General features: G+C 34.3%; 1 long non-coding RNA gene across 1 annotated transcript; it reads right to left on the reverse strand.

Annotated features, from left to right (window-relative positions):
• Positions 1 to 5,031: 5,031 nt before the first annotated feature.
• On the reverse strand, positions 5,032 to 27,060 carry LOC309667225. The gene is made up of 2 exons (XR_014267638.1): positions 24,255 to 27,060; positions 5,032 to 23,852 (listed from the first exon to the last, which is right to left on the reverse strand). It is a non-coding gene; the product is annotated as an uncharacterized lncRNA (long non-coding RNA).
• Positions 27,061 to 72,089: the final 45,029 nt, after the last annotated feature.

The raw sequence follows: 72,089 nt of genomic DNA on the forward strand, positions 1-72,089 counted from the left end.
TACAGTCACCATAGGCACACAGGCATGCATCCACTCCTGCCTTCTTACCAATGGAATTTCATCTTTTTCTTAAATCAGTATTCAAAATGGCATCATACTGTCTAATCTTGGGCCTGACTAAGCAACCACAGAAGTTACATTTTCATTCCTGCACAACTTTTTCCTTGAAGTTGTTAATTGCCTCATTTCATTCACTTAGATTTCTGGGTACCTAACATTAATTCATTCCCAAATATCCTGACAAACTATAAAATTTTCTTGCAATACAGTAAAACACACAGTTAATCTGTCAAGTGATTTTATTTCCCATATCTGCTGACCACCCTTTCTTGGAGTCCTCTGACTCCCTGCACTGATCTGAACTGAATGGTCCCAGTCCCAGAAGTCCCAGGAAGTCCTTTCATATGATTCTGAGCAGTTGTCTCCTGTTTGTCTGGGTTTGATCATCATTCTTTATAAAGACTTTCAATGAATTCTTTATAAAGACTTTCAACTCCACCCTCAAAAGCAACCCACCTTCAAAAGCATCTGGTGTCACCAAATCCCCAGCCTTTCTAAAAATAATGTAAGTGAATGATGATAGCCTTTATCCTCTCTCTTCTCTCACATACACCTCCTCCCATTCTCATAAGCATAAGACTGCAGTTTTCTCTCTTCTGCTGCTAAATTTAAAATATATTTTTCTTCCTTCCCCCCTCCCTCCCTCCCTTCCTCCCTCCCTCGCTCTCTCGCTTCCTTTCTTCCTTCCTTCCTTCCTTCTTTTTTTCTTTCTTTCATGGAGGTTCAAACCAGGTGACCCTGGTAGACCTCTCATTTGAGGAGAGAGCTGAGAGTTTGAGATGAAAAAGATTAGATTTCACTGGGAAGAACAATGGAGAAAGCTATGCAGAAATGTGAGATTAATACAAAAATCAGTCATGTTTCAATATATTACTAACAATCAAACAAAAATGAAAATAAAACAATAATACATTTATAATAGTATCAAAAATATGAAATACTTAAGAGGTACATTTGACAAAAGACATAAAAACTATCAAATTAAAAAGACCTAAATAAATGGAGAGCTTTACATGAACAGAAGATGTGACGTTTCCCAAAATGATTTGTATGTTAAATATATAACCTAAATTAACACTTCATTAGGCTTTTTTGTTTTGTGTTTGTTGTGGTAGAAATTGACAAGCTGATTCTAAAATTCATACAGAAGAGCAAAGAGTCTAGGGTAGCCAAAACATAAAGATGTTTTATGACAAAGAACAGAGTTGAAAGGTTAACAATAACTGATTTCAAGTCTTATTATGAAGTTACAGGTAATAAAAATTTCATGGGACTGACAAAAGTATAGACATGTAAGTTGGTAGAACAGAAGAGAGAGTCTAGAAATAGACCCATGCACATATAAACAACTGAGTTTTGATACAATTGCAAGGATAATAAGTGGAGAGAGAAATTTTCAACATGATACTGAGAAATTTAAATGTATGTATGCAAAAAGATTAATTTTCATCCCTACCTTGCACCATAAAATTAGTTTATAATTCATTTACCTATTATACAGATAACAGATCTAAAAGTAAAATATAAAACTCCAAAACTTGTTAAGACTAAAATAAGAAGTTTAGGTTAAACAAAGAGTTCTTGGATAGGACACTAAAAAGAAAAAAAAATTGATGAAATGGACCATCAAAATTAAAACCTTCTGACATATATATACATACATATGTGTATATATATAAATAAAATCAGATAAAATGAAATATATATATTACATATATGTGTGTGTATATATATATATATAGGGAGAGAGAGAGAGAGAATCTTAAAACTCAATAATAACATAAGAAGCAATCCAATTAAAAAATTGGAAAAAGTTTTGAGCCAATACTTCACCAAGAAAGATACATGGAAGGCAAATAAACACATAAAATGATACTTGACATCATTAGTCACTAGGAAAATGCAAATTAAAATCACAATTAGATACCACTATATACCTATTAAAATGGGTAACATGTAAAAGTCTCATTGTACTTAGTGTTGTCAAGGATGGGAAACAACTTGAGCTCTTATACTACTGATAAGAATGCTTATGGTCCAACCACCTTAGAAAACAGTTTTGCATTTTCTTAAATTGTCATACTTTCATCCGCCAGACAAACCAGTCATTCTATTCCTAGGTAACTATTCAAGAAAAATGAAAGCACATGTCCATACCAAAACTCATGCATCCATGTTCATAGCTGCTTAATTTTGTAAAAGTCCAAATTTGAAAGCAACTGAAATATCCACCAAATAGTCTGTGGATAAATTGTGTTATATTTATGCATTGGAATAATACTTAGTGATTAAAAGATTTAGCTATTGATATAGCAACAACATGGGTGAATCTCTTATGCTGAGTTAAAAAAAAAAACAGGTGAAAAAACAATATAAGATTCAATTTATATAAATTTCTAGAAAATGCAAACTAATCTAGGGACAGAAATCAGATCAGTGGTTGCCTAAAGATGGGTGGGTGTTTTGGTGGCAGGGAGATAAGGAAGAGTGGTTTTACAAAGGCACACAAGGGACCTCTTGGGTGATGGATAAATTTACTATCTAGATTGTGGTGATGATTCTTAATTTTATACAGATGTCAAAAAATGCTTTAAATTTTGTATACAGTACTAAACAGGCCAATAAAAAGTAAGAAAAAGGTATCTGCTCTCTTGTTTACTTTGTCTTTATAGGATTATGCCTTTCAAAATTCCATTATTTAATGTTTTTCTTGGGGGAGTAGGAAAAGCTGAGTTGAGATAAACATGTATATTTAGTCATATTTAACCAAAGGCAATATTTATTTTCAGTTTCTAGTTTATTTCATCTTAAATTGAGACTCCATTAAATAACAACACCATATAAAATTGTATTCCAAACACAATTTTAAAATGACAAAATAGTTAATTTCCTCTATATCAGCAATGGCTGTCACACTATAGCCTGTCTCTTGGTGAGAAATTCTATACAGGACAATGAAAAAAAAGATGAAAAGTTGCTTGCTGATATCCTATAAATTACTTTCCCCCACACCTTCAAAACTTGTGGATGTGGTAGGAGATCGGATTATGAAAGACCATTGTAGATTGCAAAGCATTATACAAAAGCAAGGTGACCTTATTACTCAGCCAACTGAAGGAAGGATATGAATCAAAACCAGGTTGTTATGGTCAGATTCAGGGATAACATTCTACATAACCAATAGTAGAAGTATTCTTGGAAAAGAGGCTTGGATTTATAATTGTATCTCTAGAACATGTTTGACAGGAACAGAAAGGGGCCCTGGATGCCATTGGCCCTAACTCCTCAAGGTGTATAAGACAATGGTGAAATCCTGTGAGCAGAGGTCATGTGTCCATGGTACCCAGTCACAAAGAAATTATCAGGTTCCTGTCAGAAAGGCAATATCTATGACTCCTTGCTTAAATCTCATTCCAATACACCCAAGACCCCTGTTATCTAGGGAACAGAACATAATGGTTAAAAGTCCTAACTTTACAGCCAGACTGCCTGAGTTTGCAATTTGCTTCCACTACTTACTGGCTGTAACCTTTAGATATAAGGCTGTTCATAAAAGAGATTCACATCTCTTTTTTTTTTGGAGATATGGTAGGATTGGCATACGGTAGGATTGTACTTTCCTCTTTGAAAGTTGGTGAGATCCTGTGACATGCTTTAACTCTCCAAATGTGAAAAAAACAGCATGTATCACTTCTGGGAAAAGCTTCAGGATCAGTGCATGATTTGTCATGTCTATTTCCTCTTGTCAAAGTGGGAGGGAAAGCTGGTTCCAAATGAGGACTTAGTCAGCTTGGGTCCCTGAGCAACAATAGTGAGCTTGAACCCATGGAAACTTACTAACTTGTAGCTTTAGGAAGAAACTTTGTCAAGCCTCTAAAATTTGCTTTGTTTATTGCAGCATGACCTGGCTTATCTTGACCAGTATTGTGTGTGACCTTGGGCAAGATGCTTATCTCTTACTCTTCAGTTTCCTTGTCTGTTAAATTAGAGTCATAGTAGTATTTATTCTGAGAGTTGTTGTGTGAATTAAAGGAGAAAATGCATGTAAAGTTCTAAGAATATCCCAAGCACATAGTAATTTTTATTAGTAACAAATTGTTAGTAGCAGTATCTCTTTTGAAAGGTTGAAAAACTCAGTGATCCCCATGTATAATTAAGGTACTATTTAAAGAATACTAACTATAATCCTGATAATATAATAATCACTTTACATAAAATATACAAAATAATCATCAGAACAACACTGTAAAACTTTATGAGCATTAGAAGCATTATTCACATCTATAGTTTCCATAAATGAGTACTGAGAAATACTTGTATAGCTCAGTTTTTGGCAGCAAATGTCCTATGTTGATTTCGGCAAATGTTTTACTTTTCAAGTTTTCATTAGAAGGACTTAATTGAATCAAAATAAATGAAAGTATATCTCAGCACGATTAGAGTAGCTTTCTATCTTAGTTAGGTTTATTCTGACTGCTGTAACAAATTGACCCAAATCTGCATCATAGATTATTTTTTCCTTACGTGTCAATGATGCATCTCTCTCTCTCTCACTCATAGTTATTCATTGACCCATGGAGACAGAGACTTTGCCACTTTGAACAAAGTGTGCCCAGGGTCACCTTGCCAATTGTCTCCATTCCAGGATTTTTAAGTGAAAACAATAAAAAAAATAACGAGTCTACATGGGAGGTTTTTATGAGGCAAGTCTGGGAGTCAAATACATCTTTCTGCTCAAACTCTGCTGATTACAACTTAGTCGCTGGGTCACACATAAAGGAAGATCAAGAAAAGCATTCTAATAATGTACCCAGGGAAAGAGGAGAAAAGTAGATGTGTGTGACATAAGCAATCTCCACCTCAGTTTTTTACACTTTGAAATCTGTGATTAAAGGATCTATCCACTCAAGGTAGCTCCTCACAGAATAATTCTAACATATTTATTTCAATATTTTCAGCTTGTGAATGTCCTTTCACTTTCATTTATTTTCATTTTGCTCCTCACAATAACCCTCCAAGGAATAACACAGGTGTTATTTTTATTCTTCACTTAAAATGGAGAGAATTGGAATAAGGGTTAAGAGTCTCTGGGTCAAATGGAGCAGAACTACTTAATAGAGAAATTAAGTGGATGTGGTTAAAAGGGATAAAGTGAAGCTGTGCTCGATTCCCAAACCTCAAGAGAGGGCTCAGGCAAGAAGTAGTTTTAATAAGCCTTTACTCTTAGGGACATTTATGTATACCCTCACTTCAAGTTAAACTATTTAAAAAAATTTTTCCTTAAGAAAAATTGGTTGTATAAGATTGATGTGTTACAGACACAAAATCACTGTACTTCTTAAAATTTCATGAATATATGCACTATGACACAAAATCTTTTATTGCCTTGTCTTTTCCAAAGGTTGATTCATTCAAGGTGGGTGAAAATAGGAAAGGAATTATAATTTAATGAGCAGGCATGTATGTATGAAACATTCTACACATATTATCTCATTTAAAGAAAGCTTCAGGACAGCAATATCATCTAAATTTTATTCATGTGAACCTTGAAGCTAGAGAAATTAATGTTTCTTGGAAGTCAGGAATGAAATTCTGGAAGATTACACTGTTCCTGAAATAATGGTGATAGAAAGCAATGGGGATTGTTCTGGAGATTGTGAAGGCAATTTTCCATAATAATTATCACATAAATGGCAAGAGAATATTTACACAAATCTATACCAGGTACAGTTGTCAATGTTGACTTTAGCAAAACTAAATATTGATGGTTAAAACATTAAAGGAGTTCTGTTGTGTTGATAGCTTCAGAAATCAAATAACAAAATCTGATTTCAATATAATGCCATTGTTAAAAATAAGCTGTGAGAGAGTAAGTTAATTTTTGAATAACTTACATTCTTAAGCATGGTCATTCCTTTTAAGTCCAGCTGGGTAACTCTTGTGCCAATCAACTCATATATCCCAAGTACACAAGCTGAGACCCTGGCAGAGGGATGAGTAATTCAGAGAATAGGTGGACAGCTTGTGGATGCAGAATCCCAAAGAGCAGATCTACAGGTACTCTCCAATTGCTTGCCCTTTATCCACATATGTTTTGAAAAAAACATTACATTTGTAAGAAAAAACAACTAATCTGTCTTATTATCATTCCAGTCACCTGGTGATTCCAGATGAGAACCTATGGTTTACAGTTTTATTTTAATCTCTGTCATGTACTGGCTCTGCTGTGCTGCTCAAGCTACCCTCTTTGAGCTTCAGTTTCCTCATCTTGTCAAACTGAGAGAATAATACCTACTTTGCAAGTCACAAAGTTTAGAGGAATTATAAAAATAACAAAAACCATTTTTAGCACATAGTAAACCCTCACTAAATACTTATAGTTGTTATTGTTATCATCAGGATGATAAGGATAATGATGATGGCGGTGATAATGATAATTGGTCACTGAAGTCCAACTAATTTAACATATAGAATATCTTAACAGTGGTTCTTTGTGTTTTAGGCATAGTAAGTTTAACATTAACTGAATGTGCTAAAACCTATTTTTGGGAAAACATTTTCAAACATGTCACCTCATTTGATCCCTAAATATTAACTCCCATTTTAAGAATGAATGGAGTCTAATACTGATGTCTCATAGCCAACATTACGATTCTGTTACAATGTTATTTTCCTTCTAACTCAACATTTCTTTGAGAAACATTTTTTAGTACTTACCACAAATATGACATTGAGCATAAAACTGAACCACCAAACTTCATTATATAATTGTATTAAAAAATGTAAATCACTATTTTTTGTTTATCCAAAGCCAAGTACCACATACATGTGGCACAAGCAAATCACTATAAATGATTTCCCCAGAACAGATTCCAGGATGCTGAGGCTAATTTACTTTCACCTAGGATGGATTGAATCAACAGCCTGATGAGGCCTCTGGATCCTGGGGCCAAGAAGAAGTGGGGTCATTTTTGGATGATGTGATTGCCCTCAGAGAGCAAAAAGTATAATCCAAGAGAAAAACAAAAAAATGAACATTTAAAAATAGAACACAACAAATGTCTATTTAAAGCTTCTGCGCATTTTTTTGATTGAGTTGTGTTTTTGCTTTTGAGCTGTATGAGCTGTTTGTATTTTTTGGAGATTAATCCCTTGTTGGGCACATTGTTTGCAAATATTTTCTCCCATTCTGTGGGTTGTCCTTTTGTTTTGTTTATGGTTTCCTAAAGCACATGAAAAGATGCTCAGCATCACTAATTATTAGAAAAATGCAAGTCAAAACTACAATGAGGTATCACCTCACACCAGTAAGAATGGCCATCATCAAAAAGTCTATGAACAATAAGTGCTGGAGAGGGTGTGGAGAAAAGGGAACCCTCCTACACTGTTGGTGGGAATGCAAATTGGTACAACCACTATGGAGAACAGTATGAAGGTTCCTTAAAAACTAAAAACAGAGCTACCATATGATCCAACAATCCCACTCCTGGGCATATATCAGGAGAAAACCATAATTTGAAAAGATACTTGCACCCGAATGTTCATAGCAGCACTATTTACAATAGCCAAGACATGAAAGCAACCTAAATGTCCATCAACAGATGAATGGATAAAGAAGTTGTGGTACATATATACAATGGAATATTACTCAGCCATAAAGAAGAATGAAATAATGCGACTTGCAGCAACATGGATGGATCAAGAGATTATCATACTAAGTGACGTAAGTCAGACAAAGACAAATATCATATAATATCACTTATATGTGGAATCTAAAAAAATGATACAAATGAATTTATTTACAAAACAGAAACAGACTCACAGACATAGAAAACAAACTTATGGTTACCAAAGGGGAAAGGAGGGTAGGGATAAATTAGGAGATTGGGATTAACATATACACACTACTATATATAAAACAGATAATCAACAAGGACCTACTGTATAGCACAGGGAACTCTACTCAATAATCCGTAATAACCTATATGGGAAAATAATCTGAAAAAGAATAGATATAGGTATGTGTATAGCTAAACCACTTTGCTGTACACCTGAAATTAATACTACATTGTAAATCAAATATATTCCAATATAAAAAATCATATTAATAATAGAACACGATAAATGCTCTAATATAGGTTCAAAGCAGTGTTTAGAAGGCCACATGTCCATCATGCTGACATGGGTCAGTCAGTAGTAGGAACAGACTAACAAGATAGCAAACTTAAAATTGTTAATAATTAAACAAATTGGGAATAAAGAAAATTATTTATTGGGTTAGTTGGTCAATTGATTAAATATAAAAGATACAAAAAGTAGACAGCCTTTTCATGTTACCCATTCTGGAAATCATCAACATCCTTCAAACATAGAATAATGGATTCAGTTACATGAGGTTCTCCAATAGACACCATTGCTTGGGGCATCCTGGCCCCCAAACTTTAAAAACTGTGGAGTTATAGAACCAGAAAAAGGATCTGTTATAAAGGCAGCCCAGAGTCATCATGCCTTCCACCATCTGTGAGGTCTCTCCTGCGGGGGCACAAGCAGAGAGGCAGTGCCCTGGAGCATAAAACCCTAGATCTTCTCAAAACTTTGAAGTCAAGCGGGAGAAGCAGTGTTCATATTTGGAAGTTAACTGATAAGGACTAAGCTGGATATTATGGCCACAGTCAGTGATCTGAAGTTTGGGAAAGGATTCAGTCTAAGAGTGAGGTAGAAAGTACCATGGGGCAACAAGAATGCATTTTAATCTCAAGCTCCATTATTTGTGGAGTAGGCATGGAATCCAGAAACTGTTATTATGCTTTTGGAATTGAATGGAAAGAAGGGCAAACACTGAGTGCGACATTTTTCTGTGAATCCGATTGCTTGAAGTTGTGCAAGTCAACAAAACAGAGAATGGGAATACCACCAAAAAGGCAAAGAACATATTGGTTAGATAAGTAGCTAAGTGGATCTAGTTTAGGAAGAACTATAAGTTTTCCACATTAGCCTGAAGCCACACCTCTTTTTCCCACTAGAAATTGTGTTATATGGTTTCTTGAGCTTTAGTCCAAACAGAAGAGTCATTCCTAGAGTTTGAATTCGTTTTCATAACTACGTTTCACATAAACTACGTAATTTGCTTCAAACAGTAATCCTATGAGGTATTATCACTATAAACTTCTTGACAGATAAAGAATCTGAGGTTTAGATAGGTGAAGTGACAGCCAGTAAATGATGGCACCAGAAGTAGGTTTTACACCCAAGGTGCTTCCAACTCCACTTCCCTGTTTTTTCTCTTTCACTTTCTTTTTCTTCTTTAAGGTTATTATTATTTTTTTGGCTTTTATTTCTATTACAAAATAACATATGTTAATGTATAGTAAAATGATAAAGTTCATTTTAGCCAAAAAGAAGAAAATTGAAACAATGCATAATTTCATCACCTGTAGATAATTATAACTAAGATTTTGATGTACTTCCACCATTTTACCTGTAAGTGTGGGTATGTGTGTGGGTGTATGTGTAGGCTCAAGAGTACCACATTGTCATCATAAATGCATACGAATTTGGAAACCTACTTTTTTTAACAATGTATTTCAAACATTTTCCGTATAGCCATATATTTTAGTTTTCAAATATTTTTATTAAAAATGATATCTTCTCGATAAAATTTCAAATAATGCAGAAAGGTGTGCACAATGAAGATCAAAAATCCCTTGAATCTTCCATCAGAAATAAACAGTTAACATTTAAATAGATATCTACTGATTTCCAATCTGTATGTGTATATATAATGAATGAAAGGATGAAAGGAAGGGAAAATACACACACACATGCACGTGCACACACACACACACACACACACACACACACACACGAACTTCTTTAGTAATGAATGGAGTTAAATGAAGTACAGTCCTGGTTTTAAAGTCAGGTTCCATGGAATCAAGCACTGTAAAATAGGGACAATTACAGAACTAGGCTCACGGATTTTGTCATAAGAATTCAATATGTTTGTATGTAAAACCCTTAAAAGAGTACCTTTGCTTGATCATAAAGTAAGTGTTCAATCAATATTAACTGCTATTATTATCGTCATCATTGTTGTTTTAATATCTATCATGACTATAATTATAATTTTTTAAACAATGCTAATTGCTGTTATTTAAGTGTTTACTTTTTTGTCTTTAACATTTCCATGTATATACCTCATACAGTTCCACAGAGGACTGTTTTTAAGTCCCCTGGGAAAAATACACTGACAAGTCTTTTATAAGTAACAGTTATCTGAAAGAGCTAGAAAGATATACCATAATAAAAAACAAAACAAAAAGCAAAACAGGCTGCGGTAATCAATCAGGACTCCTCCTGCTGTTCAAGATCCACGTGAGAGAAGTTCAGGTCAGTGGTGATTAGTTTCAAGTTGTCTAGATTGAATTTCTGCAAGGTTGTGGAAAACCCTCAGTGTGGCTTTCCAACATCTCAATCTCCAACCAGGAAATGTTGAAACTCTGTGATAAATACCTTTTATAATAAGCCTTTATAATGCCTTTAGCAACCTATGTCACCTGGCTCTAACATTTGTGTTGTGAATATAATTTTTTACTATGTCACTGGAAAGCTTACTTACTTTTCCACAATGTATAAAAAGAAATAACCAGGCATCACACATGCACAGTTACATAACAGTAATGAAATGATGATCCTGCTGCAGATAAGAGCTATCTCTATTCTACAAGATGGAAGAGGAAGTAACTAGTCTTGGGTTGGAGCTATCACAGCCCTATTTTGTATCCTCTTTACTTTTTTTTTTTTTTTAACATCTTAATTGGAGTATAATTGCTTTAAAACTGTGTGTCCTCTTTACTTTTTATACTTCCTTAATTTATTTATTTGAATAAATTCTGAAAGGGGGATTGCTGGGTGAAAGACTATATATAGTTTATGTGTTGAGATAAGTGCTAAACTATGGTAGAGAAAAATTAAACAAATTTGCATTCCTATGAAAAGCTCATAGGGCAAAAAGCCACTGCATTTGTGCTAGGATGGAACTCTGTGCTAGGCTCACATTCCTGTGGCACACAGTCCTACCTCAGGGAGGTTTCTCTAATCCAAAACCATCCCACATGACACTCGCCGTCAACGTCTTAGTCCAGGCTTTGTCCACTCTTTCCCAAAACCTCAGAAGTCTCCAGACAGGCCTCCCCAGCACCACTCTCAACTCTAATCCACCTTTTCTCATTCCTGCCAGAATGATCTAACAAAAAACACATGACAGTTACAATTTTACAGCAAGAAAATAATCTTCTTAAATCCCTTCTGAAATGTTGTCCTGTTTTAATGTCTCTAAAAAAACCTTAAAGAAATCTACCCTGCAGTAACTGACATTTCTCCTCCCTAGAAGACAACCGAAGGGCATGCATTTATTGTAATGGAACAATCAAGACTGTACCTTAAGTCTTGCTATACTGCTTAGTTCAGCTTGTAATTATGAAAATTGCACTCTGTTGTGTTTTATTGATTAGTATTTTTGGCTTAGATCCATATATTCATGCATTTTAAAATTTGCATACCAAAGCAAATTCTTCTGTGATAAGAAATGTAATAAAATGTCCTAAATTTGTCAGTTCAAGTATGTGTTTAGTCATTTGGGGTAATACTGTTAGTTTATATTTCACAAGATTTAGTGAGAACTATGTTTTCAGTGCAAAATTATGATACAGGCGATATTTTTTATTCTGTTGCTGAGGAGAATTGACCTCTTAAATTTTTCTCTAGGGCCTGGTTGTTGCAATAAGAGGCCAGAGGCTCCCCACTTGGAAAAAAGCACCCTCTCTTTTATCCCCTTTGCTTTACACTTTTAGAGACACAAAAGGAACCACAGGAAGGTTCAGAAAAACTGCTAGTTTTTCTTGGTGAATTAAGCCAGCTGTAGTAAACCTTATTTCTGAGAGTTCAAAGGAGTTTGTAGCTTCCTCAAATTATTGCCCTTCTCACCAGAAGCTTAATTTATACTCTGGACTCAAATAAATAGCTTTTGTGCCAATTATTCAAGTTATTTTTTAGCTACATGGTCTTCATCTCTCCCTCAAAAAATGTGTGGCATCTGTAGGCAGCTGGATTAATGAAAATTAGACTTCGGTGTTGTTTTAATCTTTTTTCCAAATATCAAAACTTTCATATGATTTTTAAAAAAATAGAGTATAATTTAGAATCATATACTACTAGAGGTCCCTATGGATAATTTCCATTTTACACACATGCCTACAGGCGCAGGGTCCCAAACTCTATCTGGCGTCTGAATTCAGCCCTGCTGCAGCCTCAGCCAACCTGGCCCTAAACAGGGTAGGTAAAGGAAACCGTTTGATTGGGCCCACAGCTCAGGACGGATTCAATACCAGCACTGCACCTGCTCTGTCAGCTTTTGTGTAGTGATTTCACCAACCATTTTGCCTGTGTTAACAGAACTGTTTTGTATTGCTCTTTAACCACAATTTAACTAACTCCTTTATGATGAGATAATCATATTTCTGCACTTCTTTGACTTTCAATTCCTTAATAAAATTCCCTTGAGGGCTTTTGTCTTCCAAACCAAATAATTATACAGCCATTTCTGTTTCTCCAAGTAATGCCAGAAGCTATGTAGTTAAGGTAGATACAACCCCATGATATAATCACAACATCAGAATTGAGACAGGGTGGTTTAAGAGATAAATAGAGAGCTGTAACCTGAAACGTGCTATTATTTCCCTTAGGTGGGAGGTGCTAGAAAGACACGAACAAGGTATATGTGCTCACTATTAACTCCAGGCTGTACCAAGAGCTGGTAATACAGCATCACCTATTACTTTTTAGTTTATTCCTCAGATGTTTTCAATCACTAATATATATATTTCTTGTAGTGATACAGCCAATATTGTGTACAGATGAGAGGATAGCACTGCTTTATACAGTCATAAATTCACACCAATGATAAACATAGACTGTCAGAATTTTCCTATCACTCAGTGATTCCATTTTTTTTGTTTCTAAGGTGCCATTCTTTTGACAGACACGAACATGTTAGTTTGTTTCCTATGAGGATTTTCAGTGTTACTCTAGTGATAGAAATAGCCAGATGGTGAAGAGTTCCTATTAAGCCCACTCTGTGAGTCTCATGTTCATCCTTGTACTTATTTTTGTATTAAAAGGACTTACCTGCAAAATACCTCCTAGTGCATCAAAGTTCAAGCTCAAATCTGGCAAATTGTAAGTTTTTCTTTAACATGAAAACCTGTGTTCCATCCCTTATAAATGCATCTCCCATGAAAATTATGTATAACATATAGCAAACTAAATTCAATGACAACTGATTACAAACAATGATAAAATACTCTCAAGCTAGGTTATGAAATTAGAAGAAGCAGAATGAACCACAATGGATAACAAATAATACATGGAATAGTTGAAGCAGGGATTTGGGGCATGAATCCTGCAGGACCTTGGCTGAGTTGCTCTTTGTGTCGTAGTGGCCTGATGATAGCAAACATGCCTAATTCCCCGGGCTGTGTTAAGCATTAAATCAGTTACTATGTGTTTAGAGGAACAATAGCTGCCATTTGGAAACATACTATTAAAATTAACTACCATTACTTGATAGCTCTCAGGCTTTAAGTTTACAATTTGACCTTGCCTTTCTTAAAGGTAATGCAGTAACCCATCCTGGACTACTTCTCCCCTACCGCACCCCCCAAAACAAAAACCAAAAACCTTTAGTTTTGTCAAATGCTTTTTCTTCATCTATTGAGATGATCATATGACTTTTGTTTTTCATTCTATTAGTGTCTTGTTTCACATTTATTGATTTGAATCATTCTTGAATCCCAGGGATAAATCCTACTTGATGATGGTTTATGATCCTTTTAATGTGCTGTATATTTGGGTTCTCCTGTAGCTCTCTGAGCATCTTCAGAACAATTATTTCAAATTCTTTGCCAGGTAATTCATGTATCTCTATTTCTTTGAGGTCAGTTCCTTCAGTGGTGCCCCGTTTCCCTGATTCTTTGTGATCCCTGCAGTCTTGCGAAGGTGTCTGCACATTTGAAGAAGCAGGCACCTCTTCCAGATTTGACGGACGGACTTCGGGCAAGGAAAGAACTTCACCTTCAGGTGGCGGCACTGGAGCACACTGTGACCGCGAGCCTAGTCGCATAGGGAGTTGGTGTAGGGCACACAGTAGCTCTGGGATGGTGGGGCTGTATCTCTTTGGCTCAGATCACTGGACTCTGCAGCATCAAAACCTGTGTAATCTTTGGTGAGGGCTGTGCGCGTTCAGCAGTAGCTACAAGTGATGTTGGGGTTCTCAGCAGTGCCTCCAGGTCCAGTGGCAGGTAGTGGTGGTAGCTGGAGTGATGCGCACACACTGGCCTGGGGCAGGTTGCAAATACACACGTTCTGGCGGGGGGCCAGGGCCAGCAGCAAAACCAGGGCCAACTGCAGCCACTCTGGCAACTGCAGGGGTTCTGGGGTCAGCATGCACTCCTGTGGCTGCAGGGTCTTGCCACGGATGTGAGCATGGCAGTGAAGGCTGCTGAGGGAAGTTGGGCCAGCGGGACACAGGTACACAGTCAGAGGGTCTGGTTGCAAGCAAGGCCAGCAGAACAGGCCAGCTACAGGAGACAGGTCTAGAGCTGGGTTCACAAGCAGCTGTGGGGACCTTAGCTTTCAGCACTCAGCTGTACTCTTGCCACTGCAGGGTCTTCCTATGGGTGAGTTCATGGGAGTGGAGGCTAGTGAGTGACTTGGGCCAGAGGTGTACAGGTGCAGAGCTGGTGGACATAGCTGTAGGTGAGCCTGATGGTGCAGGCCAATGGGAGGATATAGGGCCTGATCTGAGTGTGCATTTCATGGTCACCGGATCTCACCACAGGCATGCACGTAGGGACCCAGTCACGGGCATCAGAACTGCCGTGTGAAGGTGCACAGGGTCTAGCCCCCAAGGCTCACACAGCAGTAAGGGTCAGCCACCCAGGTCTAGGCTGTCTTGCACTCATGCAGCCGCAAAGGCAGGGGCTGGAGGCCTGTGCAAATCCTGGCTCTGGCAGGGCAGGAAGGAGAAAGAGCAGGGAGGGACTCAGGTGGCTGGCGCCTGCAAACTGAGTATCTGTGAGGCAAAAAATGGTCAGCTCTGTAGGGGGTCTATGGTAGCTGTGCTGGCCATTGGTTTCTTCAGTAGTGAAAGCTTCTGGGGCCCTCTGCGGAGCAGGTCGCTGGGAACCATGGTCATTCCCACCGTGTGGTTAATACCCGTAGCCCCTGTTCTTCTTCCTTGTTCCTGGCCATCTAGATACTCTCAGCTTTGCCAGTCTCTGGATGGGGTGAAACCAAAGCAAGGTCCTTCATGTTGTGCCCCAAATGGCTGAGGAAGCTGGTCACTCACTCCCTTCTCCCTTTCCCAGAGAGGGAAGTCTTTCTAGGTGAGGTTTTCCCTCTTAGTGCTGAGCAGTGCCTGCCTCTGTGGTGGGATGATGCAGGCAGAAGAAAACCATTCTTTCTTCCCTTTTTGTGTGGTTCTTCGCAGGTTTTTTTGTTCTACTGTGTTTCCTGAAGTTTCATACATGGGCTCCTGAGCAATCTAAGAGCTGCTTTTTTTTTGTGGATAGCTATCTAGTTGTTGATCTTCAGGGGGCATGGAGACTGAGGTCTCCTACTCTGCTGGTTTGGTAATGTCGCTCCTCCAGATTTTATTTTTAAATACTAGTATTATTGGAAAAAGCATATCTATGATTACCAAATGTTATTATCACTCAGTATGGTATGCTCTCATACCATTCTGGAGCAGAGATATATTTTCTACGTACAAAAAGAAATGCTGAATGCATTATGACATTCTTATGGAATTTATAAAAAATTGAAAGGTAATCTAAAAACACTAAATTTTCGGAAAATTGGAAAGCAAGTAGGTCAAAGTTTTTAAATGCTAAAAACAATAATTACGTGAAAAAATCGATGAAAATACCTTTTAACGATTAGGAAAATATTACAGGGAGAAGTCTAGTTTTATCTTAAAGAATGGAAAGAGTACATTTTTGCTGTAAGTAACTGAAAATCCAACTCAAATCCACAAACAATATAAGAAATAAAATGTTTAAAGATTGCTGTGGGCACAGGTGAGCATTGAAAGAGTTTTTGAACACTGTCATTAAAGTCCAGTTACTTTGCATTTCTCTGTCCTGTCTTCATCAGAACTGGCTTAATCCTAAGGCTGGTTTCACTCAAGGTCCCAATATGTGTGCAAGGATTTTTCATGGTCAGCTACAGCAGGAAGAAGGCATATCTTTGTTGCAATACTCCCAGCAAAATGAAGGGCTTAGAAATGACTGTTAAGTTTCTGACTTAGGCAACGTGTACGGCAAAGTGTACGGCAGCACTGTTTTGCCAAACAAAGGAACTTGCGTGATGGAAAAATTGGTCAATGGCAGGCAATTCTCCATGGGTCTCACATTTTTGCACATCTTGAGAGCAAGGCCCTGCCTGCCTTTTCTTCCAAACTATCTTGTCAAAAATGTTTATGTAGTGAACAGCCTTGAAAAACAAAATGAATGTCTCTCTCCAGAGCAAAGAGGAGGTTATCCTCAACACTTCTCTCTCTCACACCCCAGTTCCAATCCACCAGAAAATGTTAGCTCTGCCTTAAAAACATATCCAGAATCTAATGCCTTCTCCATATTTCTATGGTTGATACCAGGCTCCAGTGGAGTCCTTAAAGGGGCTATCTAACCCAGCAAGAGCCAAACCCTCCCATCCTCATTACTTCTCTGACCTGACTCCTTACTACCCTCCTCTCCATTCATTCTGCTCCAGCCACACTGCATCCCATGCTGATCCTAAAGCGGATCTGCATGCCTGGCATACTTCATCCTTTCAGCCAATGCACTGACTGTTTTTTCTTCCTGTAAGTGTTCTTCCTCCTGTTATCCCATGGCTGACTTCTTCACCTTTTTAAAGTATTTGTTCATATATTACTTTTTCAACTCCTGACTATCTTATTTACATTTAAAACCTCTCTTCACTCCCATCCCAGCCCTTATCTTTTCAACCCTTTTTTTTCTTATTTCTACATTACTCATCACCTTCTAATATGCTATATAATGTGCTATATAGAGTCTTTATTCCTTTGCTGTAATTTGAAGTCAACACGACATATTTTTATCTATGTTTTCAGTGATGTTTCCAAGCACCCAGAACAGTGCTACACACATAATCCCTGCTCAACAAAGAATAGTTTAATAATGATAAATGTCTCTCCTCAAAGTTTCTGTGGAAGAAGACAAAACATATACTTGTGTGCATACATAATTCATAGTCATAATTGTGTTGTTCCTATGCTTTTCTTAATAGAAGCAATTTTAACAATGTTCCAAAGTGTTCCAACCAGGATAAAACCCTTCCTGGTATGATGTAAGTTTTGAATATACTGTTGGTCATGACTTAGGCATATTTAGGTTCTCAGATAGAAATTAACCTTTGTACTAAAAACTGTGTTGGGACTGATTAGCAATGCTTTCTTACTGAAAACAGAAAATATGGGCCCCCACTGGAATTTACAGTAAATGTGTCTTCACTGTTTGCTGTACATTTTCTTGTTTCTTTTAGAGAAATATTTTGCAAGTTTCAGGTTACAGCTTTCTATTTTTCTCTTAAACAACTTTGTCTCAATTTTGATGATGTGATTACATCATAATGCTCTATCTGCTTTAACTACAAAACTTTTGGCACAAGTTTGGGCAATTGCAAAAAGTGTAATTATTTACATTGGAAGAAAGCACAAAAGTGACTTAACTAAGGCAGTAAACATTAGGGAAAATATAGAAACCTGATGAGTTCTTCATTGTCCTATTCTGTTCTGCTAACAGATGAACCAAACAAATAGCAGTGTAGATATAAAATTTAAAGTTATTATCTTACAAAGTAAAAGTTAAATTAATGAACTTTAGGACAAATGTATGATATACCATACATACTGTTCATGCCTTAATCAAAAAACCTTAGATTTAGAAGTCAAAAAAATGTAAGCACATTCTTAAAAAAAAAAAAAAAAGAACAACTGTTAACTTTATAAAACAATATAAGGTGATAAAATAATTATAAAGTATAGTTTTTTGTTTGTTTGTTTTTGTTTTTTGTTTGGTAACAATGTGCAATCCTACCAGACATATGTGAGATTTCCTGGCTCAAAGTTAATCCTCAATGAATATCAGCTCCTTTCATTAACTTGCTTCTATGCAATCTTGCCAACACTTGGTATTAAAATAAAAAAATTCCAATGTGAAAAGGAAAATGAGGTACTTTATTATTGTTTTAATATGCATTTTTTTGTGATTAAACCCTTTTTCCATAGGTTTATTGGCCATTAGAACGTCTTATGTTCCTTGCATGGGTCTCCCTTTTACTTTTCTAATAGAGTATTTATCTTTCGCTTATTGATTCTTAAAACTTTTATAGGATAAGAATATAAAGCCTTTGATTTACATATATGGCAAACATTTGAAATTTGTTTATGGTATCTTTTTTTTTCACTTCAGGTTAATTAAATTTTTATATAGCCAAATCCATCAACCTTTCCTTTGCTGGAATACTTAGTAAGATCTTCCCCAGCTTGAGACCAGACATATATTTTCCTATACTTTTTAAAAGCTATTTTCTGGCTTCATTTGTTATATTTACTCTATCTGAAATTTATTTTATAATAAGGTACAAGGCAAAAATAACTTGTTTTTTTCTAAATAGATAACCAATCTGCATCAGTTTAATGACATAATTTTTATCTTGTAGAGCTAAAGCTAAGCTACAATTGTCATCATTTGGACTTCTTATTGCAAAAAACACAATTCTTAATTCTTAAATGTCTAAAATAAAGATGTGTGCAATAAAAATTTATTTTAGTGCTTAATTATTCAATGCCTTTATTTAAGTTCTGGGTGAAGAAATCCAAAGTGAAAATGTGTACATTAAATGCATTCCATGAATGTATTAATGTTAGAATATTACTATTCTAGAAATTGATAATATAAATGATACTTTATAAAAATAATCTTCTAGAAAACAAAATAAAATTAAATGGGGGAAATAATAGATAGATCAACGGAACATAACACAGAGCCCAAAAATAGACCCACACAATATATAGTCAGCTGATCTTTGACAAAGGGGCAAAGACTATTCAATGGAGAAAGGATAGTTTTTTAAACAAATGGCGCTGGAACAACTGAACATCCTTTTGTAAAAAAAAAGAATTTATAAATAAATATTACTAAGTTAAAAAAGCCAATTTGAAAAGGCTACATACTGTATGATTCTAATTATATGACATTCTGGAAAAGGCAAAACTACAAAAATAGTAAAAGTGTCAGTAGTTGCCAGGAGTTGGTTGGGGTGAAGGTGGGGGATGAATAGGCAGAGTACAGGGCTGTGAAATTACTCTGTATGATACCATAATGATGGATACCTGTCTTTATAGATTTGTTCAAACCTACAGAAAGTGCAATACCAAGAGTGAACCCTAATGTAAACTGTGGTCTTGGGTGATTATGATTTTGTCAATACAGATTCATCAATTGCAACAAATATACCACTCTGGTGGGGGATGTTGATAATGGGAGAAGCTACACATGTGTAGGGGCAGTGGGTAAATGGGAGCTCTCTGTCCCTTCCTCTCAATTTTGATGTGAACCAAAAACTGCTCTAAAAAATAAGTCTTTATATATAAGGGGAAAAAATAATTCTAGACATAGACGTCACACTTTTCACAAAAATTAACTCAAAATGGATCATAGACCAAAATATAAAAGGCAGAACTATAAAACTCTTAGAAAATAACATCAGAGAAAACCAGATGACCTTGGCTTTGGCAATTAATTTTTAGAGACAACACCAAAGAGACAATCCTTGAAAGAAACAAATGATAATTTGGACTTCATTAAAATCAAAAACTTCTGCTCTGCAAGGATACTGTCAAGAAAATGAGAAGACAAGCCAAAGACTGGGGAAAAAAAATGGTTTCAAAAGACATATCTAATAAAGGACTGTTATCCAAAATATACAAAGTACTCTTAAAACTCAATAAAGTGAAAAACGCAATTAAAAAATGGGAAAAAAATCTGAACAGATACCTCATCAAAGGCAAATAAGCATATGAAAACATGTTCAGCATCATATGGCATTCAGGAATTAAAAATCAAAATAACAATGAGATACCACTACACACTTTTTAGAATAACCACAATCTAAAACACCGACAACACCAAATGCTAATGAGGATCTGGGCAACAGGAACTCTCATTCATTGTTGGGAGTACAAAATGTCACAACCAGTTTCAAAGATAGTTTTTTACAAAACTAAAAATATTCTTACTATACTGTGCAGCAGTTGTGCTCCTTGGTATTTACCCAAATAAGCTGAAAACGTACGTCCATACAAAAACCTGTGCATGAATGTTTATAACAGCTTTATTTATAATTGCCAAAACTTGGAAGCAACCAAGATGTCCTTCAGTAGTGAATGAATGAATAAACTGTGGTATATCCAGACAATGGAATGCTATTCAGCTCTAAAAAGAAAGCTTAACATTTGTACTCAATCAGTATATAAATGTGTTGAATTGAGTGTTACTTGTAAGTGCTAACAGAAATTTAACCTCTCTGTGAAATGTATACTCATTTGTATGTATATTATACCTTGTTTTGATCAAAATGTGATTCTCATAAAGGAAAAAAGGAATATTAGATGATATCTAGAGAAAATAGAAAATAGTAAAGACAATTTGACGGAGCTTCATAAAGATAACCGGAGAAATAAGGTTATTTCCATACACTCCTTACCTCTACTTTGACCACTTTGTTTATTTGGGGGCTCAATTAGATGAAAACACCTTCAACATCTTTATATTTTCTATTAAGAAAATTATAATAAAGGAAAATCCTGAATAGTTTCAGATGTTAAATCAGCAGAATAAGAAGGAGAGGGAAATCTATTTTATCAAGGCTTAATAGTGTGATAAAATCATTATTACATTTAGTAGGATGGAGAAAGAGAGGTCACAAGGGAAACAGATAGGTAAATCCAGTTAGTCTCATAGAAATAGGGTGGATCTTAAAGTAAGCTGAACCTGCTCAACTGAGGGAAGTTCACTTTTATCAGTACCAGTCTGGTACAAGAAAAATTGGCTTAATAGAAAGGTAACAACAACAAAAAGAGCTTAATGCTGTCTGACGGCAATACAGCGAAAAATCCTCCACATGGCTAAATATTAGCATGAAGAAAAATGAAAAGTAAAGTTATTACCAACAGCAGTTTAGAATAAGCCATTATTTATGTAAATTTTATAACTAAGTGAAAGAATGCCATGGAATTCTCCTTTTGAAAAAGTTGAAAAGTACAACTTACATCAAAATGTCCTTAATATGTTTACTTTTTCTTTGAAACTAAACCCTACTCATAGTCATATTCAGAGGCTATTGGCAGGTCTGGAATGAAGCATTTTTAGAAAGTTTAGGAAATTAAGAATTAACCTCATGATTCCCATTATATACCGATTACATCTTCATGAACATTGAGGTTTCTTAAATTTTGTATGTTCATGAATATATTAAATCTGCATTTATACACTTTTTTAAAATGTTTAATACACACATACACATTTTGCTAAAGTCCAATTAAAGCTGTAAAGTAGAATTTTATCTCTGAAGGGCAGTCACTCTGCCTGAAGCCCAACAGCACCCAACCCATTACTTATCACAGCATAAATACTTGTTAATGATCACAATTATAAAGATACAAAGAGACTGTGATCACAATTATAAAGATACAAAGAGACTGCACTCTAAAACAGGGTTAAAACTCTTTTTGGTGAGAGTGACCCAAACTATAGGAATGATATCAGGGAATAAATCATATTAAATAGATGGACACAAATAATTCAACTGTGCTCAGTTTCTGGAGAGGTTTATTGGTACCTGTGGAATATATAGGCATAGTTGTTTTTTTTCCAAATGAGTAACTAATGAAGTTGATTTATATAACGTGTTTAGAACACATAGAAGTGAAATGATTGATAATTTGGTTTTATTAACATCCATCTAGGGATCAAAAATGAAATGAAATACTCCAAAACCAAGTTTAACATTTTAGTTGTAACTAGTATATTGATGTAACTAGAACACTGAAGAAAATTGGAGTGAAAATGCATAATATCTACAATCAAAGAGAATAATCTTAAAATATACCAAAGGGAGACAAAGCAGCTTACTTATAAATTAGGAACATTAAAATCTCAGATTTCTTTTTCTTGTAAAAATCAATGGCAAAAATCAATGGCAGAAGAGACTAGAATAAATTCGAAGTGATCAGGAAAACAATTTTGAGCCTAAATTTTTTAAAGGGAGAAGTAATTATGTGAGAAAACATGCAAGATAGACTATTCTCTCCCTATTTCAAATATGTTGACATACTGGTTATAATTTAACTGCAAAATGATAGAATACTTAGAACGCCCCCCAAAAAAATTAAGGGTAAATTTCTAGGGTCTAGAAACAAAGTATTGGAAGACATTCCCTATGGGTTTCTCACATTAGGGCAGGTCTTGTGAGAGAGACACTGTCATTTTGTTCCTATCTTTTGAAGGAATCTATGTGGCAAACAGACTTGGAATTTAGAGATGATGTTTCTCTCTGCAGCAAAATGCAGATTTGGTTACAGATTGGAAAATAAAGATAGTGCCTTTTGAGAAAAAGTCAGACATAAAAGATCCAGGATCCTTAAACTCATGGTCCCTCTCCTAAATATATCCACTGAGTGTTCAAGTTTCACCTGGCCCTCTGCATTTTCCTGTTGGATTTGAAGCTTGGTAAACCAGCACAAGAAAATACTAATACTCTGTTTACTGCTATTGTTGTGAACAATAAACTATCCTTCACCTCTCATCTAGGAGTCTCATGTCTTCTGCTAGCATCTGCGAAACTGTGGCAGGCTGACTTGATAGCCTGAAAGTAGGATAAAATCTCTAATCTTTCACAGTTATTGACAGAAGGAAGTAATGATCTAAGCAATCATTGTGTGAATTAGTGCTCTAGATGCCCAGAGAAATACTGTATTCAGATAAAGGTTTTAGAAGCTAGAGATTGGAGTTACAACTTCTTCAAAAAGTCTAGAGATCAACTGAATTCACACAGCTACATAAACAAAGAAAAACTGTAATCTGTATTCTTACTTAGGAAAGCTTGGCTCTGTATGGAGCTGTGAATAGGAAAAACGCCTCCACTAAATAATAGAAACACCATGTCTACATCATGCATGGATATATGGACAGATTTTCCATAGCTCATGTGGTGCTGGAATCTAGGAGGTGAGATAATATAACAAAAATAAGTAAAATCCCTTGGGCAGAAACAAGGGCAAAATCACAGTCTAAAGATACTTCCTCATTTTAGGAATATGTTGGAATCCCATAAAATATAGTCTCCCACTGAGTATGAGTTCAACAACAAAGATGTAAAACTATATAAAGAAGCAATTCATCAAAAGATAGAGATAGTAGATTAACCAAATAAGAGTATCACAACCCCAAGTCTAAGAGATAATACAGTAATCTGAAAGATAATACATAATGAATATGTTTAAAGGATTACAAATATAAAAGAAAAAAAACAAAAAACAAAGTGAAAGAATAGGAACCCAAACCCAAAATCATACACACACATGCTGAATTAAAAAGGAGTTATATAAAAATATATATATATATAATAAAATATAAAAGGAAATTCCAGGGCTTCCTTGGTGGCGCAGTGGTTGAGAATCTGCCTGCCGATGCAGGGGACACGGGTTCGAGCCCTGGTCTGGGAGGATCCCACATGCTGCGGAGCAACTGGGCCCGTGAGCCACAGCTGCTGAGCCTACGCATCTGGAGCCTGTGCTCCGCAACAAGAGAGGCCGCGATAGTGAGAGGCCCACGCACCGCGATGAAGAGTGGCCCCCGCTCGCCGCAACTAGAGAGGGCCCTCGCACAGAAACGAGGACCCAACACAGCCATAAATAAATAAATAAAAATTAAATTCTCTTGAGTTTAAAAAAAAAAATAAAAATAAAGGTGACAGGGTGATAACCTCTCTTCTCCCTTAGTAGCTTCCTCCTTAAAAAAAAAAAAAAAAAAAAAAAAAAGGAAATTCCAAACAGAAAATGAATTATTGATATAAAACACATATGGATTTATTAGAATATTGGATACAGTAGATGAGAACATTGGTAAACAAAGAAATCTAAAGAAATTTTACAAAATGCAATATATAGAAAAATTCATAGTTTAAAAACAGGGTAGAAAGAAAAGGCCCAAAACTATATATATCCAATACCTCATTGGTTTATTCAGTAATTTATTTGAATATTCATACATGTAAGTACGTGTTTGAGTATAATTCATTTATAGTTCTTACAAAATTCATTAGAGTTTGAAGAAATATTATTTCCTTGAACATGCACAAATGTGAGAGGTAAAGATAATGTAGCTTAGAGATTTTTGAGACATTTGTACTTTAAAGATAAAGTAAAATCCTCTAAGTTAGATACCTTTAAAAAAATACTATGGTCAATCTTATTTGGTGTTTGAGTTCTAAACCATCAAATTAAGAAGATGATTTCATGTTGTCCTTTTAGGTGAATATCACGTGGTTTGCTTTGCATGCGCACAGGAGGCCATGTGATTAGAAGTAACCTAGCAGAATCAGATACATCGCTAGAGCTGAGAGAAAATAGTCCATGGTCAAATCCAATGGGCAAAGCTTAGGATTTGGGAAAACACTTCAGAAAGTGGGCACAGGGAACCTGCTTCAACGTAATAAAGGCCTTATATGAGAAACCCACAGGTAACATAATACACAATGGTGAAAACATGAAATTATTCCCTCTAAGGTGAGGAATATGACAAGGATGCTCACTCTTGCCACTTTTACTCAACATAGTTTCGGAAGCCCTAGCACAGCAATCAGAGAAGGAAAACAAATAAAAGGAAACCAAATCCCAAAGGAAGAAGTAAAACTGTCACTGTTTGCAGATAACATGATACTATGCATAGAAAATCCTAAATATGCCACCAGAAAACTACTAGAGCTCATCAATGAATTAAATAAAGTTGCAGTATACAAAATTAATATACAGAAATCTATTACAGTCCTATACCCTAACAACAAAATATCAGAAAGAGAAATTAAGGAAACAATCCTATTTACCATTGCATCAAAAAGAATAAAATACCTAGGAATAAACGTAACTAAAGAGACAAATGGGGGACTTCCCTGGTGGCACAGTGGTTAAGAATCTACCTGCCAATGCAGAGGACACAGGTTCGAGCCCTGGTCCGGGAAGATCCCTCATGCTGTGGAGCAACTAAGCCCGTGCACCACAACTGCTGAGCCTGAGCTCTAGAGCCTGCGAGCCACAACTACTGAGCCCACGTGCCACAGCTACTGAAGCCCACGTGCCTAGAGCCCGTGCTCCAAAACAAGAGAAGCCACCACAATGAGAAGCCCACGCACCGCAATGAAGAGTAGCCCCCACTCGCCACAAGTAGAGAAAGTGTGTGCACAGCAACGAAGACCCAATGCAGACAAAAATAAATAAATAAATAAATTTATTTTTTTAAAAAAAGAGGCAAAAGACCTGTACTTGGAAAACTTTAAGATGCTGATGAAAGAAATTGGAGATGACACAAACAGATGGAAAGATATATCATGTTCTTGGATTGGAAGAATCAGTATTGTTAAAATGACCATACTACTGAAAGCAGTCTATATATTTAATGCAATCCCTATCAAATTATCAACAGCATTTTTCACAGAACTAGAACGAATAATTTTTAAATTTGTTTAGAAACACAAAAGACCCCAAATAGCCAAAACAATCTTGTTAAAGAAGAACAGAACTGGAAGAAGCACACACCCTGACTTCAGACTATACTACAAAGCTACAGTAATCAAAACAGTATGATACTGGCACAAAGGCAGACACATAGATCAATGGAACAGGATAGAAAGCCCAGAAATTAACCCACTCATTTATGGTTAATTAATCTATGACAAAGGAGACAAAAAATATATACTGGAGAAAAGTGGGGCTGGGAAAACTTGGACAGCTACATGTAAAAGAATAAAATTAGAACATTCTCTGACACAATATACAAAAATAAACTCAAAATGGATTAAAGACCTATATGTAACCCTGGATTCTATAAAACTCCTAGAGGAAAACATAGGCAGAACACTATTTGACATAAATCGCAGCAACATTTCTTTGGATCTGTCTCCTAGAAAAATGGAAACAAAAGCAAAATAAACAAATGGGACCTAATTAAGTTGAAAAGCTTATGAATAGCAAAGGAAACCATTAACAAAATGAAAAGACAACCTACAGAATGGGAGAAAATATTTGCAAATGATGCAACAGATAAGGGATTAATTTCCAAAATATACAAATAACTCATACAGCTCAATATAAAAAAAAAACCACAAACAACCCAAACAAAAAATGAGCAAAAGACACATTTCTCCAGAGAAGACATACAGATAGCCAACAGGCACAGGAAAGATGCTCAACATAGCTAATTATTAGAGAAATGCAAATCAAAACTACAATGAGGTATCACCTCACACCTGTCAGAATGGACATCAAAAAGTCTATAAATAATAAATGCTGGAAACGGTGTGAAGAAAAAGAAACCCTCCTATACCATTGGTGGGAATGTAAATTGGTGCAGCCACTATAGAGAACAGTATGGAGGTTCCTTAAAAAAACAAAAATAGAGTTACTATATGATCCAGCAATACCATTCCTGGGCATATATCCAGAAAAGAATAAGGCTCCAATTTGAAAAGATACCATGCACCCAAATGTTCATAGCAGCACTATTTACAATAGCCAAAACATGGAAACAACCTAAGTGTCCATCAAACAGATGAATGGATAAAGAAGATGTGATATGTATATATATATATATATATATATATATATATATATATATATATATATATATATATATATATGTATATATATCGCACACCAACTGCTGGGTGTGAGCTTGTGCTCCTGGAGCTGTGGGAGTGGCCTGTGTTCCCAGCGGGGACACAGCCCATCCACAAGGAGTGAAGCCAGACAGATGGACTTGCAAACGCTGCTCCTCCAGCCATGCTCTGATGGCACACGCTCAGGGTGTGTGTCTGCAATGACACATCAAACCACCATATAAACATATACCCAATGGAATATTACTCAGCCATCAAAAAGAATGAAATACTGTCTTTTGCATCAATATGGGAGACCCTAGAGATTATCATACTAAGTGAAGTCAGACAGAGAAAGGCAAATATCATATGATATTACTTACACGTAGAATCTAAAAAATAGTACAAATGAACTTATTTACAAAACAGAAACAGACTCACAGACATAGAAAACAAACTTATGGTTACCTAAGGGAAAAGGGGGTGGAGAGGATAAATTAGGAGCTTGGAATTAGCAGATACACACTACTCTGTATAAAATAGATAAACAACAATGTCCTACTGTATAGCACAGGGAACTATAGTCAATATTTTGAAATAACCTATAATGGAAAAGAATCTGAAAAGAATATATACATATATACATACATATATATATATATATATATATATATATATATATATATATATATATATATATATCTGAATCACTTTGCTGTATACCAGAAACTAACACAACATTGTAAGTCCACTATACTTCAATAAAATAAAATTAGGAAGAAAAAAAAAAAAGAAATGGCAAACCAAACAGTCTATTCATAGTGGAGACCATTGAGAGTAGGACATATAGTTGAGGGAAAAGGAGGGTCACCAAGGTGATTCATGACTGACTGTGAAGTGAAATCCCACTCCAGGAGGTGTTTCCACATAGTACCTTGCAACTTATTTCCTAGTGTTTTGATGAATATTGCCATCAGGCAGGCTATATAGTTTTCAATAATTACATAGTGCCTTACATATGTGTGTGTGTGTGTGTGTGTGTGTGTGTGTGTGTATGTGTATAAAATAAATAAAATAAGCAGTGATTATTGACTATGTGTTTTCTAATGGATAGTGTTCAATAAAATGTTTATGTAATTTAAATCATAGCTGCTTTTTTTTTCATTATATGAGTTTCAGGTGTATAGCATTATAATTTGACATTTGATTGAAATACAAAGTCATCACCACCAGAAGTCTAGTTGCCATCCAACACCATAGAGTTGACCCCCTCCAAAACATAGTTTCTCTTAACTGTAGTAATAATAGAATGAATTACAAATATTAGATAGGAAGGAATGCAAGTAACAAAAGTTTTATATATATAAAACAAAGAATAAAAAATAAATAAGTGAACAATAAAATGATTTCAATATAGAGAAATATAAATGTATTTATGTATATAACCAACATAATTTACATTAAATTATACTGTTTGAGACTTTGAGACTATTCTATGATTCTGATCATACGGAGTATGAAAAAAGAAAGGCAATAAAATGAGGAAATAGAAAAAAACATATTTTATTTGCCTTTTAGAAAGGTTGATCAATAGGTCCATAAATTTTCTTGATTTTTGGCTCATTAAAGGAAAACAACACATTAAATACGGTTTCCAGTTTCCAGAAAATAATTGCAATATATGTACATTTGGTTTCAAGTTTTATGTCTTCCTACTGAACTAGTCATACTCTAATCAGTCTACCATAGCTGTGCATCTTTCCTTCCAGTCTATGACAGCAGTAATTCAAGACAACATCTACTTCCAGCAGAATGTTAAAGTTGATTGGGCCTTAAGGAACATATATTTCAATCTTAGCAGTTTACATATGAAAGGACTGAGTATCTGAGAGTTTGAATTATTTTCCAAGGTCATATATCTAGTTAGAAACTGAATTGGTTACCTTCAAAAATCACTGGAGTTGAAACAGAGTTCTTTATGCACCGCCTGAGGAAATGTAATATTTATAGCAGTGAGGAGAAAATTAGAATATTCTTATCCCACCATGTGCTTTAAAATTGCATCTCCTTTTACTTTTTTACAAATCTTTAAAATATTTTACAATATGGTTTACAAATTGACATTGGGTAAAAAGAAACATTTAAGATGCTCTGTTAATTCCCTATGGAAAGGACAATCATTATTTCACAGTAGTGCTAAAAATTAGATTCCATAAGACAAATGGGCACTAGAGACTTTTCTACTATTTCTACTGAAATCATAGGATCAGGTTTAAGTATTCTTATTTAAATCAATTGTTATCTTTGGGGGGGGGGTATTTTAAAATAATTTCTGGTGTTCCCCCTCTTATTTTCCAGACTCCAATACAAGCTAAATATGCCATACAGAGCCCTTATGGCATAAACACATGGGAGAGATTTTGAACTAGAAACATTTCATTGTATTGAATTGGGTTTTCTTCTCCAAAAAATTTACTTTTATTCCCTTCTATTTGGTGAAAAGTCACTAAGTTCATAAATTGATAAAGAATGCCCTAAAGTCACAAATATGATGTCAAATATCCAGATAAAAGTGAAAAAATTAAAATGGATTTGCACATATGGTTGCAGACCAGCTTGATACAAAGACTGGCCAGCTCTGAAATGATGCTCAAAGCTAGTCTATCAGCATAAGATCCAGAAATATTGCTTTCTTCTGTCCAGAAAGATAGATTGCTTTGATTGTTAAAAGAATGGACTCTGGCATGACTCAAAGATAGTTATGTGTTGTAACTCAGCACTTAAATTGTAGATATTGCTGTTTACCTCAATTTTTGTAGCGATTAAATGACAGGGTACGTAATGCGTATAACCACAGTCTCTAGCACCTGATAACCAACCACTATTCCACGTTTATTTCCTCTCTTTATATTCTCAAGTTCCTCTGCTAACCCCTACTCACTGAAATACTGCTACGTTTATTTGACATCTCTTCATAGAAATTCCTAATGCTCCTGGTGGGGTGAATCGTATCTTTCTCTAACTACTTTTTATATGTCGCTTGCACCTCTTTTGTAGTATTTCCCTTTCCTTGAATATTACGTTTAGTTACATCTGTGTCCCTTTCAAGAGGAATTGCTCCTGAAGTGCTGTATCTTATGCAGAATTCAGTCTTGTATACAAAATGTACTTATAATTTTTCAGTAAAAATTATTCAGAGTAAAATAATTAAATATTGCAAAATTAACCCTACTGAGATGAGTGTTATGCCACGTCTACATAATGGTATATCCAATTAGCTAGAATCAGGTTTCATCCATTTCCTCAATACATAGCTAGAACATATGTCCTTGTGTTGACAAAACATTGTCATCCTTGACAAAGAAGTTTATTAATTTGTGTATGTTTATATTGAATTTAGCCTTCAAGTTTGCACCTACATTATCAAAACATATTGCTCAATTTGTCTACTTTGCATAAAATTTTATTTATATCTATAGTCAGTTTTTTCAAAGCATTAAATTTAATTTCAATAGCATAGCCAGTATGTTGCTAATAAATTAAAATTCAGTTGTTGGCCAGTTCTGAGTGTAACTTTCAGTGTAACCTATATATGAAACTTCTAAGAGGCAATTATAATTCCTAAGACTCTAAGGAGCAATTTATCCTTTGAATCACATATAATAATGACTAAGACTTGTGTTTTGATACTTATAAGAAAAAGCATCCATATGCTTTTTATTAAAAAGTAAATTTTTTAAGTTTCACTTGTATCTTAACCTTTCACTTGAATCTTGTTACATCTGAAGTGACAGGAAAAAAAAAGACATATTTGATTTGATTTTAATCTTAGGTCATTCATTGACAGTCAAAAAATGTAATTAACATCCAAAACTGAAAAGGAAAGAATAGAAGCTTTAGGTTTAAATCCTTAATGTCAAAATATTTGGCTTAGGGCTTCCCTGGTGGCGCAGTGGTTGCGAATCTGCCTGCCAATGCAGGGGATACGGGTTTGAGCCCTGGTCTGGGAGGATCCCACATGCCGCGGAGCAGCTAGGCCCGTGAGCCACAACTGCTGAGCCTGCGCGTCTGGAGCCTGTGCTCCACAACAAGAGAGGCTGCGACAGTGAGAGGCCCGCGCACCGCGATGAAGACTGGCCCCCGCTCGCCACAACTAGAGAAAGCCCTCGCACAGAGATGAAGACCCAACACAGCCAAAAATAAAAATTAATTAATTAATTATTTAAAAAAAAAAAAAAATATTTGGCTTAATATATAGGAAAATATGAGGAAGCATTAGGCCAGGTCTCAGTATGTATTTACTTTAATGTATAATTTAGTATTTGTTTGCTTAGATGGATGATATCTTCCTTCAATTATACCAGATTCTGTACTTCCCTAAGCATTACATGTCATGTTACTACTCGAGTTTATGAATATAGTTTAATCATACCTGAGGTATTTCATAAGAAAGTAAATAATGACCATTTGTGATAATTTTATTACACGGTGGAATCTTATCTCTTCAGTAGGTTAAATTTAGGTGTTTTAAAATAAAATACTCCAGATGAATAGGTCATCCTAGGATATGAATTTTTCTTTTGCATTTTTCTTTTGAACACAAAATTTGTTTCTCTGTAATCAGGAACAGATATTTAAATTACTTTTGTGGGACCAATTAGATATGAACCAATACAGGTATCTTTAAGCATAATTAAGTAATATTTTTCGTTATATAATTCTATAAAATTTAAGGTTAAATTTGGGGAGTTTTCACAGCAGCAAGAAAGAAGGAGTACAGTTTTCCTGCATATCTTATTTTTCCATATCAAAATTATATCTCCTAATAGATTGCTTTTCAAAGGACATAAATGAATCCCTTAGTGTCTGTTATATAATTAACCTTTATTTGCTCAACTTCTTGACTTTCCAAAGCTATGTTACTCCTCTATATCTCAGAAAAATCAAAAGTACAACACTGACCAAAATTATCTACAAAGGGAATAGTTTACAGTAATGAATAGACACAGTAGGGGGTATTAACAACCAGGTGCTATACTCAGAAACTTAAAATAATTTCTTAATAAAAACTTTTAAAACATTCTAAAATAAAGTTAGGGATAGAGAAAATTAACTGACATTGCATACTTGGTTGCTTTAATCTGATCAACTTTATGTTTTACACACCCTTAAGTTGTCACTTCTTTTAAATTTTTGGTTCTTTTTTTGTTCTCTGCACCATAGATGTCTCATTCTAATATTTCCCTCACTTCCAACCGATGAGTTTATTTAAATTATTTGTTATTTTAACTGAGCATTTGCAAGATATTGAACATGCATACAAACATATACATATATATAACACTTCTAATATTAATCCTTATGTACATACATATAAAATTTCTAATTTTGTCATAGGTATATACAAAGAATGAATTATGAGAGAGAATACTAGTAAAATGTTATTATATACCTTTAACATGTGAAAAACACAGTTAATATTTTAAATGCATTTCTCTATGAGTATTTGAGATTAAAAGTAAATTACTTTTTTACAATGTCACACTTGTTAGAACAAATCAAATGCACACAAAATTTAGAAGCAGGAAATGCTAAGCTTGTTGATTAAAGTCTTTAAGTGTTATAAGAAACTCAAATTTAATTTCAGAGCAAGTGTTTGTACAGTTACTATATATTGACGATCATTAGGTATGGGAAGTTATTTTCTAATAATTCTGCATTAGGCACCTGATTACAAATTTGATTTTTTATATAAAAGCACAAGTAATTTTTGGTACTTGATTTCTAATATATGTAATAAAAACTATAAATACATTGTTTATTTTTTATATTTGCATAGCACAGCTATGAAGTATTGCATTAAACTGTTGAACCACATTATCTTGGATGTTTAGATTACCAATAATTTTTAATTTATTTTTCTGTATTTTCCAAATGTTATATAATTAAGCATACATGACTTTAATAATCAGAATAGAATTTTTTTCTCTAAAAAGAAAAAAAATTTAATATAAAAAGGGTTTTTTTTTGTAAAGACTGCCCTCTCATTCAGTGTCTTGCTGGGAACCCCTGAATGGTAGTATGGGAGGTGCTTGCCCCTGCCTTCATGTTGATCACTCCAGTGTATGTTCCACTGTCACTCTTGGCCCGAGTATAGATTATGTATTTGGAGTGATTTTGTGTTGGTGTGCACAACAACCCAATTTCTAATTAGTTTAGTGAACAAGAAAATTACATGTAAAGACATTCTAGACAAAATGAAGAGAACTACAAACATGCAGACTATGTAGATTATCAAGGGTGTATTGTTTTCTAACTCAAAGTTCTATTACCTTATAAATAAGAATGACATCACTGACTACACTTGTTAATACGAGGCTCAAGTTTCTTATTATTTTCTATCTGTAAACAAAATAATAAGCCCAATTTTGCATTGTGATGAAGTTTTGCTAATGTTACATATATTTGTGGAATTATTATTCTAAGTAATCTGTAACAGGAAACTTTGGGATTGCACTTGGCCACTCATCATGCAAATTTAAATGTAAACCTTGTTAGAAACAACCCAAAACAAACTTCCTCATAATTCTCTTCTCCAAAATAGAATAAATTGCCTAGTTTGTGAATCACCTAATCTGACTAAAAATTATTTAAATGTTCCTTTAGCTATTTTGAGTTTATACCATACAAAGAGTAAATTGTTTTCAATCCCTCTTATTTGTATTCTTATCCCTAGTGTTGAAGTGCATTTATTCACAGTCTTTGGATTATACTTTCTGTTTTAAGTAAAACATCTGTGTGTTACTGCCTGCCTACTACCACCCCTGCAAAAACGTGGATTCTGGCAAGCTAACAAGAACAAACCGACACACCAGATATACATAGCTGTAGGTGGCCAAGGTCTTCCATCTGTGGTGCATGCCACTTATGGTCATTCGACCAAGGTTATATAGGTTGGAATAATATGTGCAAGGCAAAATTAAATAAAATTAAAAATCTAACTTTATGATATTGAAATCTTTTCCTCCTTTTATCCTTTGATTATACTGTTAAATAAAGATAAAATAAATCTTGATAATGTGCTACAAAATCATTTTTCATACAACTTCACCAAATAAATATCATTGTTGCAACTTCCGTAACAGAATTATGACTATTTCATTTATTTAAAATAATATGGCATTCTTTAGAGGGGTTAAGATATTCCCTTCTATTTTTTTGAAACTTTCCTATCAATGTGATAAAATTTAACATGTTAACTTCTAACTATGGACTTTAAAAGTTTTACCTTAGCATATTTTAACCATACAGGAATCTCCCCATATAGAGCACTGGTTCAGGCATCCCAGATTACTATCAGGATGGTTTCATTTTGACTGGGATGACCTAAAGTCTGTCAATTAATTATAATGTTATTCCAATTATAAGAAGTTTTATTTTAAAGAGGCTTTCAGTGCATAATAGGAAATTAAGCACTTTCATCTGTATAAATGACAAAGCCCTCCTAAGCTATATTATATAATGTAATTTCAAATATTTATGTCTGTCATTCATTTTCAAGAAATGTGTTCAATCAAATTATATTTATTTTTGTAATTTTATGTATGTGATTAAAATGTGTAAATTAAATTGATTGCCTTTTTTACTTACATTTATAAGGTAGAACTATTCCTCATTTTTGAAAGAAATTTTATAATACAAAAGTAATTTAAAATATAAGAAGCTAAGCCTAATGTCTGTATATACATTTTCAACAAATCATGAAAGAATTTTCTTTTCTCTGGCAATCTGCAGCAACATGAACATCCCAGTCAGATCCCATTTGAATCAAATTCAATTTGATTGAGGTATAATTTGCACTAAATAAAATTCATATATTTTAACTGAATAATGTGATGATTTTAACAAATGCATATCTCCATGTAATTACCACCACAACAGTCAAGATATAGAATATTTCTATCACCACAAACCACTGCCTCATGTAACTTTGATGTCAATTACTTCCTCACTTCTCCCTATCTCTGGCCCAACCAACAGTGAATTGCCCAACTATTTTCTGGCAACATATGTTACTTGTACCTCATCTAGAATTTCATATAAATATGTATGTGGTTTTGTTGTTTGGTTTGTTTTGTTATGCTTTTTGCCATAGCATTTTAAAAATATATTTTGTATGTATTTATATGTCTATATTTTCATGTATATGGTACATATTATGGATGTACTTTCAATGCATATTTTTTATAGATATTGACCATTTGTTTCTAAAAAAGTGCTGAATAATATTCCATTGTATGGCTGTAAAGCAATTTATTCAGTTTTTGCTGAACATTTTTTCCAGTTTTATAATGAATAAAATTATTGTGAATATGACTTGTGTACACTTCTTCTTGTAGATCCATGTTTTCATTTCTTTTGGGTAACTACCTAGGAGTAAAATTGTTAGGTTATATAATGTATGTGTTAAACTTATTTTTTTTAAGTGATAAATGGTTTTCAAAAGTGTGTGCAACATTTTCTACTACTACCAGCAATAGATGAGTGTTCCAGTTGCTCCCGGTCCTCACCAACACCTTGTGGTGTTCATCCTTTTACTTGTAGCCATTTTAGAGGGTCTTCAGTGGATCTTTTGTGGTTCTGATTTCCATTTTGTTGATAACTAGAATTTTAAGTATGTTTTCATGTGATTATAGGGCATGTACATTGATATGTCATTTGTAAAGTGTCCATTCATATCTATTGCTAATTTTAATACATTTGTATCATGTTAGCTAATTATAAAAGTTTTTTTTTAATGTCTTCTAGATTGCACATCTTTGTCTTTATACATTCTGGATTGTAGTCCTTTGTACTCTGGATATTTGTTTTCATTTTTTCAAGTTCAATTTACTTGAACTTTTATTTCTATAGTTAGCATTCTATAGTTAGCATTCTTTTATGGCTTGTCAAAGAAATATTTGCCTATACCAAGTTCACAAAGATCTTTCTTTTGCTTTCATCTATATATTTTATATTTTGGGCTTTTACCTATGCAGTAATTTTTGTTTATGCTGAGAAGTAAAGGTTGAAGTGTTTACTTCCAGCTTTCAAGTGTAGATTTGGTTGGACTAGTACCATTTGTTGAAAAAAAGCAATCTTTTCCTTTTAATTTAATCTTGAATTTCATTGAAAATTAATTAACCTTGTACAGGTCTTTTTATAGGATCTCCATTCTGTTTCATTGATATATATGTCTACCTTAACACCTCTTTTCACATTATCTTGATTCCAGTGATTTTATAGTGACACTAAAAAAAAGTAAATCCTCCAAGTTTTTTCATCACTTTCAAAAAAAATTTGGTTACTATAAGTTCTTTGAATTTCCATGTGTATTTTAGAGTCGTCTCTATTTCTGGGGAAAACTTCTGAGAATGTGATTGGAATTATATTGAATCTACAAGTAAATTTAGAGACAATCAACATGTAAACAATACTGATTCTTCAAACTCATGAATATTTTGTTTTCAGAATATGTATCTTGCTCATATTTAAATTGGTTCTTACAATTCATACTGTTGATGCTTTTGTAAATGGTACTTTTTAAAAATTAATTTTCAATTGTTTATTGCTAAGGTATAGACATATAACTGTTTTTTATAGTGACGTGATGTCTTGTGTCCTTGCTACACAGGGTCATTCCCACATAAAAACAGCCTTTCAAGACCATGGTAGATAACTGTTTCTCCTAAATTCATACAGTAAGAGAAATAAGAAAAAATGAAAAATAGAACTATTACCAATTAAAGGAACAAGAGAAATCTCCTGAAAGAACAATAATACAGACCTCTCCAGTCTACCAGACCCTGAGTTCAAAAAGGAGGTAATAAAAATGCTGAAGGAATTAAGAAAGAATATAGAAATGTGGATCATTGACACAAGGAACTAGAAATAATAAACAGGAGCCAGTTAAAATTAGACAAACCAACTGCCAAGATGAAAACTGAGCTAAAGGCAATAAATAGCAAACTAAATAATGCAGAAGAATGAATAAGTGACCTGGAAGGCAGAATAACAAAAATCACCCAATCAGAACAGCAGACAGAAAAACAAATGAAAAAATGATGGCAAAAGATGAGATCTATGGGAAGACAAAGAAGGACACTATATCATGATAAAAGGATTAATACAAGAAGAGAATATCACACCCATTAACATATATGCACCCAATTTAGTAGCTCCTAAATACATAAAACAAATATGATAAACATAAAGGGAGAAATTAATGGGAATACAGTAATACTAGGAGACTTTAACACCTCACTGATATCAATGGACAGATGTTCCAGACAGAAAATGAATAAGGCAACAGAGATCCTGAATGATACAATAGACTTAATTGATATCTACAGGACCCTACACCCAAAAAAAAAATGAATACACGTTCTTTTCAAGTGCACATGGAACATTCTCTAGGATATACTGCATATAGGACACAAAACAAGCCTCAAAAAATTTAAGAGGATACAAATTATTTTAAGCATCTTTTCTGAACACAGTGGCATGAAACTAGAAATTAAGCACAGAAAGAGAAACGAGAAAAAGATTATATGGAGACTACACAACATGCTACTAAAAAACAGTGAGTCAATAATGAAATCTAAGAGGAAATTTAAGATAACCTTGAGGCAAATGACAATGAAAACACAACCATACAAAATCTATGGGATGCAGCAAAAGCAGTTCTTAGAGAGAAGTTCAGAGCAATACAGGCCTTTCTCAAAATATAAGAAAAATCCTAACTAAACAACCTAAACTATCACATAAAAAAAACTAGAAAAAAAGAACAAACAAAACCTAAAGTCAGCAGAAGCAAGGAAATAATAAATATCAGAGAGAAAATAAATAAAATCGGGATTAAAAAAGAAAATAAAATCAATAAAAACAAGAACTGGATTTTTGAAAGGATAAACAAAATTGACAAACATCTGGCTAGGCTCACCAAGAAGTAAAGCAAGAGGACCCAAATAAACAAAATAAGAAATGAAAGAGGAGAAATAACAACTGATAACACAGAAATAAATAATACCTTAAGAAAATATTATGAACAGTTACATGTTAACAAAATAGACAACCCAGAAGAAATGAACAAGTTCCTAGAACCATACAGCCTGCCAAAACTGAATCAAGAAGAAACAGATAATTTGAACATACTGATAACTAGAAGTGAAATAAAATTTGTTAAAAAAAAAACAAAAAACACACAAAAAAATCCCTGCAAACAAAAGTCTAGGACCAGATTGCTTCACTGGGGATTTCTGTCAAATGTGCAAAGAAGAATTTATACCTATCCTTCTCAAACTCTTCCAAAATACTGAAGAGGAGGGAATATTCCAAAGTCATTCTGTGAAGCCCCATCTCCCTGATACAAAAACAAGACAAAAACTCTACCAGAAAAGGAAATTACATGCTGTTATTCTTGATGAATATATATGAAAATATCCCCCCCAAAATATTAGCAAACCAAATCCAATAACACATAAAAAAGATCATACACCGTGATCAAGTTGGATTCATTCCAGGGTCACAAAGATGTTTCAACATATACAAATCAATCAGTGTGATATACCACAGCATCAAAAGAAAAGATAAAAACCACATGATCATCACAATAGATGCAGAAAAAGCATTTGATAAAATTCAACATTCATTCATGATAAAAACTCTTGCCAAAGTGTGTACAGAGTGAACATATCTCAACATAATAAAAGCCATTTATGACAAACCCACAACCAACACAATACTAAATGGTAAAAAGCTGAAAGCCTTCCTGTTAAAATCTGGAACAAGACAAGGATGCCCACTCCCGCCATTCTATTTGACATAGCTTTGGAAGTCTTAGGCACGGCAAGAAGACAAGAAAGAGAAATAAAAGTTATCCAAATCAGAAGGGAAGAAATAAAATTGTCATTATATGCAGATGACAAGATACTCTATATAGAAAACCCTAAAGACTCCACACAAAAACTATTAGAACTGATAAATTTAGCAAGGTAGCAGGATACAAGATTAATATACAGAAATCTCTTGCATTTCTTTACATGAATAAAATATCAGAAGGAGAAAGTAAAAAAAAAAAAAATCCTGTTTAACGTTGCATCAAAAAACAAAAAAACAAACAAACAGAAACCCTGGGAATAAACCTAACGAAGGGGGTGAAAGACATACTCTGAGAATTATAAAATATTGATAAAGGAAATTGAAGATGATTCAAGGAAGTGGAACGATATCCCATGCTCCTGGATTGGAAGAATTAATATAGTTAAAATGGCTATACATACTAAAGCAATCTACAGATTGAACATGATCCCTATCAAATTACCCCTAACATGTTTCATAGAACTAGAACAAATAATCTTAAAATTTATATGGAACCACAAAAGACCCAGAATTGCCAAAGCAATCCTGAGAAAAAAGAATGAAGCTGGAGATATAACCCTCCTAGACTTCAGACATTACTGCAAAACTACAGTAATCAAAACAGCATGGTATTGGCACAAAAACAAACATGTAGATCACTGGAACAGAACAGAGCCCAGAAATAAACCCACACACCTCTGGTCAATTAATCTTTTTTTTTAATTAAAAATATTTTTTTTTAATTTTATTTATTTTTGGCTGTGTTAGGTCTTCATCACTGCACATGGGCTTTCTTTAGTTGTGGCAAGTGGGGGCTACTCTTCGTTGCAGGCTTCTCATTGTGGTGGCCTCTCTTGTTGCGGAGCACAGGCTCTAGGCACATGGGCTCAGTAGTTGAGGCACGTGCATGGGCTACAATAGTTGCGGCGTGTGGGCTCAGTAGTTGTGGTGCATGGGCTCTAGGGTGCACGGGCTTCAGTAGTTGTGGTGCACGGGCTCAGGAGTTGTGGCTAGCAGGCTCTAGAGCCAGGCTCAGTAGTTGTGGCACACAGGTTTAGTTGCTCCATGGCATGTGGGATCTTCCTGGAACAGGGATTGAACCCAGGTACCCTTCATTGGCAGGCACATTCTTAACCACTGTGCCACCAGGGAAATCCCCTGGTCAATTAATCTTAAATGAAGGAGGCAAAATATATATTAGAGGGGCTTCCCTGGTGGCGCAGTGGTTGAGAATCTGCCTGCCAATGCAGGGGACACGGGTTCGAGCCCTGGTCTGGGAGGATCCCACATGCCGCGGAGCGACTAAGCCCGTGAGCCACAATTGTTGAGCCTGCGCGTCTGGAGCCTGTGCTCCGCAACGGGAGAGGCCACGATAGTGAGAGGCCCGCGCACCGCGATGAAGAGTGGCCCCCACTTGCCGCAACTAGAGAAAGCCCTCACACAGAAACGAAGACCCAACACAGCCATAAATAAATAAATAAATAAATAATAATAAAATAAAAAAAAAAAAAAAAAAAAAAAATATATATATATATTAGAGAAAAGACAGTTTCTTCAGCAATTGGTACTGGGAGAGCAGGACAGCAGCATGTAAGTCAGTGAAGTTAGAACATTCCCTTACACCATTCACAAAAATAAACTCAAAATGGTTTAAAGACTTAAACATAAGACAAGATACCGTAAAACTCCTAGAAGAGAACATAGGCAAAACATTCTCTGACATAAATCTTAGCAATGTTTCTTAGGTCAGTCTCCCAAGGCAAAAGAAATAAAAGCAAAAATAAACAAATGGGACCTAATCAAACTAATAAGGTTTTGCACAGCAAAGGAAACCATAAACAAAACAAAAAGACAACCTAAGAACTGGGAGAAAATATTTGCAAGCAATGCAACCATCAAGGGCTTAATTTCCAAAATATACAAGCAGCTCATAAAACTCAAAAACAAGAAACAAACAACCCAATCAAAAAATGGGCAGAACACCTAAATAGACATTTCTCCAAAGAAGACATACAGATGGTCCACAGGCACATGAAAAGAGGCTCCATATTGCTAATTATTAGAGAACTGCAAATCAAAACTACAATGAGGTATCACCTCACACTGGTCAGAATGGACATCATCAAGAAGTCTACAGATAAGAAATGCTGGAGAGGGTTTGGAAAAAGGGAAACCCCCCTACACTGTTGGTGAGAATGTATATTGGTTCAGCCACTATGGAGAACAGTATCGAAGTTCCCTAAAAAGAACAACAGCAACAACAAAAAAATTAGAATTACCATATGCTCCAGCAAATATCTGGAAAGGAAACAATCTCTAATTTTAAAAGTTACATGCATCCCAATGTTCATGGCAGCACTATTTACAACAGCCAAGACATGGAAGTAACATAAATGCCCATCAACAGATGAGTGGATAAAGAAAATGTGGAATATATGTGTGTAATATTACTCAGTCATAAAAAAGAATGAAATAATGCCATTTGCAGCAACATGGATGGACATAGATATTATCATACTGAGTGAAATAAGTCAGAGAAAGACAAATATCATATGATATCACTTATATGTGGAATCTAAAAAAAATAGTACAACTGAACTAATTTACAAAACAGAAAAACTCACAGACATGGAAAATAGACTTACAGTTACCAAAGGTAAAGGAGCTGGAGGCATAAATTAGGAGTATGGGATTAACAGATGCTCACCACTGTATACAAAATGGATAAAATAGGATTTACTGTAGAGTACAGGGATCACTATGCTCTACACTTGAAACTCACACAATATTGTAAATCAACCACACTTCAATAAAAAATTAGATCTATTTTTAATCTCCAGTTTTTCTCATTTTTCTTAACATTTTCTTTTTTTCCAACTCATTGCATTCATATTTTCTTTAATTCTTTCAACATACTTAAAATCAGCGTTTTGAAATCTTTCTTATTTTCAAGTTTGTTTCTATTGACTGGTTGTCCTCCTTATTATGGGTCATATTTATTTATTTTCTATTTTTCTCTTCCTCTCTCACATGCCTCATACTTTTGATTAGATGCCAGAAACTGTGATTGTTACATTGTTGAGTGTCCTTCAGACTTTGCGTACTCACTATGTTGGGTTTGGCATGGACTCAAGGTTACCTCCATCTTCTTCCCACCACAAATAACACTGATGAGCCTCTTAAACATATCTCCTCATGAATCACTGTGAAGATTTATCTGGAAAATATCCCCAGGAATGTTATTTCTGGGTTTTAAGTAGTTTTATCCTCAGTTCATCTAAGTAGAACCAAATTGCTCTCTGGAAAGACTTCCTCAACAACCATCCCCTAGCAATGCTAGGGATTCATTCTCCCCCCAAAATTATATTTTTATCATCTAACTCTATAATTTTTGTCATTCTTATAGGCATGTAATGATATCTTATCCATGTAATTTGCATTTCTGTGATTGCTAATGATTTTGACATCTGTTTCTTTCTGAGCATCATCACTTATTGGATGATATCTCCTGTAAATATCCTTTTTATATTATTTGTCCATTTCTCTCTTTGATTTATAGGTGTACACAGATCATTCTGCAGGTGTTAGGCCATATTTAGAAGAGAAATTTAAGCACCCACAAACAGGCTGAAATTTCTTATTAGTATACTCATGTTTCTGCAAGCTTGGATATGTATTCAGTTTGGGCAAAATGACTTGAGGATAGGAAGAACAGATCAAAGTACATAAGGTAGCAATGATAGAATTGAGAATAATTTTAAAGAAGAAAAAACCCATGTAAATAAGAACAGAGCACCATTCTTCTTGTCCAGAATTAGTCTGATGTTCCCAACCCCCTATGACATGACATTTAAATTTAAATTAGATTGAATTCTATAGAGTTAAAAATGATTAGTCAAAGAAAATAGGGGATAAAAATTAAAGGAGTATATAGTCTGAAAAAAACACAACACAATTAGTTTGTAGGAAACTGATTTTTTATAGTGGTTGATATATGTGGTCTGTACTTGTTTATATTGTAAAAATTTTGAAGTCTAAGCTCTTTGATAACAAGCTCTGTTTGTCTCATTTAACACTCTCCAGATGCTGCAGCTTTTATTTTTTCCATTCCTTATTCTTTAAAAAAAAATAAGAATGATCAAATCAGTTGTGCTTAATATATTCAAAAGTACTGCTTACAAGAACTTTTTTCTAAGATTCAGGAAAATAAGGAATAAGAAAACAGATCATAATTTTAGTTAATCTTCCTTATTACTTTTAAATTTGAGGATCTGAATTATACATGACAGAATGGGAAATTATAAGGAATTTCAGTATATTTACAGTTAAATATATTCTATATTCTACTGGTCCATCAAACTTCCTTGAATCCACTTAAAGTCACAATAGAACAACCAGTTATTCCACTATCTCTCCTAAGCTCAGTATCTAAACCCTGAAAAATGCTTCTTATCCATTTTTGTTCTTTTAAAATAAACAGTCATACCTGGGACTTCCCTGGCAGTCCAGGGGTTAAGACTCCATGCTACCATTGCAGGGGGCACGGGTTCAATCCCTGGTTGGGAAACTAAGATCCCGCATACCGTGTGGCATGGCCAAAATAAATAAATAAATAAATAAAAATAAATAAACAGTCATACCTTATTGTCTAATAGGGGAACTCTTTCAAGAGCTATCGCATTATATTACTGCTGCCTTTCTTTACCAAAATCTATAATTTTCAAACTGCTAGATTATTCCATATCAAAAATTTCACTAGGATATTTATTTTCTCAAACATGTTCAATATCCAACATTTTCTACCAACACTATTTCATTTGATGAGAAAAAAATAACCTTTCAAAGTTTTCGGTAGAGATTTTTATAGACGAAGATAGTGAGGCTTTAGAAAATATATTTTCTTGAACTTGCTTGCCCTGTACATATTGGAAAAAAACTTAAAACCTGAATTAAAATTTCAAGATAAATTTCACTGTCTTAATAACAATATACTCTACATATTTCAATTTTTTTAATCTTTCTCTTTTGTGACAGCCTACAACAGAACTCTGACTTAACGACAGTGATCTTCTCAATTGTTTATTCTTCACCATTATGCTTTGGTTCATGAAAAATTTCTTATTCTCCCTTTTTTTCTCTTCCAGCACCAATTTCCTTCCTTCTCTCTCAGATGTGCAAAAATCCCTTCTGGAATTCAAGACCCAAATCAATACCACTATTCTATGAAGATTTATTATAATTGTATAAATAACACTCATAAGTATAATTGCATTTTATTTATGTAATTGATTTATTTATCATATTTTATATACACAGATTTTTTTTAAAAAAGGTACGTTCTTCTTCACAAGCCCTATCCCACCACATTGGACTGAGTTTCTAGTAAAAAGAACCAATTTTAATTTTTGGCTTTATATAAGTTGGTAATAAATACCTTATGCATGTCTTATTAATTAATACAATACATAACCTATTTGTCAATGTTCACCCTTTTCTGGGATTATAGCATCATTTCAGCTATTTCTTTCATAAAGACTAGTTTTTGATTATCTAATCTACTGGTAATCTAGTGTTTTGGTGTCTTCCAAGGAAACCATATCACTAGGGATATGAACTGATACAAATTTATTCAGCTAATACTAGATGATTAATCATAGATGAGTTAATCTGCCTATATTTTATGCTAGTTTGCATTTTTCAGCATCCAACAAAGCTTTACATTTATACTTTGGAGTTTTTTCTTTTGTGCTGAAAAGTTCAAGCTTTGATAATCAAGTGATACTATCCAAGCAGAAAAGATGTAGATTCCAAACTTTCTCACTTCTGCTTTTGGCCAGAATGGAAGAAATGGCACGGAAATTAACCACTCATAATAGATAACTGAGAAAAATATACTAAACAACTGTTCAGATATTGGACAAAAAGCACTGCCAAAGAGACAGAGAGAAGCATTTAGGGAGTTTAGCACCTGGAATTTGTGAAGGAGATTATTGGAGAGGAGGAAGCTACCCCTCCCCCCAAAAAGAGCTCCATGTATCTAAGTAGGAGTAATCTTGAGTCTCTGAGTAAATACTTAGGGATATAAGCATAGGAACCATAAGACATGTCAAAGAAGAAATTCAGGGGAAAAACAACTAGGAAAATTTATGTTGAAAAGTTCTTCAATAGCAGAGGGAAAAACACTCCCAAACTCATTCTACGAGGCCGCCATCACCCTGATAACAAAACCAGACAAAGATGTCACACACACAAAAAAAACTACAGGCCAATATCACTGATGAACATAGATGCAAAAATTCTCAACAAAATACTAGCAAACAGAATCCAGCAGCACATTAAACGGATCATACACCATGATCAAGTGGGGTTTATCCCAGGAATGCAAAGATTCTTCAATATACGCAAATCAATGTGATACACCATATTAACAAATTGAAGGAGAAAAACCATATGATCATCTCAATAGATGCAGAAAAAGCTTCTGACAAAATTCAACACCCATTTATGCTAAAAACTTTCCAGAAAGTAGGCATAGAGGGAACTTACCTCAACATAATAAAGGCCATATATGACCAACCCACAGCCAACATCGTTCTCAATGGTGAAAAACTGAAACCATTTCCACTAAGATCAGGAACAAGACAAGGTTGGCCACTCTCACCACTATCATTCAACATAGTTTTGGAAGTTTTAGCCACAGCAATCAGAGAAGAAAAAGAAATAAAAGGAATTCAAAATGGAAAAGAAGAAGTAAAGCTGTCACTGTTTGCTGACGACATGATACTATACATAGAGAACCCTAAAGGTGCTACCAGAAAACTACTAGAGCTAATCAATGAATTTGGTAAAGCAGCAGGATACAAAATTAATGCACAGAAATCACCTGCATTCCTATTCACTAATGATGAAAAATCTGAAAGAGAAATTAAGGAAACACTCCCATTTATCACTGAAACAAAAAGAATAAAATACCTAGGAATAAATCTACCTAGGGAGACAAAACACCTGTATGCAGAAAACTATAAGACACTGATGAAAGAAATTAAAGGTGATACAAACAGATGGAGAGATATACCATGTTCTTGGATTGGAAGAATCAATACTGTGAAAATGACTATACTACCCAAAGCAATCCACAGATTCAATGCAATCCCTATCAAACTATGAATGGCATTTTTCACAGAACTAGGACAAAAAATTTCACAATTTATATGGAAACACAAAAGACCCCAAATAGCCAAAGCAATCTTGAGAAAGAAAAATGGAGCTGGAGGAATCAGGCTCCCAGACTTCAGACTATACTACAAAGCTGCAGTAATAAAGACAGTATGGTACTGGCACAAAAACAGAAATATAGATCAATGGAACAGTATAGAAAGCCCAGAGATACACCCATGCACATATGGTCACCTTATCTTTGATAAAGGAAGCAAGAATATACAATGGAGAAAAGACAGCCTCTTCAATAAGTGGTGCTGGGAAAACTGGACAGCTACATGTAAAAGAATGAAATTAGAACACTCCCTAACACCATACACAAAAGTAAACTCAAAATGGATTAAAGAGCTAAATGTAAGGCCAGACACTATAAAACTCTTAGAGGAAAACATAGGCAGAACACTCTATGACATAAATCACAGCAAGATCTTTTTTGTCCCACCTCCTAGAAAAATGGAAATAAAAACAAAAATAAACAAATGGGACCTAATGAGACTTAAAAGCTTTTGCAAAGCAAAGGAAACCATAAACAAGACGAAAAGACATCCCTCAGAATGGGAAAAAATATTTGCAAACGAAGCAACTGACAAAGGGTTAGTCTCCAAAATATACAAGCAGCTCATGCAGCTCAATATAAAAAAACCAAACAACCCCAAAATGGGCAGAAGACCTAAACAGACATTTCTCCAAAGAAGATATACAGATTGCCAACAAACACATGAAAGGATGCTCAACATCACTAATCATTAGAGAAAGGCAAATCAAAACTACAATGAGGTACCACCTTGCACCAGTCAGAATGGCCATCTTCAAAAAATCTACAAACAATTAATGCTGGAGAGGGTGTGGAGAAAAGGGAACCCTCTTGCACTGTTGGTGGGAATGTAATCTGATATAGCCACTATGGAGAACAGCATGGAGTTTCCTTTAAAAAACTAAAAATAGAACTACCATATGACCCAGTAATCCCACTACTGGGCATATACCTTGAGAAAACCATAATTCAAAAAGAGTCATGAAAAAAAAAAAAAAAGAGTCCTGTACCACAGTGTTCACTGCAGCACTATTTATATAAGCCAGGACATGGAAGCAACCTAAGTGTCCATCAACAGATGAATGTATAAAGAAGATGTGGCCCATATATACAATGGAATATTACTCAACCATAAAAAGAAATGAAATTGAATTATTTGTAGTGAGGTGAATGGACCTATAGTCTGTCATACAGAGTGAAGTAAGTCAGAAAGAGAAAAGCAAATGCCGTATGGTAACACACATATAGGGACTCTAAAAAAAACTGTTCTGATGAACCTAGAGGCAGGACAGGAGTAAAGACGCAGATGTAGAGAATGGACTTGAGGACATGGGGAGGGGGAAAGGCAAGCTGCGAAGAAGTGAGAGAGTGGCATGGACATATATACACTACCAAATATAAAATAGATAGCTAGTGGGAAGCAGCTGCATAGCACAGGGAGATCAGCTCGGTGCTTTGAGACCACTTAGAGGGGTGGGATAGAGAGGGTGGGAGGGAGACGCAAGAGAGAGAGGATATGGGGATATACGTATACGTATAGCTGATTCACTTTGTTATAGAGCAGAAACTACCACAACGATGTAAAGCAATTATACTCCAATAAAGATGGTAAAAAAAAAAAGTTCTTCAGATTCAAACAGAGTAGAATATATTCAAGATCCAACCAGCCAGATCAGAAAGAATTAACTGAACACCTATGATATTCAGTAGAAGGGCCTCAGCTTGTAGTAAGACTAGAAGGGCCTCAGCTTGTAGTAAGGCTTAACTAGTTAAGGTAAAGTCTAGGCTAGCCTACCCTAACAAAATTATAAAGTCTCAAACTGATCCCCAAGTAGCTTAACTGCCCCCCAAAGTAAAACTCATTCCACTTTAAAGGATGCCTCTCTTAGGAGCATTAGATTAAAATATCGCCTATGTCCACAAATGGATCTTAAAATCATAGTGCTCAGTGAACCAAGCACATACAATAAAATAAGTTTTATAACATAATACAGTAGTACATTGTTATAAGAACATGTAGAAGCAAACAACAACAAAAAAAGATAGTATAGAAAGATTGTAGCAGAGTAGAGATGGGTAGGGAGGTGAGAGGAATATGTGAATGAAAAGGAATAAATGAAATAAGAGAAGAGAGTGACACTAATAAAAGTGTATTATTAACCCAACCCTCTCCTAATGAGGTTAAAAATAAACAGCCTGATAATATCGTATTCACAAGGGTGTCTGTTATATAAGGTCCATAAAACCTAAGCAAAACATGTTGTGAACAGTATTTAATTTGGTTAATGTAAAACATCTGTGTGTGTCACTTCCCTTGCAGATTGACTTGTTTATAATTTACCTGAATAATCTGTACAGTCACTTTATTTTGTCATGGTTCCATTTCAGCTTACTAGCTACACATTCTTTAGATGACTTTTTCCTATCAGTTAAATGGCCACAAGTAAAACTGCACAATCCAGAGAGTGAAGAAAGCAGAGAAGAAGAATAAAAGGGAAAATGAAAAAATAGAGTAAGGAAAAATGAGAGATGAAAGGGGCAATTGAAAGCAGCAGCAAGAGAAAAGTGGAAAACAAGCTGGACATTGTAAATCCACCCCTCTTAGGGCTCTCTTTTTCTTTTTCTCTGTTTCTCCTTCTGTAAATAAGGAATGTTTTACTAATTATATCCTCCCTGAATATAAAACCTTATTTTGTTTCCACTAAAAGAAATTGTATAGAGGAGTTCTAATTCAGCTAGATGGTGAAGAGCAAGAAGCAGGTAGCTAAGGAAGGGCTTTAGTGCCTTTCTCTCCCCCTCACATCAGGGTCTTATCTTCTGTCAACCCACGCCTCTCCATAAGCAGCAACACAACTGCTGATGGTATGAAGCTCAAAGAATCTACACACACAACCTTTGAAAGATTGACAATAAACGTTTGTGACTATAGGTAATTTTGGGTGTAGTAAATAATATAACACATGGACAGAGATCAGGAAAAGAAAAAATATGTAGGTGAAGAGAAACAAATACTTTTAATCCCTCTGCTGCCAAACTGAACAAATGCTATTGGGCTTGAAGGGATCAAAGAGGAGAAGATGTAATTTTTACAAAGATCTGTATCTTTCATACTTGCTGCCTAACTTTTTCCCCTTTCTATTTTATTATAATATTTTAATATGTCTATCTTTACTGAGAAACAAAAATGCAGTAATACACTGTACATAAAAGCAAACTCTGTGGAAGAGAAAGGAATTGATGGGCCTAGGGGAAGATGATAAAGGCAAGAGACTGACAGTAACAAAACAAAACAAAAAGCCCCACAGTCCGGCTTCCCTGGTGGCGCAGTGATTGAGCATCTGTCTGCCAATGCAAGGCACACAGGTTCGAGCCCTGGTCTGGAAAGATCCCACATGCCGTGGAGCAACTAGGCCCGTGAGCCACAACTACTGAGCCTGCGCGTCTGGAGCCTGTGCTCCCAATAAGAGAGGCCACGATAGTGAGATGCCCGCACATCGCGATGAAGAGTGGCCCCCGCTTGCCCCAACTAGAGAAAGCCCTTGCACAGAAACGAAGACCCAACACAGACAAAAAAAAAAAAAAAAAAAAAAAAAAACAAGCCCCACAGTCCTTTCTTTCTTTGGTGATAGATACAGGAGTGTTTGGTATATATATATGTGTGTGTGTGTGTGTATGTATATGTATATTATATATACACAAATATAAGGGTTTTTGTTGAAAAGACTGGAAAAGTTTTAATTCGGTATCAATTTTCATGAACATATATGCCATCTGGTTTGGACATTTTGATGCTAACATTTTGATGTTACCTGCTGGGACATTTTCCCACCATTCTTCTCCAAGTTAATATGGCAATGTTAAATGAAAATACAGAAAATACAATTAGGTTTGTTGATCTACTTAAGCTTTAAAACCATAAATCTATCTACTCAGTACTATAATATTTTAAAGCATTATTTTTATTGAAAATAGTACAAAGTCATAAAATTAAACTAATCTGATATTTAACTTATATATATATATTTTTTTCACCACTAACTTTTATTTATTTATTTATTTATGGCTGTGTTGGGTCTTCGTTTCTGTGCTAGGGCTTTCTCTAGTTGCGGCAAGTGGGGGCCACTCTTCATCGCGGTGCGCAGGCCTCTCGCTATCGCGGCCTCTCTTGTTGCGGAGCACAGGCTCCAGACGCGCAGGCTCAGCAATTGTGGCTCAAGGGCCTAGTCGCTCCGCGGCATGTGAGATCTTCCCAGACCAGGGCTCAAACCTGTGTCTCCTGCATTGGCAGGCAGACTCTCAACCACTGTGCCACCAGGGAAGCCCTACCACTAACTTTTAAATACCTACAGTTTTTCTTTTCCTTTAGCACTCTTCTCTTAATAAATGGCCACTCCAGCAGCTGCATTCCCTGTGAATTCTACAACAAACATCACTGAAAATTACTTGTGTTAAGCATAATGTTTTCACAGCTGCAAGCAGGATTTTTAAATAGCAAAGGTGCACTGAAGCTATCCTCAGCAATTAATAAGTACAATACTAACAATATTTGTACTTGTGACATTTTTACTCTGAGCATACCAAAGCACTTTACAAATAAACATGTGTTTGTTATTAACCTAATTTTTCACAGATGGGGGAAAACCCACTAGATTGGGTTAAGGTGACATAAGTGACTTTGCCAAAGATTGCCCAGCAAATCAGATGCATGACCTTGAATAGAACCCAGGACTCCAATAGGGCCTCTGCTTTGCTTTGTGAAAATCCAGCACCTATTAGAGTTTGAAGTTTAAATGAGAACCACTTAATGAATTTTGCACATCACCATATTTGTAATAACATTTGCCATAAAAACCACTGTGCCAGTTCTGTTTCCATTATCTTTTCCATAAAAAAAACAAACATTAAATTTTAGAGAGTTTTTTACAGAGAAAAAAAACCTGTAATCAAACCACTTGGGCACTGAGTGATGCGTCTCCTCAGGAGTCCTGTCAGTGAAACGCACAGGAGCAATGGAGGGACAGTTGGCAGATATAAAGGAAATAATAGTCAGGCTTTGGATGACTTTAAGAGGATGAAAGGCAGGAAGAGGGTAATGGAAAGCCCAGGATGTTTGTTCAAAAGATGTGTTCCTAGCCAGCTATCGAAGCTCATGAGCCTTTTGTCAACATAGATTAGATATTTTTAATAGTATACTGTAAGTTCTCAACTAATTCTTAAAGATTAAGTTGTCCACTGGTTAATAAGAGATGCCCTACTTTCAACCAGTCTATGAACTCTGCATATACAACAGTTTTGTGCTACATAAGTATATCCATAGTTCTTTATTGTTTAAAAGACTGTAAAAGTCATTCTTAATTCAGTATCTTACCTGTATGAACCTATATGCCTTCTGGTTTGGACATGTTGATGTTAACACAGATGGTTGCTACCTGCTAGGGCATTCTCCCACCATTCTTCTCAATCAATATGGCAATGTTAAATGAAAATAGAGAAAATAAAGTCAGATTTGTTATTTTCAAAACCATAAATCTATCTACTCATCATTATGATATTTTAAAGCATTATTTTTATTTATTTATTTTTGGCTGTGCTGGGTCTTCGTTGCTCCACACGGGCTTTCTCTAGTTGCTGCGAGCAGGGGCTACTCTTCGTTGCGGTGCGCGGGCTTCTCATTGTGGTGGCTTCTCTTGTTGTGGAGCATGGGCTCTAGGCGCGTGAGCTTTGGTAGTTATGGCATGTGGGCTCAGTAGTTGTGGCTTGCGGGCTCTAGAGGGCAGGGTCCGTAGTTGTGGCTCACGGGCCTAGTTGCTCCACGGCATGTGGGATCATCCCGGAACAGGGATCGAACCCGTGTCCCCTGCATTGGCAGGTGGATTCTTAACCACGGCGCCACCAGGGATGTCCCTAAAGCATTATTTTTTATTAAAAACAGTACATGCAAAGGCATAAAAATTAGAATATTCTGATAATTAACTGAAATATAGCTGTTTCCTATTAAGACTATGCAAAGGACATTCTTCCATATGTTTTTTCAAAAGCTAATACATTATTTTTTTTAAGAGTAAAAGAGTAACTGAAACACAAGTAAAATGATATGCTTCAAGCAGAATTCCTCTGGCTGTAAACAATTTTTCAACATAAGTAAGAGTTAAATGATTATAAAAAAAGAATCATGTTTACCCCATAGATATGTATATTACAAAAGCACACTATCTGATATGTAAAAGATCCTGTGCTTAAGTGTTGTCCTGTGGGATTCACAAACAAAATATAATTATAACTTTTTTATAGTATGCTATAGATTACAAATCTCTAATCATGCACATCATATTTGTTTTATAATATTTTGAAATAGGATTACTTTAAAAAATCTCCTTTTGCTTTTTTCCTTAACTATTTTATAATTTATGAAAATAAATCTGCTTAAAAAAAAACAAAATAATATATATACTCAAAAGTATAACATTCTCCTTGCTTCTTCACAGTCCTCTAGTTATACACCTGAGTTAAACAAATTAACACAGAAACACACGTATTTTATAAAGACTATAAAAATATTAATATGTGCATCATCTTATAGCCTTTGTGTATATAAATGGAAAATATTATTCATATCCTCCAAAAACTTGCTTTAAAATTTACAATAGAATTTTGAGGAATTTATAAACCAGTACAATTAGATGCACCTCATTCTATTCAAGGTATGCTTAATATCTAAACAACCCTCAGCTGATAAACATTTCAACTTTTTCCAGGTTTATTTCAATTTCAAGTAATGCTACAAAGACTAATGAACATATAATTACTGCACACTTTTTTGAACATATCTCTATAAATTTTCTTAGGTGAAATTATTTGGACAGCAAATACGTAACATTTAGAACATAATAGATATCATCAAATTGCCCTCTAAAAGTTTCAACTAATTTATGATTACTCTAACAGATTATGAGAAGACTGGGGCAAATGTATTTTTCTCTAATTAAATACGTAATACATTCAATTCAAAATAATATGGCTAAAAGCCGACAATACTGTCTATACAAAATTTTCAGTAAGATAACCATAAACACATTGGTGTACTCTCCAAACTAGACTCAGACAATTGAATGCCTGAATTGTGGATGTGTCAACACTTATTAAAGACAGATGGAGCCAGATTCTTTTAAAGTATATTTAAGCTTCAACTCTTTGCCTAAAACACCCATTTAAAAATATAATATAGAATATACCTAAAAAAATGTTACAAGAATTATGCAGTCCCCTACACCATCTGTTTTCTGTGTTAGAGAATCAGAGCATGTAACAATCAGAAAGCTGGACAACTTTCAACCTGCCTCTTAGGATTTTGTTCTGAGGCCTCTGTGAGCCATCAGTACTTCTTGGATATCATCTTTTAATGGCTTTTTAGAGTGAGAAATAACAGGATATATTTATGCATAAAGAAAGGAATAGGGAGGAGTTCTAAAAATGAATTGAGGGAAACCACTGATTCTATTTTTGGAGGAATAGTTTATCAAATACACCACTGGAGAAAGAGTTGAAGATGAAAGCATGCTATTAATTACGCATTCTGGAGAACTTTAGTTTGCACATTATTTAAAATTATGTAGAGAACCAAGTAGAGGAGTACAAGGAAGTTTCTGGAGAAAGCCAATAAATATCTAAAGCATGATATGGTAAACGTATCAACTTGACCTGTAGCTTAACACATAAGAAAAGGATTTATTTTTAATTGTCAAAAATAATACTTTCAAGAGGACATAAGTACATAACCATAAAATATAAGCCAAAACCACCTTATTAAGTAAAAAAAAAATCTGAAAATATTTCCACTAAAAATATAGCAGAAGGGAAAGTGAATACCACAAGTGGCTACATCTGAAATAAAGACATAATTTAGCGTCCTCACTTTTCAAATTTCAGAAAAAAAGTTTGGCACTGTCATGAGCATGAAAAAGACACATTCTTCATGAAATAAGAACCAAGAAAATATTATCAGTAAAAACAGCCAAAAAGTGAAAAAGGGTGAGATGAGATGGCATTAGAATGAAATGTGAATAAGAAAAAAAAACATGAGTGCATCTACTAAATCACAATACTATAATCAAATAGTTAAACCCTTAACTAAGAAGGAAAATTGATATTAAAGAAAATTAAATCAATGAGGTAGAAACAGATTTGAAAACATCCAAAAACGCAAATAAATTTAAGAGAGTTGAAAAAAAAAAAAAAAACTTTGAGGAAAGTTTATATGTGTAATTCAGGAAATGGATATACAGTAAATTGTTAATTGATATTCCTGAAGAATAAACCAAGGCAAGTAAAAGAAATGCAACAAAGTAAAAGTAGAATGATAAACCAGAAAAACTCCAAATGATATTCTAAAAAAAGTACACTTCCATGCATACTATGATTCTATTATAAAGATAAAGAAAAATCGTATTGAATGCAAATATATATGTAAAGAAACAAAACCCAGAAATGACCAAAACATCTTTTACAAATTTAAATAAAAATTGTTACCATGACAACATATATACTGCAATGAACAAATGTATATCACAGATTATTTTTATATCCAGCTATTTTCATTACAAATGTCACAGAAAGAACATCAGATAAGTAAGATTTCAAAAAAACATTTGATGTATTTACTCTTCTAAAAATTATTTGAGGGTGGTTTCCAAGTAACAAAGAAAACTTGAATATTGATAACCAAAAAAGGGTATCATTTTATAATGAGACCTGTTTTAAAGATTACAAGTTAAATATATAAAAAGTGGTCTCTTTAGCAAGTGGTGTTGGGAATGCTGGATAACCACACGTAATTCAATGTAGTTAGAACATTCCCTCACACCATTCACAAAAATAACTCAAATAAATCAAAATGGCTTAAAGACTTAAAGACATGACAACCATAAAACTCCTAGAAAAGAACATAGACAAAACATTCTCTGATATAAATCTTAGCAACATTTTTTAGGTCAGTCCCCCAAGGCAATATAAATAAAAGCAAAAATAAACACATGGGACCTAATCAAACTTATAAGGTTTTGCACAACAAAGGAAACCATAAATAAAATGAAAATACAACCTAAGGACTCGGAGAAAATATTTGCAAACGATGGGACCAATAAGGGCTTAATCTCCAAAATATACAAACAGCTCATACAACTCAATATCAACAAAAAACCAAACAACCCAATCAAAAAATAGGCAGAACACCTAAATAGACATTTCTCCAAAGAAGACATACAGATGACCAACAGGCACATGAAAAGATGCACCACATCATTAATTATTAGAGAAATGCAAACCAAAACTACAATGAGGTATCACCACACACAGGTCAGAATGGCCATCATCAAAAAATCTACAAATAAGTGCTGGAGAGGGTGCGGAGAAAAGGGAACCTTCCTACACTACTGGTGGGAATGTAAATTGGTGAAACCACTATGGAGAACAGTACGGACATACCTTAAAAAACTAAAAATAGAGTTACCCTACGATCCAGTGATCCCATTCCTGAGCATATACCCAGAAAAGACAAAAGCACTAATTTGAAAAGATACATGCACCACAAAGTTCAAGGCGGCACTATTTATAATCGCCAAAACATGGAAGCAACTTAAGTGACCATCAAATAGATGAATGGATAAAGATGCGGTATTACCTATATTACTCAGCCATAAAAAGAATGAAATAATGCCATTTGCAGCAACATGGATGGAGCTAGAGTTTATCATACTAAGTGAAGTCAGACAGAGAAAAACAAATATTATATAATATCACTTACGTGTGGAATCTAAAAAATAATACAAGTGAACTTATTTATAAAACAGAAACAGACTCAGACATAGAAAACAAACTTATGGTTACCAAAGGGGAAGGGAGAGGGAGGGATAACTGGGACTATGGGATTAACAGATAAACACTATTAAATTTTTTTTAAAAGTAGAATAATTTCTGACCATATTATTAGCAAATGCAATATAAGTTTTTTTGAAAGGAGAAAGTATGTATAAATATGAACTCTAGCTTTTAAAGGCCAGATAATATCAACAATTGCTGAAAAGTGAAGGAAATTGGGGGAGAGCTAAGAAAGAGCTTATTTAAGCTTTGCTTTAAATGGAGGGCTTCAGTCTTTAAAGATACTGTTAAATCTTTACTTCGACAACTAGAAAAAGCACACTAAATATATAATAATACAACCAAAAATAAAAGCAAGAAATCTAAGAGGGTAAGAAATATAAAAATTTTAACAAGATGATAAATTATAAACAAATATAGCTCATAAAAACAAATTAAATGCATTAAAATTTCTTGCTAAAAATGTATTTCCTAAGTTTTCAAACATGCAATATAGCCTATGCTGTAGATATAGGGTATACCTCAAGAAAAATATACAAAAAATATTAAAAACAAAAGGTTGATCAAAGCCATGTCTAACTAATATAAATAAAAAGAGCCCTCCAAATCCATAGTAATACTGCATAAAATAGAACTCAAGATAATGAACATTAAATTATACCTTGTATGAAAGGGTGAAATTCATGATCAAAATATAATTGTAATGAAAAATTTTGCAAAGTCATAAAAATACTTTGTGTAAAACTGTTAGGAAATGCAAATATAAGTAGACAGAAGTAAAAAAGCAATTATTACATTTTGATGTTCTTTCCCATCTTTAGCAGATCAAGTGGGCAAAACATATACAAAGATAGTGTTTATTTAATGGTATAAGTAATATGGTTAATTTATTGAAGGGATAATACACTTTGTATTATCTTTTTCACCTTCTTTATAACTACATTTTTTACACCAATGAAATATTTACCAAAAAAAGTTTGTTCAAAGACAATCTCAATCAATTTTATGGGCCACAATCTCTATACATATTGTGACTCCATACACACTCAGACTAAACTATAACAAAAGCCACCTTTATATCCAGGCATTTGATTTTTTTTTAAATGCTGTGCTATAGAGTTGTTAACTAAACTGTATTTATTGATTTTGTCTAAATTATTTCCAGCATGTTCATTTTCTCTGTTGTAATAGAGTACATTTATGCTTTATAACTTTTTAAAAAATTACCTTCCAATGCTTCCTATTTCAATACTTTATAAAAACATCCAATACAATTATTTTAAAACAATTATACTTTTTAATTAATATTATACATTTTAGTATTAATTTCTCTTACTCCTTTCTTTTTTGTTTGCTAATATTTTCACTTTCTTGGTTGATTATTCAAGTCAGTTAAAATAGCTTAACATCAGATAGCCCTACAATCAATTCAATATACCAAAATGGCATTTCATAAATTTTAACATTCGTCAAAAACTTCATAACTGCTGAATATGAAGCTATTTTATTATATCAAAAGGTAAAATTATATGAAAATGTAAATGGATAGTGTCTGAAACTGAGTTATAAAAATTGTAACAAGTTTTGCCTAACTCTTCTGCATAAACTCTTGGGCATTCACACCCATGACAGACACAAATACACACACACTTGAACACACATGTAATTAGGCAAAGTTAATCAGTGTTCTTTATAGCCAAATGTACCACAGCCTTTAATATGGTAAGATGCATTTAGAGATTGTCTTTGTGTCATTTCTTCAATTAAGACGTATTTATTTAAGTGAAAATCATTAACATTGTCCTTATCTCTAAGTAGTTTGATCATGCATGCTTATCCTCTTCCTCTGGTCTATCTATAGTTTCTCATTGCTCTACAATGAATAGGTATTGATGAAAAGTAACATTTTTTTAAAAAGTATTTAACTAGAATAAATCATGAGAGACATTTGAAATCTTATAGTGGGGGAAATTTTCTTATGATATCAAAACTAAAAAAAACACATAGAAACACGCTTTTATTAGGCAAATTTCAAATGTACCCAAAAGAGAAAGTATTAAAAATGAACCCACATTTAGCACCTCAAAAATTATCACTTTGCTTATCTTGTTTTCTTTATTTCATCCACCAACACCATTTTCCTTTTCTTTCAAATTCAACATATGTAATATACCTATAAAAACTTCTATATATATCTCTAGAGATGTTTTATTAGCATAAATTCAGTATTAATTTTAAGCAAACAAATTTACCAAAAATCTTAATTTACCCTAAAATGTCTGTAACTTGAGATGTCACTTTTTTTTTTTTTTACAAAAAATATTTTTGGTTGATTTATCAAATAAGACAGTTTCACTTCAATTTAATAGTAGTGCATTATTGAACAATATTGTAGTAAACTATAATAAAGTAATATAATAAAACAAGGTCTATACATATATTTCTATTCATTTACTTAGGTATAATTTTATATATATACACAGTTTCTCTCCCTCTCTGTTTTTAAAAATCTTTTTCTATTTAAGTATAATAAATATACAGGAAGATATACATCTTAAGTATATAGTTTAATGAGTTCAGACAAATGAATGTACCCATATAACTCATATCCATATTAACACGTAAAAAATTCTTCACATCAGAAAGTTCCCTCTTGCCACTTTGCAGTACATCTACTACTCATCAGGCAGACACTCTTCCAATTTTGGTTACCTAATTTTTGCCTATTCTGAAAATTCACGCTAATCAAATCAGAGGGTAAAAACTGTATAAGAACAGCATGATTTTTGTGAGAGTCAAATTTTCTTTGCATATAATGGTTGTTCACTCCTTTTAATTGCTGAAAGTATTCCATTGTATGGCTATTTTACAATATATTTATCTATTCAACACTTTTATTATGGAATATTTCCTTTTTTTGGCCACTGTGAAGAAAACTTCTATGTGTATGATTTTAGAAGTCATTTGTGAATACATTTTTATTTCACTTGGATAAACATGTGAGTGGAACTCCTAACTCATAGATATATGTTTACAAAAACTATCAAATAATTTTTACAAAGTGGTTGTTTAATTTTATACTTTTGCCAGTAATGTAAGAGAGTTTGGTATACATTTGAGGTTTTAGTATTTTTAATAATAGTCATTCTAGTAACATAGAGTAGTACTTCAATATGGCAAAATTTGCATTTTTTCTGATGAGTATTATTGTTGAGTACTTTTCCATATGCTTCTTGGCCATGTGCATATTTTCCTTTTAGAAGTATCTGCTTAAGTGTGTCGATCATTTTTGTGTTCTTTGTATTTTTATTTAAAATGTAATTTAAATATATATATTATAGATAATATTCATTGTATATTTATACTACAATTTATTTATAATATAATACATCTTTATTTTATTACATAGTTTACTACAATATACAACAGGAATAATGGCTAGTAAAATAAGGGAAGAAACACAAATAAATAACAAAGATTAGAATGGAAATAAAACTGTCTTTATTATAGGTATTTTATTGTATTAATATTATAGGTACAAACCCTAAAAGATATGGAAAACTTTATTAGGACAGTTACTTTATCAAGTAATTTTAGCAAGGTCACAGGACACAAGATCAATTACAAACGCCATTTGTAATTCAGAATACTCAAAAAAAAAAAAAAAACCCAACCATAGTAGCATCAAAATTAAAATACTAAAGAATATATTTAGTCACACATGCTTAGAGCAGGGAACTACAAAGCACTGCAAAGAGAAATTAAAGAAAATGTGATAAACGGAGATCTGGTGTTAATGGATTGAAGGATTTGATATTGTTAAACTGCAACTCTGCCCAAATTGATCTGTGATTGCATATCAACATCCTAGGTTTTATAAGTCAACAGGTTGACTTTTAAATTTTTATGCAGAGTCATATAAACTAATATAGCCAAAACAACCTTGAGGAAAAAAAACAAGGTTGGACAAATGTAGACAGGTAATTCAGTATGAAATAACTCTTCACCAAGTGTCACTAACTAACCATATGTATATCTGTATAGAAAACTAGTTGGGGCAGGGGTTTTACTTGTTTACAGTCTTATTCCCTTCTGACAGTCTTTGCCTTTTAGTTGAAGTAGTTTGTCCATTAACATTTAATCTAATTAATATTGTTGGATTGAATATACCACTTCTTAATTTGTTGTGTAGTTGTCTATTATTTTAATTTATCTAGTTCTCTTTTCTTGCTTTTTCCTTTATTTGAATTTCAAAAAAGGCATTTTAGTATATGTTTAATGTGTTCTCAAAGTATTTTATTTAGAAATTAACATCTTTTTTCATAAGTGAGAATTCTAAACCTCATGTATCATATCCTCTTCCTAGAAAAGTTATGGCAGTTATCATATCAACACATTGTGCATTACAGAAATGTATAATCCCTGTTCTTTTAACCAGGAATTTGTTTTCTTAAGATATAAACATAACTAGATATAAATGTAACTAGAGCAATGACTACTTCACTCACAGTTTATTATGTTTTAGCTTGTAATTTTTGTTTGTTTTGTGTTATTTTGGCAGGTTTTAGCAGGATTATATGTGCTTCATAATTAGGTAGCTTTCAATCATTTCCTAAATTCTATGTGTATTTATATTTTATGGATATTATCCTCACTCATAAAATTAGAAAGCTAAGACTCAGAAAGATTAAGTCATTTTCTAAAGTCATGTAAATGATGAAGTCAGAATTAGAATCCAGGCCATATTATTTCTAAACTACATATTTCTAAAACAATATACAGCATTATATCCTCACAGAACTTGTTGTCAGAGAGCTCACACTCTCATTAGCAAATTGTCTATAAAATAATTTTATAATATAAATTGGATCTTAAGTAATTTAAAGTAGATATAAATGTAGAAGTAATTAATATTTATATTAATATTCTTAATTTTATTTCAAATGATAAAAATTCAGGATGAAACTTCTGACTCATTCTGAGTTTATACAGGTACAGATGCTTACAACAAAGGACTGATTCATTAATTGACAATAAGATCAAATGTTGACTTTTAAAATTTGGTATCAAATTGATAGATGAATGGATAGATGAATAGATAAAGAAGATGTGGTATGTATATACAATGGAATATTACTCAGCCACAGAAAAATGAAAACGTGCCATTTGTGACAACATGAATGGACCTAGAGGGTATTAAGCTTAGTGAAATAAGTCAGAGAAAGACAAATACCATATGATTTCACTTACATGTATATCTAAAACACAAACAAAACAGAAACAGTCTCAAACTTGTAGTTGCCAGAGGGGAGGGGATGAGGGATGGGTAAAATAGGTAAAGGATTAAGAGGTACAAACTCCCAGTTATAAAATAAAAATTTCATGAGAATGTAATATACAGCATAAGATAAATAATCAGTAATACTGTAATAACTTTGTATTGTAACACATGGTTACCAGACTTATTGTGGTGATCATTTTATGATGTATTTAAATGTCAAATCACTATGTTGCACACCTGAAACTAACATACTTTTTTTTTTAATAAATTTATTTATTTATTTATTTATTTTTGACTGTGTTGGGTCTTCGTTTCTGTGCGAGGGCTTTCTCTAGTTGTGGCGAGCGGGGGCCACTCTTCATTGCGGTGCGCGGGCCTCTCACTGTCGTGGCCTCTCTTGTTGCGGAGCACAGGCTCCAGACGCGCAGGCTCAGTAGCTGTGGCTCACGGGCCCAGTTGCTCCGCGGCATGTGGGATCTTCCCAGACGAGGGCTCGAACCCGTGTGCCCTGCATTGGCAGGCAGATTCTCAACCACTGCACCACCAGGGAAGCCCCTAACATACTCTTGTATGTCTACTATACTCAAATTTTAAAAAAAAGTTTTTATATAATTCTGTAGTATAAATTTAGTTATTTTTGAAATTATTAATTGAATTGATATTATAATCATATAAAATTTGTCATACAAAATCTTCCCCAGAATTGTTTCACTGTGTTTGTTACATAACTTAAGTAGACTTGCTCTTTCTAAAAAGATATTACTTTGGGACTTCCCTGGTGGTGCAGCGGTTAAGAATCTGCCTGCCAATGCAGGGGATACGGTTTCAAGCCCTGGTCTGGGAAGATCCCACATGCCGCGGAACAACTAAGCCTGTGCGCCACAACTACTGAGCCTGTGCTCTAGAGCCCGTGAGCCACAACTACTGAGCCCACGTACCACAACTACTGAAGCCCACTTGCGGAGAGCCCGTGCTCCACAACAAGAGAAGCCACCACAATGAGAAGCCCGCGCACTGCAGCGAAGAGTAGCCCCCGCTCGCCACAACTAGAGAAAGCCCGCACGCAGCAAAGAAGACCCAACACAGCCAAAAATAAATAAATAAATAAATTTTTAAAAAGATATTACTTTATATTTTCTTTTTTATGTAAATTTCTCTAGTAGCTCTTAACAACCATTCACTTGTTCCAGGGTTTATTATCCTAATTGAGAAAATGTGAAATGAAGTACCACAGCCACTTGAGTTGTAAAACTACTACATCCGTTTAGTTTGCGAAATGGACTCTCTGTTCCAGGAATTTACATTCTCATGTTCAGAGAAAGCCAATATAACTGGGGTTAATTTGTGGGAAAACATTTGAAATAAACAAGTAGGTGAGACTTTTCTCTCCTCTAAACCACTGAACATTTATTTCTTATTGAGAAAGGTAAATTATCATCCTTCTGTGAATTATATTTGAGGCAAGGGCATTCAGCAGTGAGTAGGAAATGCAGTTCTCTGGCAGAAGTAGATATAAGTACCACTTTTAACTTATTGGGGGAAGAGGAAGTAGATAATGTGATTTTCTTGCTGCGAATACTAGTCTCTATTATGAATTAACAGGTGAATTTTATGAAGTAGACAGTTTTACTAGTGCTACCTTGAATCAGGAAACATTTGAATTCTGTTAAGTAATTCATTTAAATATTGATTGATTGGTTGATTGATTTGTTTGGTTAATGGAATGTTATCTATTTGCCAAGCATAGGGGCTAGAATTCTGAATGTATATTTCAGGAAAGAAAATATCTTCTTTGTTTTCTGGGGATTTTTTTCTCATAAAAATGATCTATATTTATTCAGACCTGGAGGAGAAGTGAAATGATTTTTCAACTTGAATATAAGTAAAAGGGAATTTTTAAACTAATTCCTAGACTTAGTGCATACAGTGGCAGTCATGAAAATACTGGGAGATTTTGAATTAGAATCAAACTCTATAAAAGGCTCCCATTATCATTCTAGGGTTAAAAATACAAGTACATGAATGGTTATAAATCTTGTTAATTGATTCTCTACAAAGCATTACCATTCATGTGCTTAATATTAGCTATGTATTTATTCTATAGTATGCATTATTAATTAATCCTTTAAACATAATTGTGAGGCAAAATTCTTTATAATTACTATAATCCAGCAATATTTATCTTTTATTATTTAAGTAATATACATAGCAAGGCATTGTTCTAAGTGCCTAAAAATATTAACACATTTAAAACTCATTACAACTCTATAAAATAGGTACAAATAAATATTATTCCTACTTTCAGCTGAGGAAAATTTGAAGAAACGATTTTAAGGTCACACAACTATTAGGTAGTGGACCTGGGATTCATCATAAAAGCTATACCCTAAGTTCCATATTTGTTTCGTTGGGAGAGATAATAGCATAATGAATTTTCATATACTCATCACCCAGTTTCAACAACTAGAAATATCTGTCCAATTTTGTTTTAACTGTATCCTCCCCAACGTATCCACATTTTAGTGTTAGATGGAACTGAGTAAGGTCAGCAAGAACCTCTGACACTCATGCTGCATTTGAATCTATAGGCAAAGAAAATTCCTTTTTAGGGGATGATGACTTTGCTTACTTAGAAGAACTTTCTTCTCAAACTGATAGTGGAATGAACAAAAAAGACACCTCAAAGCAGTACCTTTCTCTTGACTGCGAGGAGCTAAGGTAGCTAAGTCACAAATAATTGGTTCTGCTACAGGAATTCAAATACACTCAACTCTGAATTTTTTGGGAACAGGGTGTGATGCTGAACTGACGGGGCCCTAGATTTAGAAGCCCGTGAGAATCATGATATAATGCTGGAAGTGGACACACAATTCGGTTCCCCAGAAAGCCAGGTGGAGAACACATTGAACATACATGGAGATATAAAGTTAAACTCATCGAATATTACCTTAATAAGAACAAAGAAGGGTCACAGATATGTGAAAACTTGCAGAAGACAGAATTAAATGATGGAAAAATTATTGAAACAGTGGGAAAATACATCACCCTTAGTAGTTCTTTTCTCCAGGCATGTGATCCCTCAACTGAGGGCAATTAAGAGCCGGATAAAACCTGAAGGAGAGAGAAAGTCTCTTTCACTGCAACTAGGTTCTTTAACAGAAGAAAATCTGAGTAAAAAGTCACTAGATTCCTCTTTGGTATCTACTTCAGATATCAGCTGCTAAGGTGCACATTGAGAATAAATCTGAAATTCAGTTATGAGTGTTAAAGATAATTCAGGTACCCATTGGAAATATATGTCCTTCCAAAGAAGAGAAGAGTATTAAGATTCCACCCATATTTCTATAAAGTGGGAAAACCAATGAGAAAAGCCTTTGCTACTCACCCTGCAGCTGTGATCCAGCAGTACAACAAAGGAAGAAAGCAACCGGAGTACTGGTTTGTTGTTCCTTGGAGAGAAGTTGTCAGAAGATAAAAGATCACCATGGATCCAGGAAAGCTGGCAGTTTCTTCTTACATACTGAGAGATGCTCATATTCACTGAAGATAAGTGCATATCAACTTTAAACCCTCCTTGTCTCCATTGCAGCTTGCAGAATCACATCCTTCTCTGAATCAGCTGAGGATGACAGTGGTGTGCTTGGGCTATTTGCAAGTGTCCAGAACTTGACTTATAAAACTGGCTTCTGGGCTGCACCTCGCAGGCCTGCAAGCCTTGTAGTTGCCCAGCCTCAAGAGTGAAGGAAGAGCCCCAAGACAGCACCAGAGACATCACTGGTTTAATAGAGAGGAGATCTTACACACATGCTCAGCAGACGGCAGAAAGGACATGGCAGCCATCTTTGCTACTCAGGGGGGAAGGAAGCTACCATTTATAAGGGGAATTGACATCAGGCTGGCTCATCAACTACCAGGGAAACCAGCAGCTGAGGTACATCCCTCACAGCCCCTCAGTTTAACGATCATAATGAGGGCAAATGTTTCCTTTTAATAAACTAGCAGGTGGAGCCATCTGGCCTAAGGGGCAGGGTCAAGCATGTTTGCATGAGTAGGGTGTAGGTGAAGCAGGACTGGCCGAGCAGGGGACATACAAACAGCAAGAGAACAGCCATCATGAGTGGCCTGACCATATACTGGCACGTCCAGGTTTTTCCTACTCTCACTCTTGGTGCTAATTTAAACATGACAACAGTGGATAATTCCACCTTATTTTAATTATCTAGTACAGGATTTCTCAAATTTGGCACTATTAACATTTTGAACTGCATAATTCTTTGTTTGAGGGGATGTCCTGTGCATTTTAGGATATTTATCAGCATCCCTGGCTTCTACCCAAAAGATGCCAGTAGCACCTCCCCAGTTGTGACAACCAAAAATGTCTCCAGACACTGCCAAATATCGTCTGAGGAATAAAATTGCTCCACATTGAGAACCACTGGTCAGTTATTGGACCATTAGACCACGGACTGTAGGCCATTCTGAAAGTAATTATGTGCCATTATAGCTGAATAATTTAGGGATTTGACTACTTAAATTTTTTTGTACTTGATTATATTCGCGGTATTTATTTATCTGCATGTACCTTGTTTTCTTTGCTAAACCTCAATTTTTTTGCAAAGAATTTCATTAAAATTTTTTTTAACTTGAAACAAAATTCCCAAAACTGTCCTTTCATGTGTTAATACTTAGTATGTATTTCTAACAGATAAAACTTTCTTTTTATACACAACCCTAATTTAGTAACCACAATAAACACAATTAATAATAATTCTTTGATCTAATCCAATACAGAGCTGATAGCTAGTGTCACCAATTGTTTCAAAAATGTATTTTTATTGTTGATTCCTGTGAAATAAGATCAAACAAGATCTACATATTGCGGTTGGTTGACTTTTTTACTCTAGGGCATCATCTATCCTTATTCATTATTTTTTCAGGCTATTTATTATTTGAATAAATGGGCTAATTTGTCCTGTAGAATTTCCCACTGTCACATTGGTTAAAGTGTGCCACATGAAGTGGGTTGTGTTTCAGGAAATTAAACCTAAGTTTAGGAAACCTTTTTTTTTTAATAGTGGTCAATAATTACACTTATTGCTCTGTAGGGAGTCATTATCTTTATTGTACTGGACACTAAGAATGTGTGCACTTTGATCTTGAGGGTGATAACTGTGTCTTCCAAGGAAATCCTCTGTGCAAATGTCATTGAAAAGGTCCATCAGTGCCTCACTCACAAAGCATGCAGAAACATGAGAGATTTGTGGATTACTGACTCCCTAAAATATTTGCCCCTCATTTCTGCATTGTCTTGAACTCTGATGAATTTTCCAGTAAATATGATGCCACTTTATCGGCCACTCTGATTAATCTGATCTAGAGAGGCTAACAAAATCCATTCAATTGTTTCGTACAATATTTAATTAAGGTTCTTCTCAATAAAATTCTAAGCAGCCTGATGAAGACAACCTAAGCTGTTGACTAAAATATGCCATCCAAGGTACCAGACACTGCTGAACAAACAAGTCAGGCTTTAACTCAGAAAGCCTGGTGTCCTACTCTGTAAGTTTCAGCACTGATATTTCCACTTGGCTAGAACTATTAGTCCAGGTACAGCAGATGCATTAGTGATTGCACAGATTCTGCCTTTGCCTGTAAGGAACAAGTTTCAAGCAAGCATCCATAACTACTATGACCAGTGAGTCCAGGCTGAATGCCTTCCAGGACCATTGCAATGTAACTGATCACTTCAGTTAAAGTCAGGGATAAATGTTGTACCATGATTTCTAATTTGTTGACACATGGTAGAGATAACTGCCTCCAAGGAGCATATAAATAATGAATCAGTTAGCCCTCTGGGAAGTATCCCCAAGCAACCAAGAGCTGCCTCATTTTGAAAAGATATCCACAGTTATATGTGAGCTGCATGATCTACTGTTAGTGTTTCATAAAATACCTGAAGGTCTCTTACATCTTCCCCTAAGATTTAAGGTACTGTGATCTGGGGAGCAGGGTAAGTTCACTGTTACCAGATAAGAAGCACAAAGCCACAGACAGTTACAAAGTTCCAAAAAAGAAATTCTTTTTCAAAAATTTGGGGTCCTGTAAGTGGAACTAATATCCATTGGAAAGGGCAGAGATTGAGAATGCTTGCAATGTAGTCTCCCTAAAAACTAATAAATTTGGGGTTTCCAAGTTCAGTTTGAATAATTGATCTAATTCCTGTTTCAAAGGGATTGTCTAGGGTACCAACAGAATGGCATCTGTCTGCCCCACAGAATGACTGGGTGATGGTTCTGGAATGCAGGTGGGCAAGACGTCCAAAGACCTTGACAGGTGTTTTGTGTTGGAGATGGGGTTGCTGGGGGCCTCTCCTCTGTTCCAATATATGTATGAGTAAAAATTAAGAGAATGGCAGTAAAATCATGGATGGTGTTGTCTGTCAGAGACTGGTAGATCTAGTTGTAATTTTTTTTTACTAAGCATATTAATAAATAATATTTATTTAAAATTTTTCACATTGCACTTTAACATTAAAATTACTTGCAATAGTTCAGGAGAGTCACATGGGAAGGGGTGTCCTTTATGAAGAAGGTTCTAGGGGTGATTCTAAAAGACACACTTAGCGTAACTCCCTCCCAGTGTCTGAAGTCTTACCTTCAGGTGATTGATAAGATTATTATTGTTCTCTTGCTACCACCATAAAACAAGTGTGTCTTATTGTAGTTGTTATAACTTCACCTATTTTCCAATTATACCCAATACACAACCAGAATATTTTCCCAGAAGGATTTAGAGAGTCTGAAAATAAATAAATAAAACTTATTCAAACTGAAACGCAAGGAGAAAATCATTTTAAATGCATAACAGAGCATCCAAGAGCTTTGGGGCAATATCAAACTATCTAACGTTTGCAAGATTGACATCACAGAAAAAGGAGAGAGAAAAAGGACAGAATAAATACTGAAGAGATAATGGCCAAGACATTCTTAAATTGAATTCAGTCAGAATGAATTTATTCAGAATTCACTCAGAATTCATTCAGCACAGCCCTTTCCCAGAGTGGTTGTGAGAATTAGCAGAAACTGCTTAACATTTCAGCTGCCTAAGGCTGTGATAACATTTGTGGCAAACAAGAGGTTAACCAAAAAACTTAAAAGGAAAAGCTGGTGAATGTGTGTTCACAGGGAACCTTGAAGAGCTCTGATACGCCCCTGAGAATTTAGAAGACCACACACATGCACAGAATGGTATGCACACTCAGGGTTTGTGCATGCCCAGGAAAGACCTGATCCAGCCCCCATCTCTCAAGTGTGGATCAGCTTGAGGTTCTGCACAAACAGAAAGTGAAGAATAATAGAGTGTTGTAAACTGCTTGCTTGAATATTGAATACACCAGAATCCATACAGAACACCTCAGCAAAGGCTGAAAGACTTCTTAGTCCAAGGCACTTAAGGAAATCTCTATCCAATCATTAGTTGGCCACTAAACTAGCCAAGCAGAGAGTAAGCACATGTGACAGTGAAAATAGACTTTACAGAATTAGTTTGAAAAAGTTACTAAGCAAACAAAGAAAAACTATACTAAATAGTAACAACAACAAACTACGCTGAGGGAAAAGAATCTGATTTACACAGTTGCCACATTATTTGATTTAAAACATATATTATTAACAAAAAATTAGAAGATATATAAAAAGTAGAAAATATGGCCAATACATGAGAACATAAGCCGTTGAAAGAAACAGCCCATGAGGAAACACAAACACTGGATTAAGAGACAAAAAATTTAGATCAGTTATTTAAAATATCTTCAAAGAACTAAAACAAACAAATGATGTCCAGATAACTATACAAAGTATGAGAACAAAATAGTGATTATCACCAAACAGAGAATATCAATAAAGAGATAGAAGGAATAAAATTTTGGAGTTGAATAGTACAGTAACTGAAATGAAAATTCACTAAAGGGGCTCAAGCCACAGAGAGAAAGAATCAGCATACTTGGAGGTAGAGCAATTGCTATTACCCATTTTGAGGAACAATAAGAAAAATGAATGAAAAAGCGAGCAAATCTTCAGGATGGACCATATGTCAGGCCATAAAATGAGTCTCAAAAAATTTAAAAGGACTCATCATCAAAATTTTTTCTTCAATCTCAAAGGAAGGAAATTCCACAACAATAAGAGAAGGAAATTTGGGGAATTCAAAAGGAATAAATAACAGGAGGAAATACGTACAAATTAAACAACACACTCCTAAAGTAACCCTGGGATCAAAACAAGAAATCATAAGAGAAATTTTAAAAATAGTTTGAGATGAATGAATATAAAGACACAGAATATGCAAACTTTTGTAGTCTAGCTAAAGCAGTGCTTAAAGGGAAATTCATAAATTTAATGCATATATTTAAAACAAATAAATATCTCAAATTAATAAATAAACTACAGTAGAAGAGTAAACTAAGATCAGAGCAAGCAGGAAGAAGACAAAATTAGAGCAGATAAATAAAGAATAGAAAAATAGAGAAAATCATTGAAACCTAAGTTTGTTGCTTTACCAATTTCCACAAAATTAAAAAAAAATCTTTAGCTAAACTGTATAAGAAAACCAAATTACTAAAATAAATAAAAACGGAATATTAATTCTAATCTTACAGAAATTAAAACAATAATTATAAGGAAATGCTATGAACAAATGTATGCCAATAAATTAGATAACCTAGATGAAATTGAAATGGACAAATGCCTAGAAAGACACACACTACTAAAAATGACTCAAGGAGAAATGGAAATTGGAATAAATCTGTAACAAGTAAAATAACTGAATTATTGATCAAAAAAACTCCCCTGAAATAGAAGTCCAGCCCTCAAGACTTCAGTTTTGAATTGTAAGAAACGTTTAAATATTTAACACCAATACTTCACAAACTCTCCCAAAAAGTAGAAGAGGGAGAAATATTTCCAAACTCATTCCAGGATTATACTGAAATTAAAACCAGGTTTAGAATCACGAGAAGTGAAATATACAAAACAATATCCCTTTTGAATATAGACACACAATTTCCCAACAAAATACGAACAAATTTTATCCAGCAGTATGATCTATGTAGATTTAGCTCAAGCTGACAAAGTTGGTTTAATATATCAAAATTAATCAATGTAATACCCTACAGTGATAGAAAAAATAACAACACCTTATGATTATGTCAATAGTACAGTAAAGAAAATTTTGAGAAAATCAACACCCTTTTATAATGAAAACACTCAACAACCTACAAATAGAAGAGAAATTCCTCAAGCAGATAAAAGACATATATTTGAAAAACCCACAGCTAACCTCAAACTGAAAGGAAAAAGAAGAAAGATTTCATCGTAAGAGCAAAAACAAGACAAGGATGTCCACCATACCATTTTATTGAACATTAAGATGGAGGTTATAGCCAATGTATTCAGGGAATAAAAATATTTTTAAAAAGCATTCAGATTGAAAAGAAAGAAATTAAACTATCTCTGCACACATATTACATGACCTTTTATTTAGAAAAACTTAAGGAATAAACAAAAATGTATTAGATCTGATCAACAAGTTCACCAAGTTGGTAGGCCACAAGATCTATTAAAAAAATCAATTGCATTTCAACAATTTAGCAATGAACAGTTCCAAAATTAACAATTTCATTTCCAATAGCATCAAAAAGAATAGATATTTAGGAATAAATGTAACAAAAAATGCAAGATTTGTTCACTGAAAACTACAAAGCATTGTTAAAAGAAGTTAAAGAAGACATAAATAAATGAAAAAAACTCAACTGGAAGACTAATACTGTTATGATGTCTACACTCTCCAAATTGTTCTACAGATTGAAGGCAATCCTAATCAAAAGCCCAGCTGCCCTTTTAGCAGAAATTGCCATGTTTATTTTAACTTCATGGAATTTTAAGGGATGCAGATTAGCCAAAAAAATCCTAGGGGAAAAATAATACATTTGGAGGATATTGGAGGACACAAGCTTCCTGATTTCAAAACTTACTACAAAGCGACAAGTAATCAAGACAGTATGGCACTGGCATAGGTACAGCCACATATGTCAACAAAATAGAATTGAGAGTGAAGAAACAGACACTTAAATTATGGTTAATTAATTAAAAACAAAGTTTTAAAGACAAATCAACGGAGAAAGGATACTCTTTTCAACAAATGATGATGACCAAACAACTGTATATACATAAGCAAAAGAATGAGCTGAACTCTTTCCTCATTCATACACAAAAATACACAAATGGATCATAGACTTAAATGTAACAGCTAAAACTATAAAAGTCATGGAAGAAACCATAGGTGTGAATCCTCGTAATTCTGAATTAGCCAAGGTCTCTTACATATTTCTCCAAAAGCAAAGCAACAAAATAAAAATAATAGATAAATCGGACTTTACAAAAATTTAAAATCTTAGGGCTCCAAAGCACCATCAGCAATTTGAAAAGGACAACCCACAGAATCAAGAAAATATTTGAAAATCATAAAGGACTAGTGTCCACATAAGAGTTGAAGAACTCTTACAACTCAACGATAAAGAGAAAACCCAACTGTAAGAATGGGCTGTTTAAATATATTTCTCTACAGAACCTATGAAAACGGACAGTAAGCACAGTAAAAGGTGATCAACATCAATAGTCATTAGTGAAATGCAAATCAAAGCCACAGTGAGATACT

Source organism: Balaenoptera physalus, assembly GCF_965194825.1.
Source record: "Balaenoptera physalus genome assembly, chromosome: 9".
In the NCBI taxonomy this organism is placed as follows: Eukaryota; Metazoa; Chordata; class Mammalia; order Artiodactyla; family Balaenopteridae; genus Balaenoptera; species Balaenoptera physalus.